At 37.8% G+C, this 72,089-nt stretch overlaps 1 protein-coding gene across 2 annotated transcripts; it reads left to right on the plus strand.

Moving 5' to 3' along the window:
* Positions 1–10,814: 10,814 nt before the first annotated feature.
* Positions 10,815–52,103, plus strand: CRISPLD1 (cysteine rich secretory protein LCCL domain containing 1). Of its 2 annotated transcripts, XM_075705282.1 has the most exons (14): positions 10,815–11,072; positions 32,980–33,098; positions 33,226–33,358; positions 34,835–34,950; positions 35,562–35,662; positions 36,782–36,961; positions 37,054–37,114; positions 37,240–37,306; positions 37,957–38,087; positions 41,350–41,393; positions 41,479–41,551; positions 43,712–43,787; positions 50,454–50,584; positions 52,052–52,103. In XM_075705282.1, the coding sequence occupies exons 1-14, from the start codon at positions 10,815–10,817 to the stop codon at positions 52,101–52,103; spliced, it is 1,542 nt and encodes a 513-aa protein (XP_075561397.1). The 2 variants fall into 2 exon arrangements, with proteins under 2 accessions (XP_075561397.1, XP_075561396.1); XM_075705281.1 differs by lacking the exon at positions 52,052–52,103 and having other exon boundaries at positions 50,454–50,681.
* The last annotated feature ends 19,986 nt before the right edge of the window (positions 52,104–72,089 follow it).

The following is a 72,089-nucleotide window of genomic DNA, read 5'->3' on the forward strand; positions in this document are numbered from 1 at the left end:
GTCCCAGGGTGAAAATTGGTTGCTTAGAGCCAGATTGCTCCAGGCCAGTCAAGGTATCTGAAGTCCTCTGATTATGCTGCAGGGAGCTGTGAGTAAAGAAGAGCAGCCTGTGTAGAAGCAGTTCCATAGGTCCTTTTTCATATGTGTTTGATTTAAAAAACAAAGAAATATGTACATAAAAGGGACAAACCAAGCATTTCTGTCAGTAGGAAAGTCAAACATTTATGCTTTGCACCATTTCTAGCTCAGGGGTCAGGGCAGTGCTATTTCCTATATTTCTCATCCCCATAACCAGCCATGCATCTCTCCCACCTCACTTACAAGAGCTCTGAACCTGCAGGATTTGGAACACTGCATTGCTATTAGTTCAAGGTACCTCACAGCACTGGTCATACCAGTGCTATGTAACTCACAGCAGTTCTCAGACATTGCTTTTCTCAGAGACGGGATCTTCTAGTTTTGCAGGCTGATAGTGCTGCTGAAATCTGATGATTTCACTTGAAGTTACAGTCTGTCACCGTCTGCCTTACTGCAATTGTGGAGGATAAAGCAGGCAAACATTAATAGGACATCAAGTCTGATACTGATGGATCTCAGCCTTCCTTCCAGTAAGCAAAATGAACATTTCACACCCTGTATCTGGAATCTAAAGTTGGTGGCTTCTAGGGACTCACAGCATCTTTTTCATTGTCAGTGGCCTCCTAGTTTGTTCAATGGCCATAATATCTCAGCACAGATGCCTGTATAATTTTCCCCACCCACTAATGATTTCTTCGTTTTTGTAGAGTGATGTACTCTTACCCGTCATTGCTCTTCCTATGTATCCAAACACTTTCAACAGGGACTAGAGATGAGGCCCTGCAGACATCATCACTGGTAAAACATATGAGGCTGACACTTGCAGACTGCACGTGCCCCAAGTGTGCACACTTTAAGCTGCACAGGTTATGCCAGAAACCTACAAAGTCTACAAAAGTCTCACCACCAAATTAATGATTGATCCATCCCTGTGGGCCTGGAGGTATAGCAGGTGACCAGCATGGTCTGGGTAACCTGCAGCGTGTAGGCATGTAGGTTTGGAGGGAACAGGATTGCCAATCTGACAGAGATGTCTTCAGGAGGCAGAAGTAGGCTGTGCTCCCCCACTGCGGCTAAGCTTGGCTGTAGGTTAGGGGCATGGAAGCCTTGGTACCTATGCTGCTAAGACAGCACAGGGGTTGGAGCATTAGGGGTAGGGATGGTGGGGCCCCATGCTGGCTTCACATGCTGGTACTGTCATGACCTCGATGCTCTAGGCAAAGATGGGACAGTGTGAAGATAGAGGCCCACTGGAAAGAGTTGTCTTTCCCCTGTGTCTTTTACAGAGCCCCAGCCTCCGTAAAGAGGCCAAGTCCCTCCCTGTCAGAGAATAGAAATGCCTGCTGGCTGGTGGGTTAATGCCTCAGTGGTGAGTGGAGGTGCTGATGACCCAAGGGTGAGGGAACCACCTCTGAGGCCTCCCCAGCTAAGAGCTCCACAACTGGAGGAACAGCAGAGGAGTTGCTCCCTGCAGCTCTCTGTGCCTCTGTAGCCAGCTTACCTCCTGGGCCGTCACTGGGTCATAGCCACAGGCCCACAGGTTACCTTCTCAGGTCTTTTGAGACTTTTCCCACCTTAGTCAGGAATGTGCGAGGCCCATGATTTAAACTTGCTGGTTTTGTCCCTCTCCCTGAGATAACTGGCTAGGGGATCTGGACTGCAGGCCACATGGCAATGTATAAAGAGAAAAGATCAGAAGGCAGAGGAAGGACAGAAATGGTGTACCCCCTGGAAATTATCCTCTTCCATGCCAGGCACATGAATTCCTCTAGTTTGCTGTTCAAGGACCCTATGTGGCTTTGTCATATCCAGTCTGCTTTACTGGCTGTAATAGGAAAGGTGTAGGTGGAGCCCACCTGGGTGGGTTTTTTGATAGTTACAAAGGAAGTGTGTCATTCAGCTGAAGTCAGTCAACAGCAATGATGTAGTCAGTGCCATCCACTGTCTGGGGCACCAGAGCTCCTCCTTGATGCACCAAAGGGCTGTCCCTCCTGAGGTACTCCCACAGCCAGCAGCAATACCACCCAGTTGCTCTTGCAGAACAGTTCACTGGCTAGAGGGATCTCTCCTTGACAAAGAAGGGCAACAAAGAACATTTCTATTCCTCTCTGTCACACAGCGTGCTGCCACTGGTGTTTGTGTGACGTTTTGCCGGCAAAAGGAGAGCATGTGGTAGAAGGCAAGGTATTTCCAGCCTGGTGGGAGAAGGTTGAGGGGGAAACTGGCCTAGTGAGGCTAAAAAAGGGAAGGCGAAGGGCAGCACAGGGGAGGGAGGAGAGGAAAGGCAGAAGGGGGATGAAGACTGATTATAACTATAGGGACTCAAAGGCAATGGTGATACCACACACTGAGATTTCCTTCTCCAGTGCTGTCAGGGTGTTGTTCCCCAATACAAAGGAGACCATCATCTTATACATCTTAGAGAATTATCACCACAGCTGAGAGCCCCATTGTATCTGCAATGTCTGTGTGGGTCTCAGGTCAGGGCAAGACAACATGATTAATGAAGGTAAAAATTTGCCATACAAACCCCCCACAAACAAAAAAAAATATTTACCTAGATACTCAGGAGGAGCAAAGGAGAAAGGTGAAGCAAGGGGGGAACAGGACAAAAGCCAACAAGAAAGTCTTTTCTCTGTCCCTTCCCTTTCAAGGGAGGATAAACTGAGGAGCCTAGGTGTAGCAGGAGATGTCATTCCTGGGAATAGCTACAGTGGTTGCAGCAGTTCAGACAGTAAATGTCTGATCCTTCTCCTCAGCCCCCAGCGAGGCAGTAGGGATTTCCATTTCTGTGCTGCTGTGGCCAGCAGGCACTGACTTTAACACAGGCAGTGGGGCAGGGCTTGTCCTTCTGTCCTGGCTGGCCTCTGCTGGGCTGCAGCTCAGTCTGCAAGGGGAAAAGACAGCAGAAAATGGCCAGCTCACCTACACTCCCTGCGTAGCCTCCTCTATGGTTGGCATTGGAGGCAGGGCACTGGGCTAGATGGACCATTGGTCTGACCCAGCAGGGCACTCCTTATGTCCTTCATTTATTCTTACTGTTCCAAGATTTCCTATGCTTAGATTTAGACCCTTCTAACTGCCTAAACTTCATAGCATCTCTGTGATACTGTTTCTGTGCCAGCCAACTCAGACAAGCAAGCATGGTGCTTGGGCAGATGGAATTTACTCCCCAAGGGAATAAACCCCCCAAACCCAAACAAACCAAAAAATCTTGATCATTTTCATTGGAAGGGTCTTAGTCCAGGGACATACTTCTCTATAAATTCTCATTTTCCAACATTTTTCTCCCTTTTTATTTTCACTCCTTGATGTAATTCATATGTTGATAAAGATGCTACTTTTAACAGTGATATTGAAAAAATATTGATATTCCTACGTAACTTTAGAAAGGCTGATATGGCTAAGTCAAGCCATTTCTTTTCCAGAGAGTAAACAAGGAATTAATGACTCTCACAGGGTCAAACTGGACAGGACTGCACCATTACAATCAAACTGTTGAACTGTTAAACCACTGCAATGTTAAATGCTCTAAGTAGCAGGATGGGATTCAAACTTCGGTTTGCTCTCTCATACATGCAGCTCAAGTGATTTGTACATATAAATTTATAAATAAAATATCAACCACATTTCATATAAAAAACATAAGAAAAATACATGCAATTCAGTACTAGGTTTTGTTCAAAACTTATCACAACAAAATCCACCTATCTTGGAGTAAAAGTTGGTTTTGGACAAAATGCTCCAATCCTGTGTCTGCAGCAACACTAAACACAAGAGCAACATTTAATTCAGTTAAATTATTTAATGGGGCAAAGAGCTGGAGACAATAAAAGCCACCAACAAAGTTCTCAGTCCTATTCCAAATCAATCATCAGCAAAGGGACTTAGAACAAAGTGTTTCTGTGCTTAAGGCTTGACTTTGTTGGAACTGCCTGGGTATATCAGTTGAGGCAGAAAAAACCAGCATGCTCATAAGTACCCTATCCCTGCAAAACAAAAAAAAAAAAAAAAAAAAAGAGAGAGAAGCATATGGTTGTGAACTTGAGAGAGAGCAGAAACAGGAGACTAAATCAATAAGAATATATATGGTACCATATAACTTCCCCAATTAGTTCTTTATTTCAAATACATTAAATATAAATACTGGTTTTCAGTGTGATTTCATTGTACCACAAGACCCCTCGTCACTGGCTTACAAAAGCGTTACTACACATCTTCCTGGCTCAAACCATACTTGATTATTTTGTGAAATAGAAGTGACAGAGAGAATGCCATCCTGACTCACTGTAATGTACAGGTTGGGGGAATTAATCAAGGACAATCAGGCTCAAATACTTTTAGAGAGGGATGGAAACGGAAACCTACTCTTTCAGATGCTGACCGATTCTTTTGTGGTACTGTGTAAAAGAAAAGGGAGTATTTATTTGCCTTTTGTTCTATTTTATGAACAGCCATATTGAAACAATGTGTGCTAATATCTAAATGTTAGAGACTGTTTCTGTGAGAGTCCAGTTGTTCTTCATTTCAGGATTTTTTTTTTGTTTGGTAAACAAACTACTTTTTGATCTTCATATGCTTAAGAGGCAAGGGGAGCAAATTAAACAGTTTTATAATAAACAACAGTTCAGAAATCAGAACAATTTCCTGTATTTTTCTTTTAAAATGTATCTTCAAAGTAACTTAAATCATGACATTTTTCTTTTAATGATAACCTGCCTTTCATTCACCCCAGCTCCCCAGTGGCCTGCAGCTCTGACATTTCTCCATTGGTTAAAATCTTTCTTGGATTTCATATTAGCTGAAGAATGTTAACTGCTGATAACTTTTGTTCATTGTTGATCTTGGACAAAATTAAACTAAAAAAATAAACGGTTCTTAATCTCAATTAGAAGCAAAGTAGAAGCTCCCCTTTGTAGAAATAATTGCTTCCAACCACTGTAAACACACAAGAATGACTTTTTCAAAGTAATACAATGATAATAAAATTATAGTTCTGTCCTCATGCAATCACTGTATTCAGATTTTAAAATGAAACTTTTTAAACTATTCATAACTTAAGTATTAAAAGTCACATTCAAATAATTGTTCTAGAAATCATTACACAACTTTATTTCACGTATTTCATGTATCTTTATAAGCCAATTTATATTTGATTATTTACTTTTACAGGCCTTTGTGAATATTTTTTTAGTCACTTGTGTGAAATAGCTGGTGAAGTGTGTGCAGAAAGACATTTCTGCCAATTTTGTTCTTCATCAGAGTGATGGATAATAGATATAACAGGTATGGCTCCTTTTCCCAAAGGCCAGGAACTGTGGAGTGTTATGAGTATCTTTGTAAAGTCCTGTTCTTTTAAATATTTTTCAAGCTTCTCGGAGAGACAATGGGAAACCATGATTTTTGTGAACTCTGCTGGTGAAATACCAAAAGCAATGGATATAAAATTTTCGCTATGATGCTACAATGTCTAAAGACGATCAACTCGTGAATGAACAGCAAGTTGCACAAACTGTGCTAGAGAATTCATAGGGATGCCTGTTGATAAAAGGAAATGCGTAGAAATGCTACCTGCTACATGCAAAGTGTCCAGGCACTTAAATGACTTCTGATACATGATATGGGATCGTTATGCATCTTTTTACCCTGGTAAGTCTGGCCATAGGAAAGCTATGTCCCATTGCTTTGTTTTGGTTGAGTTCTGTCTCCAAATTACCAATATAGCTGTGCTCTTTGACAATAAAACGGTTCATGAGACCCTCACAAGGGACGTGGTCAAGACGTTTTCAGCTGAAGGAATCCATCTATCAAAAAGATCTCGCAACATTGGAATAATTTTTTTTTGGATAAAGGTTTCCCACCACACCCAGAATAGCACAAATACCAACACACATCATCTCTTTATTTCATTTGTTGTCCTTGTCAGAAGCCTTCTGTAACAGTTTTTTAAACCTGACCAGGCAGAAAATCAAAAAACTGAAGAGGTAGTTTGGACAAAAGCTTAAAGCAAGGCTCTGAGCACAGTTCCTCCATTTTAGACACCAACTTATAGATTAATATATTTGGGGTTTCTAGCACTATGTATATTTAATTGTAAAATAGAACAGATTAAACAAGAGCCACCAAAAGCAAAACCAAATCAGACTGCTCAGCAACATGGTGGGTGTATTAGGTTCCAGCAAAGGAGCATTCAAGAGCCTGCTCCACATCAGGAAGAGATTAAATTTGAAAATTGGTCTCCCACCTTACAGACATGTCTCCTGAAAAGTCTCCTGTTTGCCCATTTTTGTGGGAGTCTGGAGCAATTTACCATGTTGTTAGGACAGGTAGGCAGGGGGGTGCCTGATCTGAGAGAGTCACTGGAGCTTATGTGCCTGTCAGCAGGTTTGTGATATATGCAGTAATGTACACCTCCGGGGTTGAACTTTAGGTGTACAGTTGGTTTTTCTGGCAAAAACTGTTCCCATGGTTATTAGTTGCCTACAGGGCCAGGCAACAGCTAAACACTGTTTTTGTGGGTCTAATTTTGGGGGAAAAAAAAAAAAAGTGGCACAAAAGTCCTGCAATGGATCAGACTTTTTAGCAGTTCTTTTTGGTCAGTGCAGTGCAGTGCAGTGATACTGTACTGTCAAGCAGCACAACAGAAGGTATATTAATTAAAGGTGTTTAAAATCAACAGAAAGATGGCCTGGATTTTTCTTCTTCCTTCTGTTTTCAATTAAAAGCCCAGCTCTTATAATTTAGCAGATTTGCTAAATGTAGGTTTATACGCAGTAGTAGCGTCTTTCTCTCTCTCTTTCTTACTTGGTGGTGTCACTCTTTCTTAACCCAATTATCCACACTTGGGGGCCCTGTGTATTATTTCTATTAGGAAAACAAATTGATGATGAAGTAAAATACCTTTCTTTCAGGTCCTTGTTTATTTACAATGACTGCTGGAATTCTGTCTCCTTGATCCCAGGAAGACTCAAACAGCAGAAGATACTCTTTCCCTCAAACTTTAAATCATTTTTTAGCCAAAGCTTAGGCTAAAAATCTTCCTTTCTAGGACTTTCTCAGCACCATATTCTCAGTGCTTGTCCAGTATGTACCTGGTGACCCCTTACTGATTTCTTGCAAGTGGATTTTTTTTGTTGCAAATGTTGTTGTTGTTGCTGCTACAGCTATTCAGAAAACAGTTACTGAATCTGTCTGTCTGCATATGCCCTGTCTGCATGTGCCTTTGGGCAGGGAGGATAGTTAGTTTTAGTTTCAGGAGATATAATGGCACTTAACTGTTTATTACAGCAATTTTACATTAGGGATGGCAGTTATATCCTCACTGTCAGAGGTTTAAACCAATCCAGAATAACAAAAAAGGAAAAAAGGGTCCCTCCCAAGCTGATTAAGACAATAGATCCAGGCAATTATGTTTAATTATATACACAAAATTAGTGGATAGGTCAAAATATGATCTGTCAAAGTCACAACACTTTTACGTGGTCACAAATCATACAGCCATAAACCAATACAAAGGGCACAGTCACAGAGTGTAAAGGGTTTATTCACTTGCTGATAAATTAATTGATAAACAAACAAAAAAATCAGTGAGGCCTATCTCTTTTTGTATTAGTATTTATTTTGTTGAATCTAAAAACTGCATTACAATATAATAAGGTCTTCAATCTGACAAAGACCAAATATGACCAAGTGCTTTCTAAAAAGTATGAATACTCAGAATGAAAGATGGAAGGTGATGTTTGATCTATATTCTGTTTGAAGCCCAGCAGATGCCCAATGCTGACAGAAAGGGGCAGCTACTCTGCTTTCCAGTGATTGATGGGAACCCCATAAATATCTTCACTCCTTTAGAATTTTTCAGTTTCTTGTGTGCAACCTGTAATGGCTGTAACAGTAAACTTTTTCTGCTGCTTTATAATGAAATAGTACTTGTGTCTGCACGCAGAATAAACAGCTTGGTATGACACACATTCTTTATTAGGTGATGATGGTGAAGCTCTGCCTCAATGATATAGAGTCTATGTCTTGGCCTCCAGAGGTCTAAAGAGAATGGTAGTCCACCTAGCAAGACAAATGGGATGTGAGTATTACAAAAATCCAGATTGGACGTGTAGACTGTATCAAGTTCTTCTAATTTTTGGTTTCCTTCCCCTCTCTTCAAACTCTTTTGAATGGGTAGACTATAAGAAAGGCTTGTTTTTTGTACCAAAAATGTCAGATGTTAAGGCATCCTGGTGCATAAACCCTGAAAAAACTTGTATCTAGTCTGTGTATCCAGCTGTACAGTGGCATTTTACCTCACACAGTTTTGCTAGGAAAAAACTTTAGTGCCCGATACTTGAGTGCAGAAGTCCACTTCCCAGCATTGCAAAGAAAAAGCCATAAAGATCAATCAATATAGAGCATAGCAATTTTTGCATATCACAGTGCATAAGTAACAAAGTCCCTATAAACTAACCTGCAAGACAGGTTAGTTTCAAAGTCTTTAGGGAAATTATACTAAAACTGAGAGAGAGTACAAGAGGCAGCAGTGTGTTACTTGCACTGCATTGTTTCTCTTGGGCCCATGAAATTTGGAAGCATTTATAGAGCTGGTCTGAAGCCAGCTGGATGCTGATGAATTTTAACCTCAGCCTTTCAGTTTCTGAAAATGAAAATACAGAAAACCTTTGCAAGCTGGTACAGCAGTCCTGTGAAGACTGGAAGCTGGTCAATCCTGCCGTTAGCTCAATGTACCAAATTATACTAAATAAATGAAACATTGTCCCGATCAGTTTGCATAAAAAATTCAGGCTAGAAGGTTTTGATACAAATGCAATGAAGAAGTACGTGTTTGGTGCCTAGTCTTGCTGGAAACAGAAATGAGTAGTTACAAGCTTTTGAATTCTACTTCATAACGAGAAGTCTCATGCGGCTGGTCAGAATCCACAATAAAATTCCCATCCTCCCACCTCCAGCCATATTCACACGTTCTGGACTTTTGGGGAGCTCATGTGTGAACACCCATCTTTTCCGCTTTGCTGTGTTTCGGCGGGAGCAGGCTGGCTTAGCATCCTCTTGCCAGCTACCAAGGGATGGAGGCGGCAGGGGCCGGGGCCCCCCTCGCCCTTTTCTGGGCGACCGCTTTCGCAGGACCGTGGCCAGCTTCTGGCAGGAGGCGGGGGTCCCAGCCAACCCTTGCCGCCCGCAGGACTCCAGGCACCTCCCGGGGAGCTGGTGCGGGCTCCGCCGCGCCCGCCCGGGCGAGGAGGGGCGGTGCGGGTGCGGGTGCGGGAGCCGGGGCCTGGGCCGGGGCCGGGCGCGGTGCCCGGAGCCCGGCGCGTCCCGCCCCGCGGGGTGCCGGGGAGGGGTGTCCGCCGCACGTCACCGCCGCCCGCGATAAATGCCCGGCGGGGCGGGAGCCAGGAGGAGAAGCGCGGAGCTCCTCCGGGCCGCGGCGGCGACGACGGCGACGCGGAGGCCGGCGGGGGAGGCAGCGGCAGCGGCGCGCTGAGCGGCAGCCCCTCGCCGCGGCTCCGCTGCTGGACACGTCCGCACCCGCCGCGCCGCTGCCCTCCCACCGCGGCTGCCCGCCGCAGCGAGCGGGGCGAGGCCGTGCCTGCGCCCCCCGGCCCCGGCCCCGGCCCCGGCCCCGGCCCGGCCTGGCGAGGAGGCGGGCGGTGGAGCGAAGCTGGCTGCGGAGCGAGGAGGCAGCCGCCGCCGGAGGGGTAAGGGCGTGGGCGGGGGGCGCCCGGCGGCTCCCCGCAGCATCCACCCGGCGGCGGGGGGAGGACGGGGGCCGGTGGCATCCAGGCCCCGGCGGCCGCGGGGCGCTGCGGGCGGGGAGCGGCTCCTCGGGACCGGCTGCCCCACGGGGAGCGGGGCCGGGGCGCCGGCTGCGGCCCGCTGGGGAGAGCCCGCTTCTGTCCCCTTCGCCTCTTTTTGTTCCCCTCCCAGCGGCTGGGTGCAGCGCGGTCGGTGCGGCGGGATTCGCGCTTTTTCACCCCGGGCGAGGGAGTGACCACGGCTTTCCTACCTAAAGCACTCAGTCATGTAATAGGCGGCGTTGGAATGTTGTATTCTTGGAAGTGGTACTGCTTTTTCTGAGAGTGCTTTCCTTTGTTTGGTGAATAGAATATAACCCCATCACCCCCCATTCTCTTGGCCGAGTTGAATACCTACCGTTTTACTAGGTTTTTGGAAATCATAAAACAAAAGCTTTAATCAAAGTCATATTTCGAAATGCACCAAGAAGGGATATTTCATATCAGCTTTATCGTGTTTTGCAGTTCACGTTTTGGCAATGAATGCAAGCCTTTTAACTTTTTTTGTTCTTAAATTCCAATACTGGAAGACCTTATCTACAGTCTAATCTTCATTGATGTCTGGCTCCTTTTAAGTAGATATGAAAAGCATGCTTTCTTGCATGCAGGCAGTGAACTGTGCATGCCAGTGTACTATATGAAACCACTTGAACAAACTAAAGTTCATAAGGTTGAAGATAAGCTATCTTCCCTAAACAACAGTGTGTAGTTATTAGAGTAAAAAAAAAAGTAGCATCCTGGTTTCTGCCCCTAAAACAACAGTGGCAAACTCTGTAAAAACTACAGTTTGACTTTTGTTGCTTAGTGAGTTCATACAGGCCAGTACTTCAACCTCCAAATTACATTACTCTCTTTTGTGCATTTACAGCCAACAGACCTGGAAGAAAGACTTTGTCTTGGAGCTAACTCCTGTGCATTTTGAGATCATTCATCATGAAGTATGTAGTACAGGAATGGCTCAGAGTAACTACCTTGCTATTCATAGCTCAAGCAGTTTCAGCAATGGTTCTTCCCAATGCCACGCTCTTAGAGGAACTTTTGGAAAAGTACATGGATGAAGATGGTGAGTGGTGGATCGCCAAGCAGAGAGGGAAAAGGGCTATCACAGACAGTGATATGCAAAGTATCTTGGATCTTCATAATAAATTACGGGGTCAGGTGTATCCACCAGCTTCCAATATGGAATATATGGTAAGGAAAAACTGATAGTGACATGCAGAAAGAAATGTTCTTAGAATAGTTACTGTCACTTTATAAAACAACATACTTTCAGTCTTAGCTTGCTTTGTTTTCTCATTTAAAGCGCTTGTTACTTGTTTGTCTGTTTTTTTGTACAGGGGTGAACTGTGAGATAAAAACGCCTGTTTGCGGATCAAGTGTCATGTTCTACTCATATTAATGGGTTTAGTCTCTCACAGCTCTCCTGAATTTAAGTGGCAGTTCCTCAGTGTAAGGGGCCAATTTCCAAAATTACTCAAAGTAGTTGATTATGGCCTAAGAAGTTACCATCTAAGAAGAGTACTGAACTATGAAGTTTCAAAATAACATGGATTCTCTCCCATGCTTCTAGGTTGGATGGAATTTCTGAGCAAAATGAAGCTCCTATAACAAGAAAATCATCTATTTAAGTTGGCATGTGCTACTAGACTGGAGTCCTGTATGTGCCTGTGTTTAACAGATTAATAGTGTAATACATAATCTATCTTTGTGTTTTTCCCTTAAGAAGTCTCTATGTTTGGTTGTTATTAGTAGACTTAAATCTCTCATGTTTTTGAACTTTGATTTTATGCCATAGTTCAAGGCTAACTATATCTCTCCTTCCTAATTAGATCAAATCAAGTCATTAGAGCTTGTAAGAAGTCCAGAGGTCTGACAAGAATGGGCAACTTTTCCTCTGTATTCTTATTTCTGCAGAAAAGCTCAAATCTTTTTCCTGTGTCCACACTGTGTATTATTTACTTGTCTGTCCAGGCACCAGAGAAATAGCATTACTGTAGGTTGGGTTGTTTATACCAAATATTACACAGGTTTCCTGATGCTTTCCATCGTAAGGTTATGACACGAGGATCGTATTAAACATGTTTCAAGATCTAAATATCTTTCCCAGCTTGGAGTGATGTCTCTCAGCTTGGAGATCTGATTGAACTGAGCATAGATGTGTTCTGGAGAAACCATGCTTGCTTAAACCATCAATAAAGATAGTTTAACTTAAGTTTAGCTATATGAGTGTTACTATATTAGACTAAGAGCCATCAGAGAATTAGTTACCGCATTCCATCCCCAAACAAAGGATGATACTATCTGAAACCCCTTTTACCCTTTCAGTTACAATAATACCCTTAAACTTTGTTTTCTGTTGTGAATTTTTCAGACCTTGTCATAATACAGGTTACCTTTTTGATCCCAGTAACTCAGGTTGATTTATTTCTGGAAAACTTAAGAAAAAGCTGTCCAGCCTTTTTGTAAAACAAGGCTAGGGAAGACTGTATTGTTTTCCCATGTGAAAATACCACAGAAGTTTTTCCTGAGATTCTATAAAAGGATAGGTTTGATTTTTAGTTATGCATCCTTTTCCATTCCTAATGCCATTCTACGTTTCCCTGTGTTATATATCTTGGAAAGAAGAATTTGGATGTACTCATTGGAGTTCAATTTTTGACAGCTGTGTTTTTCAAAGGTTCCTTCTGCACTGCACTCATTTTGGCCTAGAACAAGCAAGTTTTTTTGGTTTTGTTGTTGTTTTTTCTGTGCTCCCCAATGACCTGTGACCCAGAGTACAAGTAGCATGGAAAAGACAATTTTAATGTTGAGGAGATATTCTTACATCCCATTATTCAAAATGGGACAGCAGCTTTCAAGAGAGTGGGATTCAATTTTGGCATAATATCCAAGGGAATCAGGGGTTGGGATGGGCAAGAGTTTGGCATTTGTGAATGCAAAGGGTCTCTGTAAAGGGTCTGGTCAAAGGGATGGTTACATGTTCAGGGACAGGTTCCCATTAGAGGGGCATGGAGAGAGGCTGAGAGTCTGGTCAAGAGGGTGTTGAGAAATCAGTGGTGTGAGGGAGAGAGCATTTGATGAATATATGTGGTTAGGGGAAGAACTGTGACTCTCTGGGCAAAGAAAAATTGGGAGCGGGAGTTTATGGAGGGAAGTTAAGAGCACAGAAATTTTCTAAGAGGCTATTTAAAAAGACTAAGCCTGGGAGTGAGTGGGAAAGGGAGATTGTGCCTGGAGGAAGAAGGCGGGAGTCAGCACTGGGAACCGAGAGGATGGTTTAGGAGACGGGGGAGCCCTCCGCTGAACAGGAGGAAATGACAGGATTTCTGATTGTTTGCATGTATATTTTTCTGATACAGTTTGTGATTGTCCATCTTCTTCATGACACCTCATATAGAAAAGGAATCAGGTTTGTTTTCTTATTTAATAAGAGTGAAATGTGAGTACCAAATTGTAAATGTGGTGTGGAGCCACAGATTGAATAGCAGAGAAGGACCAATAAATGATACATCATTAAGGAAGCATGATTTGTATTGTGCAAAGAGATTCCTTTGGAAAAACGAATATCAGGTCATTATCATAGTGCACATATGCGAGAAATAAATTACAGAGGCAAACTCCATTCTGTCATTTCACAACTTCTGACAGAAACAGCTGTATAACTGTTACTGTTAGCTTACTGCTAGCTTTTTGTCCGTACTTAAAACAAATGCCTGTTTTGACACTTAATAGTCACTTTATTTTTCTAGATGCATATTAATAATAGGACAGACAAGTTCCACTTCTGCAGATAAAGAAATAAGCACTCTTAGATTTGGTTTTCCAAGTGTCTGTGACCTGTGGATCAGTTTTGTTAATGACAGAAAGTTCAAACACCCAAGTATTGATAGAATTAAAACAGTAGTTGGCTGTTTTTTGTAAAATAAAGGCTGGGGATAAATGGGGATGTTTAATTAAAAAAAATGTTTCAGCAGATAGACCCATACCACTAAAATAAAAATCCTTGCAATGCGATACATTGGGTTTTACCAAAGGTGAGTTCCAGTGCTCCAGAACAGGGAAACAATCCCTCTAAATGTTTGCCTGATGTTTAGTGAGCTAGATAAGTACAGCTGAAATACTTTTTTCTACTTTTGGGGTGCTTTATTAGTATAGACATGCTGGCAAAACAATCTCCTGCTATGGGCACAGTCGTGTCACTGTAAGCTGCCCCTTGCACTAGTAAAACCTTTCCTTGTAAATAGAGCTAGCTCTGCTTGTGGAAGTGAAGTTTTATGTCTTACTCATTTGGAATGGAGGTGATCAAGGTCCAGGTGCCTCACTGGGATACCTGTCCCTGTAGAAGTCCGCTGTATAGTTGAGAAGTTTAAGATCTCCAAGAGCACCCGGAGCTGGGAGAAGGTATGTGGGGGCTGCATACTCTCATTGCACTGTTAGTGTGTAACAACTAAGCCAACCTAACAGGTGGCTCTGGACCTAACAGGTGGCTCTGGCTGAAATGCCTCTGTCCTGCTCCTGACGCTGGCATGAATCTGAGTTGGTGATGAGTGACTGACCCAAGTACTTAAAGAATCAGATTTTGGGTTTTTACATTTAATTTTAAACTTTCTTCCAGTCTGAGTCATGAAACTGGCTCCCTACATGGCTGAATCAGATGAGTACCAGTGCTGATAAAAGAGGGTGGGAATGCATAGCTAAGGAATGGGAGGGATGAAGAAGACAGAGAGAGAACTGCAGGGCTAATGCCACATTTTGGTTTAAGTTGTGCAGAGGAGAAAAGCTTTTGAGGATGGTCTCCAGCATATAAGATACTGGTTCTATCTTAAAAAAAAAAAAAAAAAGAAGAAAACAAAAAGGTTGAATTACTGATTTTCTGTATAGCTGTACACTCTCCCCTTATGCCTTAAAAAAGAAAAAGCGTGCTGAGCTATCACAGTTCAGAGACCTAAAGGTATTAGCTGCACAGTAGATACGTCTAATGAACAGAATGTTCTCATAGTTGTCTGACTGAACTTACCAGATGAAAAGTTCATCTTCCCAAGTACTGTGGCTCTGGTGGTGAGCAGTAATGGATTCCTAGGGTAGGAGGATAAAAATAGAGCATGTGAACAGAGAAACTTCTGCAATGAACCCCCCAGCTTCCAGCATATAGCAGTTTAGGGACTTCCTAAATCTGCTGTTGTACTTTTTGTGTCCAATAGTCTTAGATTGAATTTTCTTTTGTGAATCTGAACGCTTTAGAGTCCATTTGTATTCTTTAAATCCATGGCATCAAGTTGCAGAGCTCTATAAACTTAATCATACACTGTGTGAAAAAATACTTTTTTTTTGTTTTAAACCTGTTCTTTTATTTGATGCCTTGTTTTTATTTATTGTGAGAAATAATAATATCCTCAGTGGTCACATTTTTTTCAGCTGAAGAGTCCTACTCCTCTTACTTGAAAACTGTTCTATCTGTAAAGCTATTCCATTTTGTGTTCCTTCTCCATCTGCTATGGTTCTACTCTTTTCCTTTTAATTCAAAGAGAATAAACCAAACTGTTCATAGTTATGGCATACTGTGAATTGATATAGTTGCATTTTTTCTTTTTTTTTTGCTTCCTAATAATTACTAACATTCTTTTACTTTTTGACTGAACATTCTTTTACTTTTTAACTGTGGCTAAGCTAAAGCTGACATTTTCATAGAGCTATTCACAATGGCTCCGAGATCTTTCCAACATACTAAGAGGTCATTTACTACACTACAGTGTATGTATAGTTGGCTGTAATCTCCAGCAATGTCCTGATTATTTTGCATGTGTTCACACTGAATGCTATCTACCATTTTGTCTCCCCATCACTTAGTATTAGTGAGTCTTCTATCTCTTTTATCTCTATCTTTAGTCTTCTATCTCTGTCTTGTTTTTAACTACGTTAAGTAGTTAATACCATCTTGTATTCCCTTTTCTTGGGCTATTGTGAAGAAAGTGTACAGCAGGGGACCATGGACACATCTTGCAGGGAATTTGAAAAATTATTTTGTATTCTTAAATCTGTTTTCTGTCTTTTATCAATTTTTTTTCTTTATCTCATGATGGCTTAGTTTTATTCATATATTAATTTTTAAATGACTTAGGAACTTTGTAGAAAGTTTAGCTGCACTTAACCCTTTTCCACACATTGTTGACACCTTCAAAGTCTAATATATTTTGAAGTAACTAATATTATCCATATATTTAATATGTTTTTTAACTTGTCCTATGAAATCATTCCAATGGAAGTAAGTTTCTCAGGATCTACTGGAAGCTTTTTAAAATATTAACACCCACACACTGTTTTTTGTTACTGTGGTAATGAGGCCATTTTAAGAGAGGTTGTGTACCACACAGTAATTCAGAAGTTTCATGATCAAGTTCTTCCAGATTCTTGCAAGATACTGTCTAGTCCTGGCAATTTGGTACTGTTAATATTTTCAGTTTCATCTAATGTTTCTCAAGTCTGATATGGATCCTCCAACTTGCCTTCTGTCTCTTTCTCTGTGTAGAAGGATTCTGGCACAAGAACCTGTGTAAGCTCCTCTGTAGGGAACAGCAGTCCAACAAATTCAGTTAACTCCTCTGCAGTGGCCTTATATGACCTTATGACTGCATGTTAGATCATTCTTTCCTAGACTTCTTCCTTCAATGGTGAGAGAGTTTTTGAGTTGTCAATATTAGGACTTCAATAGGAAAAAAAGAAATCTTTCTTGAGGTTATGATGAACAGTTTGTTATGAAAATGTGTGGCAGATGTATGCTGTATATATGTTTATCCTGCCATATGCTGTACACAATTGTTTCCTAGTAAAGAAAGGAGTAAATAACATTTTCTTTTTGGTATGCACAAGAATTTAACAGCACTGAAAAGGGAGCAGAGAGGATGCCCTTCCAAAGCACTCAAGCAATGCTTATCAGAGTGTTGTATAAAATATCATCCTTTCAATGTTTTCCACCCTGGGCCATTGATACCAGCGTGGACTTTGCATGCACACACTTGGGGTACATCTGTATGGAAGAGATGTCTGAGCTAGTGCTGAAAACTGAAGCCAACCACTGCTGGCAGTAGTCAGTTTGACCAGAGCAGTGTGCTGTTGTGGCTCTGCTGCTCTGCAGGTGCTCTGATGTCCCTGCCTATTACTCTACTGTGCTGGAGCTGTCTGTGCCTGCCCAGCCTCCCTTGGCAAAGACCTAGCCTTTAAGACAAAAGTGGGAACCATTGTGCTTCGTCATATACTTGTCAATGTATGTAAATCTTGGAATATATAGAGCAATACATTCTTTCTGTGGTTAAAATTGTTATTTGGTGGATTGACTTTAGACAACCTTATGTGCTCTACTGCCATCAATCCCACCCTTAAATAAGTATCATAGAAGAGACTGTGACCAAATCAGGAAATCAGTACATTGGATTGATGTGGAAGACCTTATTGTATGTCATTCAGTTAGAAAGGGTTTTCTTGCATTATTAATAAATTCTTCCCAGTTTGTAAAGTGTTAATAAAACTTGAAAAACTTGTTTTAGGCACCATAACCCTACAACTTGCTAACCTCTTGATCTTTTTTTTGTAAGCATTATTTGTGTATCATGGACTGAACTTGCAAAAAATTTTTTTCTCCACTACTTTCATGGACAACATTGCACCCTAGTAAATCTGAACATATGAATGAAAAATGAGATTTTTTTCATGGTTATCATGGTCAACACTTTAAAAATAGTAATTCTCATTTGGATAGTGGAAGTTGTTAGTTCCTTTATATTCCACACAGTTGTACTCTGCAAAATAAAAAGGACCCACCAACAAAAAAATTTACAAAAGTGATTTTGATTAATGAATGTATAATGCATTCTATTTTAAACCATTCTTTTAGTATTCATTCCTTGATTTCATACATATTTTCCCAAGCAAATGAATAAGTCAAATAGCTCATGCAAGATCCTCATTCCATGCATGTGCCTTTGCTGTGCTGAGAAGTGTTTAGGTTCCCAGCTTGATAGATAGCAATGTATTTCAACCTGGTATTTCCTGACACCTAGCCACACACTGCATTTTGTAATTACTGTAATTGGAGAACATCAGTGTCCTCTAGGGCAAGGAAGTCTTTACTTCTTTAATTATTTTTAGTCGTCTTTTGGCCAGATCCTGCCAATAGATGCTAGGGATGTCATTGCAAAGCCCATGCCTTGCTTCTGTAGTTTTGTTTTGCAAACCTTGTGAAGAAAATACAGTCTTCTAGAGGTACTTTTTTTAAAAGTTCAGATTAGAATAATTTATTTGGTATAGCTGCATGGTTCTTAGGGACAATTATGGATGTATATCTGGCAGCAGTATTGGATCCATATTTTTGTTCACGGGGAAAAAAATATATTTATTGTTATTTTGTGTTGGTATGATATCTCTGAAGGTCTTAGTTTGAAAACCTTGATAGTGATGTGTTGAAAGTGCTGATACCATATAATTACTTTCAAAACCATGACTGACTTGTGACCTCAGTGGGGCCTTATATTTTGGGAGGATTGAAGGTTTGCCTCTCCACTTCAGTAACCTCATGAAGACTTCAGAAGAAGAAAATTAAGAATGACTGTAAATATTTCTCATTTAGATTTTTATTAATTTTTCCTCAGGCACATTTCTGCTGTACTTAAATACAGATCATTGGACTTTGGATCATATGAACCTTCTAGCAGATAGAGCTCTTGCATGGTAAAATGTTGTTCTGTGTCTGTATGCACTATGTCATCATAGTGACTGAATAGGGATTGAAATAAATTTTTGACTACTTTATGATGCTTTTAGATCCTATGATTGCATAAGTCTGGAGGTAGCAGTCTCTCTCTCTATGTGTATCTGTCAGCTCCCAGCTGAGATTTTTTGTCTGTAGTATACTTAGAAGAATTGAAACAGCATTAGGAAGGCCTTGTAGTGGACTTACACATTTTGGTGAATTTTTCTGTGCCGAATAGAAGCTCCCTCTTAAATTTCCTAGAGCTTTCTGACAAAACTTTTTCATGTCTCTGTTTAGTGTATCTTGTCCATTTTGCTAAAACTCTTCAGGGACGCTTGGTTAAAAACAATTCCTATTCCTTTCGAGCAGATGAATTTGGTTTGTGGAATCCCTTAAGTGGCTGGAGAGCACTTTGGGTGCCAAGAACAGAGCAGCTCTTTTCAGAGTGAATCTGCCTGCTTTCCCTATGGTTTTCCACTTTTCTGCTCCACTTCAAAGGTTGGTGGAAGTGCTTCAGCTCCTTTGCCTGTGCTCAAAGGCTACTGACACTGCATCAAAGAACACAGTGACGTTGACTTATCCTCTTATTCTCTCTGGCAGTTTTAGCAAAGGATTGTGCAATGTGAAGTGGCCAAGAAAGCAAGTGGATAAGTCCACGGTATGACTTTTATTGATGTAATGCCAACAACAACTAAGCAACTCCAAGTAAAGAAACTGAAAGTGGAAAGTAGCAGAAAGGCTCACTGTCTCAAAGTTTAAGGGAACCTTCCCAAAATAAAATAATAAACAACACAGGACAGACATTGTTCATCTTTTATTTTTGCTGCCAGAGAACTTCTTCATCCCCCATATCAAAAAGATTATTAAAAATTTATGAGTAGTAGCAGAATCAGAGCTTAAATACAAAATATGAGCTAAACACTGAAAGAATCAGTGAGATTTATAAAAGTAACTCCATGGAGCCTGTCATCTCTGATAGCTTCCTGGAAATCTTCTTTAATTTAAGATTTTTTTTCAATTGAGGAAAAAAATATTTATTTCTTAACACAATTTCATTGAAATGCTAGATATGAATTTATCCTGTTATCAATAAATATAGTCCTCAACCTTAGATTTGGCACGAGAGTGACTATCATAGTTAGAAAAGCATGATTCATTAAGACGACTATCTTCTGTCCATGTAGAGAAGGACAATTTTTACTTTATTATGAAGGAAGATAACAGTTTCTTAAAATGAGTCTATTTCACTCATTAAATCCAGAATTTTGGCTGCCTGATACATATCACAATGTATTTGTACTGAATTCTCTGTTGGATCTCCAAATGGTCAGAAACAACCTTTAATACATTTTCCAACTCTCGTTCTTTTAAAATTTTATTTAAACATATTTCTAACAGTAGTGCCAAGCCACATATGATCAATGGGTGCTCTCTGGCAGTAAGTTCAGTTCACTTATGTCAAATCACAGTGGTCATCTTTTAAAAGCAAACATTCACTGTGACACATATTTGAGATACTGCAGCTAATTGCTGTTCAGAGTCCAGGAAATTCTGTAGCATCTCTAAAACTGCTGTATGAAAGCAATCAGTTACAGCTAGTTTATCATGGTAATCATGACTAGGATTTGAAGTAAGGACCTGTACTCTGGTCAATTTGTAATTAGCTACAAATATTTATGAATACTATTTGTAATGAATGTATGTATGTAATTCATACTTTGACAATGGACAAAATGCAGAAATCAAGATCAGCTTTCACACTGTTGTTTCTCTTCCATTCGTGTCAGAATATAGAAGTGAATAGATGATTTTTAGTCATGTTCTAATAGAAAGTCTTTATGCGCTGCTTTTAAAAAGTAGCAAAGTAAATGTACTGTTTCAGAACACCTTGGAAAGCTGAATATTCCAGCAAGGTTTTTTTAATATGCCTAGAGTACACACAGAATTAAATGTGATTAGTCATGTCTGCTGGTTCCTATTCCTGGTTTTACTTTAAACACAAAAAGCTCAAACACATGCAACTGTAATAGGGAGATACTTCTAAATATTGGTGCAATTTATTCAGTGTTCAGGAACAATATTTTTGGCCTCATACCACTTTCCTGTTTCCAGGCAAAAGCCACAGTTTTCCTTCTTTTTACTCTTTTCCAAAAGAGTAGCTGAAACCTCAAGGTCTATTCAGGGATCTCTGCCCAGTTTAAAGCTCTATAAACGCCAGTCTACGACATGGTAGTGTGTAAGGTCCTTGCCATTTCATTTCTAGACAGGCAGCGGTCCTCCAATGGAAAATAGATGCCTAGATTTCTTGGTAGTGGAAAGTTTAACAATTTTAGCTATCCTCTTTCTTTGTGCTTAAAGGATCTATCAGTACTAGTTAGTATGGTTTGTTCTGTATTTTCAAGGAGAGTTGTGTCGTGCTTCAGTACTAAGTTTTTGTGGTCACTCTGTTGTATACTGTAACGGACCTCGGGCTAGTACGGAGGCCACATTTTTTTCAAACTCAAATGACTGAAGGTAAGCATCTGAGTCACATGCAATTTACTGACTTTTCAGATGTGCTAATTATCATTAGTTTCCACGGACTTCCTTCAGCAGCCTTGTTACGGATGAAAATGCCTCACCTAAGCGTAACTGAAAGCCAAGCCGATGGAAACTGCCAATGTCTGTTCATCAAGAAGAGATCATGTCAAACCAATCTATTTTACTTTTTTTTTTTTTTGACCCAGTAATTAGCCAGCATAGTATATCAGAGGGAAGTAGTAGGTATCATATTTTTGACTCTGGAAAGTTTTTGACACTCTCCACCCAGACATTTTTGCAAGTGAAAATTGACAGAAGTTCGCTGTAAATGGCAGAAGATTGAAGGTGTTGACGCTGTTGGAGCCTGTCCTTTTTCAGTTAAGCACTTAGGTTATGACTTGTGTGAGCAAAGAATACCCTTGAAAACTGCAGAATACATTAACATGGGCACAGGTTGGGGTTGTTTTAGAGAACACAATCAAAATTAGAAGAACTTGACAAGTGAAAGTAGTGTCCTGGAATCAACGTGGTGAAAATTAACTGCTAGGTATGGATTGACGAAGAAATCAAACAGGTAAAATATGAGGAATAAAATGTAGAGATAACACTGCAATAAAAAGATGCAGGAGTTGCACTGAGTTAAAAAAATAATATGAGGCAGCAATCTTTGAACGGACAATTTTCTGTGTGAAACTGGTGAGACCTTGTCTGAAATGCAATGTCCAGTTTTGGTAATTTTTTAAGAATGGTGTAGCCATTCTAAAGAGAATGAAAGAGATTGATGGGATTGATTATAAACACAGAATATGTGATTTATGAGTAAGACTGAAGGAATGAAGCAGCTGAATTTATTTAATCTGGAAAATAAATAAAGGTTGTTACAGGAAAGAGAGTGATTTCTTTTTTCTTGGCAATACAACATCAGCTAGCATTGCAGGGCAGGAGGTTTAGGTTGCATACCAAGGAAATCCTCTTTACTCTTACAGTCATAAAACTCCAGAAAAAAATTACAGTAAATATTATTCTGAAACTGCTGTTATTAGTTTTAATTTGAAAAAAGTGGATAATACACATACATTTGATTCTGGCTCAGTGGAAGAGGCTAGATAGACTACCATCAAGATCAGTCTTTTGAAGTAATCAGCTGTACCTTTCCATCATTCTGTGCTGGTGCCATGCAGCTGATTCCCCTAGTTCTTAACTGTATTTCTGGCTTATTTGCTCATGGCATTTCTCATTCTATGTTTCATCTTTCCTTTTTCCTTCTCAGTGTCATTAGTCTTAAAGAATACAGTGGATTCTATTAAAAAGTAAATAAATACCATACTGTACTGTGGTATTTACTTTACCACTCTCTCCCTATATTTAGAATGTATACAGCAATGAGGTATTTATACTATGCCATGGTAAATGTTTACTTTCAGTGGTGCCCACTGTACTTACTTTTCCATCTTTACTGAGCTTGAATTTTAGCTCTTTTTTTCTTTCCATATAGTCCCATTCCATATGATTTTTTTTCTGCCTTCCTACGTATATGAAAATCTCTCCAATTAAAATGTTATCACTCTATTTTTTGTGTTTTACTGGAAAACATTTTTTGAGCTACTGGGCTTGCCCAGTTCTGTTGCAATACCAGTTGGTATAATTGGTGGACTCACTTATGCTGGTCTGCCTTGGGTGAGAATGTACTCTTTTGATTTAACACTCATACAACACAAATGGTGGGATTCATCTCACCAAGCTTTTGATGTCTGTGGTGTAGATGTCTGCATTTGAGCCAGTCTCCTTTATAATTAGTAGAGAAAAATGAGAATTTCCAACACACAGTTTATCTCAATTAAAGGTGGGTAGCTAAAATTATCTCACTCTATAGATGCTTATTTGTCTATGTAACTGCAAAGGTAATTTAGATAATTAGCTCAGATGTAGGTATCTGCTTTGAGGCTGTTTAGATTCAGGGGAGGTTAATCCCACTGCATGTGATTAGTTTGGCTGTTGATGAATTGTAATTTAAGCTGCGGTATCCTTGCTGAAACATCAGCTCCTCTATAAGCAGAACATTCGTTTCACTCTACACGCTACTTGAACCCCATGTTGACAGAGGTTGAATACCACAATGTGTAGTCCAGTCTGTAAAGTTAAACTGGTGTTAGTTGTGGTTTATTTTAATGTGATATGTTGTAAACCAGAAGCGTTCAGAAGATCCATATTGCACAAAATATCCCTGCTGCAAAACTTGTAACCTTCTGGAGTAGAAGAAGAGTTGGCAGCTGGAGTCAGTAAGTGCTACTACCATTCAGTTTAATCTGCCACCTGGGTTGTAGCCTCAGCTAGTCTAGCATATGTGGAACATTTGTGAAACACTGATAGTGCCATTTCTGTGTGAAGGTCATTGATGGTGCGCTAGGTTTTAACAAGATACTGATGAAGGCAATGCCTGTGTTGGCAAGTGTCATGGTGCAATAGGAGCAGATCTGTCGAGCAAAAGAATTGGTGCTGAGGACCTGACATTCATGCTGTCTGCATTTCAGGGGTTTTTATTTTGAACTAGGTCTGATCTGTGTGGACTGAATACCCATGAATAACTACAAAGTGTTAGATGCACTCCTGGAGCACAACTCCTGGAATTTTATCTGGAAAGGATCCAGTTTGTACACCAAGAGTGCTCTGTGGTGCACAGTAAGTGGGAGTGATCAGGACTTTCATTTCAAAAGCACATTCCTGGTCAAGTTAAAAAAAAAACCCTAATGCACTTTGAGTTCAGTCATGGTGGTATTGCAACCCAGTCTAAAAGATAAGCATCATTTCCTGACTGCTGGCTTCATGAAAGGGCATGTTTTAGATAGTAGATCTATGTGAACTCTAAGAAATGCAGCAGAGAGAGCATAAATAATCATGATGCTCAGATGATATGCAAGTCGCTTTCCAAAGCTGAAATGTGAATGAACTAGATAAAGTATACAACCCTACTGAGACTGTAAGGCTGAAGTATGTAGAGCTAAATGTTTTCTTCTCTTACTGTAAAATAGATGCTTGCAGGGGCTGGAAGTGTAGTCAATGAGCCTGCTGTACATAGTGGCTCAAATATAAGTTTGAAATAGGAGTTTTACTGTGTGGCTATACTGTTTTGGATAGCAGAAGCATCTGAGCTATAGACCATGCCATCTTGTCAGTGGTAGACTATTCAGAGTAGATGATGAAATCAAGTTTAGAGCAGCACTGAGCCTTGAACTAAGGGGTTTTATGTGTGGATGAATTATACCATGGGAGGAACATGCTTCACAGCAATGATACATAAGAAGTTAATGTAGACCATTTCTGTCACACAGGAGGATACAAGGGTAAAAGGGAAGTGGTTACGCTGGTAACTTGCTACAGAGAAAGATATGTCCTCTTGGATGGCTAAGAAGCTGGTTTCCAGCATCTGGATCTTCTTTTCTGAATGTACATGTTTCATTAGAAGAAAAGATTGTCATAAAGAGGGGTATTACTTGAGAACTTAGTCATGTCTGCGTGACCTAGGGATTTAGGAAGAGTGTGTTTGGTAAGGTTAAAAGCTAAAAGAATATCTTTATTAAGTATTGGATAACACTTGCTTGAGGAAGTCTGCCTTGCAGGATGTTGATCTTGAATACCAACAAACTCAATTATTGCCTGTGCCTGTTTTGTTGTTTTTTGGTTCTCTCCTCCTGCATTTGTGAATTTTTATATCAAAAACTGAAGCACAATGAGCATCAGGGGGGTTGGGCTAGATGATCTCTCAAGGTCCCTTCCAACCCAAAGCATTCTATGATTCTATGAGCTCTAAAATTACGATCAGTATCACTACCTTACCACTCAGTAATCTCTGCCAGATATTTCAGTTTTTCATTTTATTCAACAAAGCACAGACATGCTGTTGTTAATGCCACCAAAAAAAAACCCAAAACCAAAAGCATTAGAATAATAAAAACATGATTTGTTTCTATAGAGGAAGGTCTCAGTTAATGAATCTGTCCACCACTTGGAACTAGACCAGTAAGCAATAATGGAGGAGGGAGGAACATCATCCTTTCCCTTCATAAGAACCTAGATGCTTAAGGTTGCTTGTTGCTGCAGTCTTCAGGAATATGTGTGTACTCAACACTCCAGCTGTCAGCTATTAGCATAATAGTACCCAATGTGTTTGCTCACATAGCAGGCTAAATGAAACAAACACGTAAAATAAACTCTGTAACACCATTTAATGTACCACATGTCTAAATTAGTTGTGTGAATCAGAAGAAATGTATACCTGTATGCCCACAGAGCAAATGTAGACTTGTAGTGATACCATCATCTGTAGCTGAATTAAAATAGTATTTATTTAGTTGTATAGTCCACCCTTAAAGCAGATGTGGACAAAAATCTAAGGAAAATTTCAAAGAGATGAAACATCAGATACATACTGGAATATAAGAGATTAATGTCTTTCTAGTTAAAGCCAGGTCCATAAACTTGTAAAACCCGTACATGACTTGTAAAAGCCATGTACACGACTTGTAAATGTTGGTGAAGTCAAAGCCTGCAGGACTGCAGCTGTAAAGAATTTAATTTGTTAGATGCAAATAGTTATCTGTGAAAGCTGAAATTAGGAACAATTCAATGCCTAAGTGTAATATAGAAAAGAGGTAAGATAATGGGATCAAGTTTTCACAGACTGAAATTGCTCATTTCAAAGCGTGATCACTCATTATTTCCTGGAGTTTTGATGCAAAATTATTTATGTTTGCAGAAGGTTAAAAAGCACTGAACCAAAGGTCATCTTGAAAACTTTACTCTGGGAAAATGTAGTTTATGAGTCAGAAAGCTGGATTTGTCATGATAACCCTGTATTCAATAGTATCAGGGAAGAAACTATGGTACTGAAGAGATTGTGGAGCACAAAATGGTACCATTTTCTTAGACTTGAGTAAGTACTGATTTGCACTGGTCTTGCCCTCTTACGTCCAAAGCAGAAAAGTACAACATGCATTTCTTAAGCTAGGTATAGATGTGAACTTGATCTACATGAAAAGAAGGGAAAGAGAGGTACATGACTTTGGTAGCTACAAACGCTTTGATGTAGTGACTACTGATGGATGAGGGGGCAAAAAACTCTCTAGTTTCTCCCAAACTCTGCAGTAGCACTGTGTCTTCCCATTGCTAGGTAACATCTTTTGGTCTTTATAATTCGCATCACTTGAGTTGTCTTCTCTTGGAAGTAAAAAATGCAAGAAGTATTTGGAAAGTAGAAGGACATTTTTCGATTTAAGACACGCTAGCAATTCCTTTTACATTTGTTGCTACTCTAACAGAGTTCTGTGAAATGAAAGGAATAGCTTCCAGTAGGTTTGATGAGGTGTTGGTGATATGTTCAGTGTCTACTCATCTCTCTGTCTCAATGTAGAAAGCCAACCCTGATGATGATCCCTTATCTAAAAGGTAGACCACATGTAGTTTTCCGAGTGATACTTTTCCTTGATAAACAGGTTGAATGACCTTGCACGTAGTAACAAACATTTGCCAGTCAAAGTGCTTGTTAGACCTGGGAATCAGCTTCCTAGTTGCACTTCCATCTTCTTGTGCTCTCGTCAGTACCCTGTATTTATCAAAGAAATCTGATAGTGCAAATTCATTGAAACCTGGTTGTGTCAGAGAATGAGTGAGGGAATTAGCAGATGAGGAGTCAGGTGCCGCACACACCTACATTTCAAAAGACCATGGTCACCCTTTTTATGAAATTAAACAACTTCCTGGGTTTTTTTAAGTAATTTTGTTTGAAGGGTTTATTTATCCCTCATCAAGCAAAAGGATCCTTGCCTATAGCTATGCAAAGATTTCTTTTAAACTTTTTCTGTACCAGTTGTTTCAAAGAGTTAAGTTCTTTTAGAAGTGTCCTTAGTTTAAATCTGTAAAATACCAGCTGCTGCTGATGAATGTTGTGGAAGAACTTTTTCAAATTTAAAGCATCAGAAATATGTCAGCTCAGTATATATTTCAATAGCCAGATTTTAGTATCACTAATGAAATTGTGGTTAAAGCATGAGAAATGCCTACTTCTGGTATGATGTAAAATACCTGTCTTGTTGTGACTCCTCATATTCTTCCATTTTCATTCTGGCTTTTTTGAAAATGCCAAGCACCTTGGCATTTTAAAGATTCACTAATTAGTTCTATATTTGTTTGAAGTTCTTTGTTGTGTAACTTGCTCTGAATGGACCTTTCTGTGTGTTTTGGAAACCTTTCCTTATACATTTGCTTTCCTGCCTTTATCTTTTTTCTTCACTGCTTTAAGGAGGAAGGGAACACTAGGAGACCAAAAGCCTTTTGAATTTTATGAAATGAAACATCAAAACATATGTGTATATCTTTCTTTGTATATGAAGATGCTTTCATAGTTTGAAGCCAAAAGCTTGCCATCATGTAAGTGAAACAAGGGAATGCTATTAAAAGCACAAGAATAACACTCCTATTCCAGTAAGGAGGTAGGTTTTATATACTTGCACAGTTTATTTTACGTGTTTGCTTCATTTAGCCTGCTATGTGAGCAAACACAGAACAAATATGATAAAATGCATTATATTTAGAGCTGATCTGGCTGGACTGGTATGAAAATACTTTAAAATTAACAGTCTTGAGTCCTTAGAATTAACATGCTCAGTTTTTCTTCATGTAACTTCAATCAGAATAATTAATTTAGGAAGGAAATTTGGATGTCCTGTTTTAACTACTGGAAGAGAAGGACAAAACTAAAGGTGGCACCACAGATGTAAAGCAGCTTCTTCCTGTTCTTGATCCAGTCTCTGAAGCCATGATTAGGCATGCTGGCAGAGCAGTAGAAAACCTTTTGACTTGTTTAAGTTCCAACTACATGTAACTGTAGAAATGACCTTTAAAAATACCTTTAAGCTGATTTACTCTGTGTTAGCTGTGTTATGGGATTCCAGTCTGTCAGATTTCTTTTACAAGTTTTTAATGTGTTTTGAGAAATACCATACCTATTCATAATGTTATTAACACCTGTGTAAAATTTTTGCATCACTGGAGATATAAATTTCAGATAAAGTCTTCTCAAGAATTGCATCAGAAATTAGGATATGTTTCCCCTTTTTTATTTAAAATCATTAAGAGTGATCCTGGAAATTGAGAAAAACTTTTTCATTTCTACATTGTGATTTGGAGTTGTGTTGTATTGCTTCATCTTGGTAGGGGTTGGACACCCAAGTAACTGTGCTTCTAATCCTTTCTACCTTTTTTTACTCACTTTAGGAGGTTATTGGTGTTTATCCCCTTTTATTATTTTTTTTTTTTTAAAGTCTCTGGCAGTCAAGAAAGTGACTTGGACCTCTAGGAAATTCTTTATAACTGGGGCACTGGGCCATTTCTTCCAGAATATTTCATAGATTTGATGTAACTTAGAAGATTTTATTTTAATTCTAATTTCTGTTACAGACACTTTAGGAAGCAGTGGCTTTGATGAGAAAACAAGGCAGTTGGATGATGAATACTGCAATTAAAGTGATTGTTTCCTGTATGTGATTTGCACTTCACAGATTTTTTACACCTGAATATGTAATGGTTTTGAGATTTACTCCATCACAACCCAAAACAATACTTAAACAATTAAAATGAAGAATAAATTCAGCTATATCTTGGTAATCTACTTGGTGTACCTCCATACTATGGACTGCAATTTGGCACTGAGACACCTGAAGTAGCTTGGAAATAACTGGCTCCATTAACAACATTAGTCATTGTATATTTGAGGATATTTGAACTCAAACACAGTCTTGATGAAGAAGCAATGTTAAGTTGTACTGTAGGTCTGTATTTCTTCATGACTTCCTTCTCATCCAAAAAAACCCTGGATCAAACTAAACATTGGCTGGCAGGATACCAGGCAGCATTTTCTGACAATAAACTGTGCTAGCTATATGTGCACAATATCCATGCCAGGTAGTTTTTGTATATGGCTTTAGAAATAAGGGATTTAGGTGTTAAAGGTTGAGAAACAAATGAATGAGTCCTTTCTTCTGTGGCACACAAAGAGAATTTTGTGAACAGCTGACTGTTCTGGACTGACTTTATTGTGTGATACATGCATTGGGGAGAAAAGCAAGACATATGGCATCATTTGCTGCAAACCCAAAATGTATATGCACGTTTTTTGGCATCTGATTCATTCCATATATCTTATAACGTTTTGAAGTTGGGGTTATCTGTTGATTGATCAGCCCACCGTGCATTTGGGTTAGGCAGTATAATTGGGTGAATTCAATCCTTACATAGCAGCAACTATTTACTGTTAGATTTCTGATTATTTTTATCATAAAACTTTTTATTCACTACTTTTAATCAACATTTCAGTGATTAAACTTAAATCAAAATTAATGAGTGTATGTAATGTATGCTGTGAAATTTTATAGGATATTTTTTGTAAAAAGATACCTGTCTTTTTATGCTTGTATTTAAATTCTGATTTATAAGACAGTTCGCATGAGACAGTATCACAGGCATTTTACAAAGGTACTGAAATATGATTTACTCAGGTTTTAAAAATCATTAGATTAGATTGCTAAAGCTATTTTTAGGGAACAGTTGATAACTGAATAAATGATGCAAAGATATTTTTATATAAAAATTTACAATGCTAATTAAAACAATATATCTTGTTAGGCTAAATAATGACTTTCTTAATACATTTAAAGATTTCTTATTTCTTTGACACACTAATAAAAAATAATTGTTTAGCTTGTTAATGCTAGTTAGAATACTTCTTCATTTTTGATTAGAGAAAAGAAAACTGAAAAATTTCAATTGAAGCAAAATTTGGTTTTGATCCTCTAATTACTTGTTTTCAACAAAAACTGCCAAAAATTGTGATTAGCTCAGTTCCAACTATTACTTCATTCCCTTCCATCCTTCTTATATATGTCATGAACTGATGACTGTGGAGTTTCTGTCATTAGACCTGTCATTATGATTGACATGGAAGGGCAGTGACTAAGGAAGGCTGGTATTACCAGTGTCTTAGAAGACTCCAGAGCAGAATTGTAAATAAATCTTCTTCAAGGAAAGTGCACTATGAAGAGGCTCACTTCACCATAAACAGTAGTAAAAAAAAACCCTGGAAAGCACCAGTGGGGCAGGTTTAACTCTAACATAAAAAGAAATAGGGTGATTACGTCATGATGCGCCTTAAGCTATGACCTCTTGCCCTTAATTCATTGTGCAGATTCCTCTTTGAGATAATCTCACACACACAAACCCATTCTTGGGGAGAGTGGAGTTGCCTCTTTAGCTCATATACCAACCTTTTCTGGAGTCAGGAATGACTGTGCAATGAGCAAAAATATCGAAGCACCCTGAGCTCCTCATTGCTGATATTCTTTCTTGTGCTATGCTTCCTGCAAAGAGCTTCACTGCATCCCATTTGCTCAGCCATGAAGATTATTTCTTTGCTGCAGTTAAGGTTGTGGCCTAGAAGTGTGCCTGTCTCTGGCTAGGCAAGCACAGGGGAGTGAAGGCAATATATTATACTTGGATGAAGGCAGAGAAACAGTTAAAAAAGAAGGAATTTTTTTGAAGACAGTATCCAATCTCAACAATACCTTGGAGTGTGGGTGTTAATCTGTCAGGAGGATTAACAATGACTTTAAGTTTTTCATCAAAAGGCTATTCTTGCAGAGTTCTGGATGGCGCTCTCATGCATAGCTATCATCGGTCTTTAAAAAAAAAAAATTTTTTTAAAGATAACTACTTCACAAGCTTGAGGAATTGAGCAGCCACTATTGACTATCTAGCTCTGATCTTCCAAAAAATCATTATTTCAGTTAAAATAGCTGCATAAAATATTTTGAAACTTGTGTGGAGAAAAAGCCCCACAACAACAGTACAATTCCTTTAACTGAGACTGCTGGTTTGAGAGTTGAAAATGTGGAGGGATGCTTCACAAGAGAATATATTGTGGCACTTGTTTTAAAATGTTACAGTCATGATTCTGTTGTAGAATGATGAAGCATTTGTACTACATTTTATAAGAAAAGAATATGTATGTGGAAGAAGTATGTTAATCGTTATGTTTTTTACAATGGGTACAATAGGAAGAACTACTTATGACTGTCACAAGGAACGGGAAGAAGAAAAGGTTTATGCAAACTATCATATAAAACTTTCTTATTTAAGATTAGAATATTTTCTTATGAAGATTAAAGAATGTTATAGCTTATGACATTGGAATACAGGCCCAGTAGGGTGAATAGAAAATTCCTACTGTTTCCTCAAGTCAGTGGGTTTTGTATCTATATGTGGGTTAAAAGCTTTATTTTGTCATTGTTATACTGTTAGAGTAATTCTGTCAAAATAAATGGTGCATTTGGGGAGTCAAAATGTACCCTGTAAATTTCTTGTTTGCTAGGAATATTAATAACAACAGACAAAATGAAATTCAATGCATTAGAGACTTCTGAAGAAAAGAACCAAGAACAGATATTCTAGGGTTAAACTGGGTGATATTAAAGTCTTTACATAATCATGGTCTTGCATAACCAAGGACATACTTGTTTTTAATGAGTAATCTGATTAATAAGGTGAAAACTGCATGTCAAAATCAATAGAAAAATAAATTCTAGCACATGGAATTTGTCTTATATTTCTGTATTCTTTGGCTATGTTAAGGAGTTCTTTAACTTTAATCTGTGCCAAAAATTTGTAGACATGATCTCCAGTGTCTGCATGGGAATTTGGGTTTGGAGATACTTAATTACTGTTATTTAGATAACACAGTCTCACTCTAAGAAACCTAGTCTGAACTTATGATGAAATAATTGTGCTTCTGTCAAGAATTGTGTTTCCTTCCTGGAAATATTTCAGTTTCCTAATCTGAGTGTTGGTATCAGAGAGTCAGAATATCTGGACACTTCTTCTGCAACTATCAGGAGATTTAAAAAGTCAAGCAACAGTATGGATACTTTGCAGAAGAGGGACCACTTTGAGCAAACCCCAGCTTAATGCAGTAAAAACTATGCATGCACAGTATGGTATAGTTTCTTTCAAGAAGACTAGGTTTTAGTATGCTTTTGAAAGAAAGAAACTTGCATTTGCCTTTCAGCTACAAGCCTATTCTTCCATGTCCCTTAAAGAATAATAAATAAGGGTAAAAGAATATAAAAAAAATACAAAATAAACAATAATTCATAATCTTTTTCTTTAACTTGTCCTAAGCATACCTCTTACTAACACGAATGCCTTCTTTTTTGCCAATGTAGCCATAAAAACCAATGAATGACAACCTTACTCTAGTTTTCATATTTTGTGTTTGCACTGTGTATTATTTCAACAAAAGCTGATTATAGAAAAGGGAGAGAAAAGCACTTTCATTTCAAATAAACTATTGGTTTAGAGGAAATAAAGCCTTATGTTGAAAGTGTGTTGGATAATACCCTTTTGGCTAAGAAAAGTGCCTATTACTAAAAAGAAATCTCACAAGACAGAAAATGCACTTAATTTAGCTTGGAAAGTTGAACTAAGCCTTTCAGTTTCATATTTGTCTTTTATTCACTGCAGCGTGGCTGCACGTGCTTTTAAAGAGAATGCTGTGCAGGGGTTAAAACTTTGTTTTTCTCTTGGTGAAAAAATTTTTTTTTTTGTATGTAACACAAATGGGGCATACAATTGTCAAGTCTTGGTTTTTTCTTCAGTCTTCTGCCCCAGTAATAGAAGCTTTAAAAATTGACAATCTTCTTCCCCCCCCTCCCTCCCCCCCCCCCCCCCCCCCAAGAGATACTAACCAAGTATTTAGAAGAAGATGTCCCTTTCTTTTCTTTCAAATTTCAGACATGGGACACAGAACTGGAGAGATCTGCAGAGTCGTGGGCCGAAACCTGTCTATGGGAGCATGGGCCTGCAAGCCTTCTTCCATCAATTGGGCAGAATTTGGGGGCACACTGGGGAAGGTAGTTTAAGATACTGTTTTATACTATATATGCTTTTTTTAACAAATCTAACAAAATTTGCTTAAAGGTAGAATGATAGAAGCTACAACTTTTGAATGATCTAATAGACTGCTACTGGCTTTCATAGGTACCGACCTCCAACATTCCATGTCCAAGCATGGTATGATGAAGTGAGAGATTTCACGTATCCCCATCCTCATGAATGCAACCCGTATTGTCCTTACAAATGCTCTGGTCCTGTTTGTACACATTACACACAGGTATGTAGGTGGGCTTGGGTTTTGTCAGCTATGGAAAAGAGTGGTCATGACCTCCAGTTAGCTTGCTGTATGACACATAGAATGTGTTAATCTTGCAGTATATACCACAGCACTAAAGCACAAAAGGGACTTCTTATTAGTTATTAGACTCTATAGTTACAAACATTGGGTATTGGTGACAGAGTAGGGTTGTCATACAAATCTTTAGATTTCATCCTCATAAATATCACTTCCTTAACAGGATTAAGAAAAAACTCACAAAACCCAGTACTGAGTGTTATTGCCCAGTGCACCTTGTATAATCTAGTCTCTGCGCTGGTATGCTGGGAATCCTTTCTGTAATATGCTGAAGAAACAGCACATTTTAAAAAAATAGGTTTTCTTAGGTGAATTCCTCAGATCAAACAACAGTTTTTAATGTTGCTTTAACTTCAGCAAGATTTTGAAATTGAATAAGAACTGATTTATTTGGTACTTCTGAAGTATGTGTATCTAGCCTGAATTTTTCCAGTCATGTTTTCAGTGAATGGGAAATATGTGATCCTCAGATTATACTAAAATCCACATGTAATATTCAATATAATATTAGAAAACTTCAAAATGATTAGTTTTTAAGCATTTATTTTGTTTGTTTACTACCACAATTTGCAATTGTATGTAATTTTAAGACATAATTACCTCCACATTCTTATTTACCATTTCTGTAAAAATACCTATAATTACACTTATCCATTATATGCAAGATCTACAATACATATATTTAGTTCCTTGTGGTACTAATTCTTCACAGTACCTCTCTCTTTCAACTCCAAAATCCTTTTGGAACTACACAGTTGGCTTATCTTGAAATAATACAAGTTTAGCACCAGCCTTTGTCGTTCAGATTATTTTGAGATCTGCAATGAATATGGTTTCAACAGATGAATAAAGGAGCACAGCCCCCTTATATTGCAATGATGTGAAAGCCTGTTAATTTAAAAACCATGACTTAAGTCTCTTTGCTGTATGAGTTTTTTTGTGAATAGTTCTATCATTTATGTTACCTCCTTTCAATGCTGACAAATATTTATTCTCTCAGTCTAACCAATCTAAACCCCTCTGGGTCCTTAGGTTGTGCTGAGAACTCCAGGGCACAGGAACCTAATTTCTTCTAACTCACGATTATCTATTAATTGTAATTCCAAGAATCACTTCTTCAGATCATATTTTGTAAATATTTTGCTACACTTTCAAATGCATGCTTAGACCATTTATATAAAATGAGAGCCATATCTTTCGTATCAAGGTAAACCTTTTCTTTCTAATAAGGATATAACTGAAAGGCCTTTAATGAGGTCGCTTCAATCTATTTATAATGGAGCGGAATATAACATCACTTTTGTGATTTGAGTTTTATACATTGAAGTTTGGAGACAGTTTTGATTTTATGCTAATCACCTTTGTTTTTCACATGCCTTTCTCTTGCCTTTTCCATAGGTTGTCTGGGCTACAAGTAGCAGAATCGGTTGTGCAATTAATTTGTGTCATAACATGAACATCTGGGGACAGATTTGGCCAAAAGCAGTGTATCTTGTATGCAATTATTCTCCTAAGTAAGTAGGCTGACACCGAATAATATCTTGAGTGGGCAAGATACTTTATAATAATCCAGGAAATAATCTGAAAGGAAATCAGTCTGGGTTTTCTATTTTTTCCACTATTACAAAGTAGAGCATTGTTCCCAAGGCAGCCTTTGGCTGTACAAATACTCTTGTGATTTTCTAGATCTTCAGTTTTCTGGCCTGTGTTTTAGCATACATCATCAGAGATCTTTGTTGTAGTGTGATATTTGTCTGAAAAATAAATGTATCTCCCCATTGTGACTTTAAGGAATGTATACCATGAAGCCAATGGTTAAGATCAAATTCTATAGAATATTCCATTTAGGAGCGCAGAGCCTGTTCTCATGTAATTGAGGAATTTAGTCTTCTGGTGCTATGCCAATCTAAAAAGATCTTACAGCAGCTTATGGCAGTACTTCAGTTTTTTCTTCATGAACTTTTCAATTACTTCCTGTGCATTTGGTATGTCAAAACAATGTTATGGTCTAAGCGTTTGCTGGTTTTCATCATTTATTTGTCCATATATTAAAAGCTGTTTAATGTTAACATGTTCATTTATTAAGGTGTGTTTTGCTAATTTTTTTTTTTTTTTTTGTGGAAAGGGGTAACTGGTGGGGTCATGCTCCTTATAAACCTGGTCGCCCTTGTTCTGCATGTCCCCCTAGTTTTGGAGGAGGTTGCAGAGAAAATCTTTGTTACAGAGGTATGTACTATTTCAACAGTACAATTATAAATGGGACTTTCTTTTGCTTTCTTTCCTCATTATGCTTTAACATAGTGGAATAGAATATATCATGCATGTGCCCAAAGACCTGGTAGGGGCCTTCTTTACTATGATGAGTGAGGTCATGTCCTTATGAGACGTGAGGCCAAGCCTCACCAGAGGGAGTGGAGTGTACTGAAATCCTGCTGATTTAAGTGCTGATTGAGGGCTTTTAGTACACAAAGATGCAGAATGTCACTGTGTGCTGTTTGTATGCCTTTTTGTAATTATAGTGGAAGTCTATGCAGTGATTTGTTTATAGGGAGATGTTATCACAGTGACATAGCCCTGTGCATTGCTATAAGAAAAATCAAGAACAAAACTAGAAGACATTAGTAATTAAACAAAATGTCAGCTATGATCATTATTAATTTCTTACAATTTTCAAAATGCTATTCGTATTTTATAGCATTGAAACACAGCATATTATGAAGCTGCTATTTCTTTTTGTTTTACTCCGTGTGCAAATAATTTAGCAATTTTTGTTAGAAACTTTTTTATTATTCATCTATTCATACGGACCATAAAAGCTGCACCAGTGTGCCCAAATACCTTGCTTGTGGTTCTTGCTTAAGTAAGAAATGTATATTCAGTGATGGGCATTTCAAAATTATTTTCATTATGTGTGAATAGAAGGGCCTCATTTTCAAGTGTACATTTTTATGAAATTGTCTTCTTTAATGACAAGTTATCTATGAACTTGCTAAAACTTTTCCAATGCACAAGAGAAATATCACCTTTGTTCTATTGGTTTTCTGGTGGCATAAAGAAGATACTAAAACAGGGTTGTTAAGAGCACTTTCACACCTCAGTTGTGCTGCCTGTGCTAGAAAAATTCTGCCTTTTCTGAGCATCAGAAAGATACTTAAGATGTATTGTTAAGCTTGAAGTCTTCATCTTACTAAGTAGTGAAAAATTTTCCTTGCTTTCTTGCTTGTGTTCATCCACCATTTTGTGAGAACAAAGCCATGTTACCAAAACATGGTAAGGGATTTACATTCCACAAACACTGCATTTTTTTTACCTAAGTGATTATTTTTTGCCCGTTTTCTGAAACAGAGGATTCAGAACGGCCTTATTCTCCTCATGAACCAGAAGAGGAAACCAATGAGATTGAACGGCAGCGATCCAAAGCCCAGGATGCAACGGCACAAAGCCGGCCAAGAACTCATTCACCTTCAGGCTCCACAGGCAGCGATGACAGTGAGAAAAATGAAGTAATAAGCACACAGCAAATGTGTAAGGAATTTACCTGATTTGCAAGTGGTCAACAATTTTGAATTATATAGTATCAAATTCATTGCAGTGAAATTGCTTTTTGCTTGTTTTAGCTCAGATTGTTTCATGTGAAGTAAGGCTAAGAGATCAGTGCAAAGGAACAACTTGCAATAGGTATGGTAAATTTTACAGTTGTCATTCTGAGATTATTATAAAAGGCTATATTTGTATGTGAGCTGGAATATTTTCCCTATTTGTAATCCCAGGATTTAAGACCAAGTTGTGTTTTATATTCTTAGGTATGAATGTCCTGCTGGGTGTTTGGATAGCAAAGCCAAAGTTATTGGAAGTGTACATTATGAAATGGTAAACTTTTTAAAATTAGATTTTGTACCAGTAGATTGTTTAATGAAACATCTTTTCTGTTGGAATACTAGTTAAAATCGTATTAAGAATGGATTTTGAAGAAAACAATATTCACCAAAAATAAAAGCCTACACCAAATGTTTAAGATATCATCAGGTGATCTAAGTTTGCATGTGCTATTCTGCCTCTACTGTCCAAATGTACTTCATACTTCTTATACATGCACAGAAGTAGAATTTTTGTGTCCACATATTTGGGTATAAATATGTGAAAGTGCAACTTAAGGAGAAATACAGCAATTTGTGGGTATACTCATATAAATAGTTTCAGTAAGGCAGGCCGACTTGTGTAAGCTTAATGCTAGCTGAAAAATATATAATTTACTCTGTAGAACTGAAAAACAGTATAGGAAATAACAGCTACTGTGAACAAGTACATTGTAAGTGAGTATAGTTTATCTCTGAGGAAGTCAAAGTGGTGTTTTCTTCATTTAAAATAATACCTACATAGACCACATCAAACTTAACAGACTATCTACCAAGTTTTTATTGACACATTGTAATTAAAACACGATTTTTTCAGAAATAAATTACAAGGTGAAATAGTGGCTTTGTCTGACATGGAACTGCTTTTCCTGCTCTGTTTTTCAGCAATCCAGTATTTGTAAAGCTGCCATACATTATGGCATCCTAGACAATGAAGGTGGTTGGGTTGATGTCACTAGGCAAGGAAGGAAAAATTACTTTATCAAGTCTTACAGAAATGGCATTCAGTCAATTGGGTAAGTTTTCTTAAAATTAAAATGTATGGAAAGTTTTTCACCTGTTTCTTTTTATTGCATACAAAATATATCACATTAATAACATTTTGTCATTTTGTTCATACTTTTTGTCATAAAGAGTATGAAAATGCTATAAAAAGGCATGTGGATATACAGGTATTGTATCCATTCTGAAACTTTAGCCAGTGTCTAATGGTGCACAGAAAGGTGATGCAATAATGATGTGAAAGGTGAAACAGTTTACAAAATCACTTGGGGAAAAATTAGTATTTATAGTTAAATAATCTCAATATTTGGAGTATTCAGTTAATTCATTCGTAAGTGTATATATTTATTGTAGAAAACTAGTACATACTGGCACTGAACTAGATTGTTTTACATGTTTTGGACAAAGCTTGTAATATTTCCAGGGTCGGCCCATGGACACAGTAATATGTGACAGATAACAAAGCAATAATCTTTCAAGTTTGTGTTTGGAGATGACCCTCTTGTACTGTGCATATGAACAACATGAATCAAGTAGAAAATACACCTCTTCCTATATGTTTGATGGTTTCATCACAATTCCACAATTTACATATGATATTTTGTGCCAATATTTTGCACAATTTCTACAATGGCCAGTGATGGAATAATATCTCATACTGTGGAAGCATCATTTGGAGGTGGACTACACTGTTCAGGTGCTTGCCCTAAGACTGGTATGTGAAAACAGGTCCAAGTACTTGTTGACAAGCTAAAAGAAAAACCAGAAAAACAGTACATATAAGTGGAGAATACTTGGCCGTTTCCATACGTAATTACCCAACGACAGGACAACATTGATATGTTTGAATCTAAGATATTATTAGTATTTTCAAATTACACTTCACTATATCTTAATGTATTCTGCAGAGATGTACATTGCTGTCCTTATTTCTGCCTATAGTTAGTGTATGTGTAATAGTAGTATGTTTGTAATAGTTAATGTGTGAGTAATATCAAACTGAAAGAAAACAGAATTTTGCTGAGTGATATATTTGGCTCAGGTGTGAACCTGAGGGTAAGGAGATGGGTAAATGTTAGGGCCTGTGCTCTGCCTCTGTGCTGTGCAAACAAATGCCACATGCTATGACACCTTTCATAATTTCTCCTTTGAACAAATTTACCTAATCCAGGATAGAGAGAAACACTGACCAGGTAGTCTAAATTCAGTGGCCTATAATTTGGGCTACCTGGGTAGCACTTAAGGCATTGATATCAATCTGTTTCTTTGGGTCTTTTGATGATCTGACTGTGTTTTAAGTTACTCCCCCTAAAAATGAAGATACAGAAAAATATCCCTTTTTAAAATGCTTTGAGACAAAGAGAGAAGTTAATCTTGTTTATATCAATACTAACATACTAGGAGCCAGCTTTCCTGTAAGTGTAGGAGTAGTTAAACTGTAGAAAATTGTCAAACTAGAAGGAATTGGTTTCCCATCAGTTGAAATCTGTGTTTCTATGCCATCTGAGACAAAACTGTATGAGCGTCCAGTCTACAGAGTGCGTTTAGCACCTATCCTCTGAGAATCGGAACTCAGAGCGGTGTTAACTCTTGGTTTTGTTTGCTGTGGGCATGGATAATCGTATCATTGCTGAACAGTAATGGTCATTTTGGTTTTGGTTTGTGATTCAGATGATGTAAAAAAAAGTTTAGATGCCTTATAGATAAAAGACTGTTAAACGACCAAATCTATACCTTCCTATCTACAAATATATTTGAGGAAACTCCTGCCGCCATGTGTGTGCACAGATTACATAATTTTTCATTAATGTCCTATAGTATTCAGGACATCACCTTTTAGAGTGAATTTACAAAATACTGTGACTGGGCATCAACTTATAAGTCGGTCTATAAATGAAAGTCTTTGGAATAAATAAAGATGATTTACCAAAGTTTCAACCTTCAAAAGGTCCATCAATAAAGCTGGGGATACCTTGCAGCTACCTGACTCTCACCAGTGTCTCTAGATGGAGCCTTGCATCAACTACGCATCTATTGAATTAATAGATGAAATGAAGTGGATCTCATGTCTAGTGCATATTGCAAAACAGAAAGGCAGAAAAAGGAATGTCAGTGCAACATACAGCAAATTTCCTAATCTTCAACTCCTTTGATTTATAATCAGGATTGCTAATACAGATGTTTTTTCAACTGTTGCATTTTTGTAGTATAGAATACCATTTTTAACGTTTTATCTCAGCAAGCTAATCAACAACAGAATACAGTGGACTGTGTCCCACATCAGTGTTTGACAATGCTAGGGCAACAGACGTATGAGCTAACTCCATGGAGGCAAATTGGAATCTAATCAATGAGCAAATGTGAAATTGGAGGGCCATACAACTAAATAAACCAGTGCAAGCAAACAGTTATTGAATACAAATTGCAGTGCTATGGAGCACACAGGAGTAATTTGCTCCAAAGGTGAATTGGGAATAATTTCCTTGTTTGTTTGTTTTTTTTAAATAATAAATAACTTTATGGGTGCTAAAAGCATCATCAGCTTCTTTGTTATAGATGAAAGACATTAGAATCAGAGGCATATCCAATGAGTTGAGAGGAGTAAAAAAGGAATAAAATAGGAGATAATGGGGAGTAAAATAGAAGTGTTTATCAATTATAATGTAACAACAGAATGCATACACCTGACTTTATATAACAACAGGAAACAGATACACCTGAGTACCATATAATTACTGAGAAAAACAGACTGTTACATCTTATACTGGGTTTATAGTGATACTGGTGATAATTTAACATAGACACAAGGTCCAAAAGTAACATTTAGTGAAATTTTTGAAAAAGGCTGCCAGGAGAAACTCTTTTCAGTGTTGGAGCTGTTTGTAGGAATAAACCTTTGGGGGGAAGCAAATTATCTCTTCCGATACATGGACGCTTCTGAGCAATTCTCAACCACAGGTTTTGGTTGCTACATTTTGAGGGACAAATAGATTGCATAATTTGTTCCTAGCATATTTATTATCTTACCAAATTAAATTACTGGAAGAGTTTAACATGCATTCCTGGTTTTCAAAGAGATTCACTGGGAGTACAAAGTAAATGTATCATTTCAATAAATAGATTCACAACGGGGGAGAGAGGGTGCAGTGAGTAAAAATTGATTTGGGACAATGTCTTGAGTTTTTTTTTTCTAGATTCTCTAATAACAGTTCTCCTAGTGAGAAGCAATCATTGAGAGATGTTATTTACTGACTATTTCTATTATGTCTTTTTCAGAAAATACCAGTCTGCTAACTCCTTCACTGTCTCTAAAGTAACAGGTTAGCATTTAGACTCAGTACTATTTTGGGTTATGTTTTTTTCTAAATAGCACACATTTATTCATTTCTCTTTTACTTTCTTCAGTTCAAGCTATCACCTGTGAAACAACAGTGGAACAGCTGTGCCCATTTCAAAAACCAGCCTCACACTGCCCAAGGTAAAATTCTTTGAGTCTTATTAATTTGAAGTGCTGCCATATTTTCTGTCAGTTACTGATTATCTATAGTTGTTATTGATAAAGGTGACAACCGTAGCTGTAAAAGTGAAGCCAGAAATGTTTTACCAGTATTTTAGTTTTTGGTCTAAGGTTGGTAAAGATGATCTACAGGCCTTTCCATTATGAGAATTTCACTTTCTTTTACCCATAAAGATCTGTCTTTGGTCCCTTGGCAAATCTTAGTGAAATCGTTGTTGGTTAGACCAAAGAGTGCAAAGTGAAATGCATTTTTCTTTTTCATTGTTCGCTATTAAATCTATGCACCTTGGGCAAAATACACTTTATTTCACTTTGTTTGCCTGTAAAGCAGATACAATAAAAGGATATGATACAGATATTTATCATAGAAGTTATCAACTTGTTTGGGAATTTTGGAAGATAGAGCAAGCAAATACATTTGCAAAAAAATTGAAATATGTATTATTGGTAAGGTGTGGTCTGCAGATCAGTTAACAGCTTTAAATATATGTGCTATTTTTTTGAAGCCTATGTTTTAACTCTTCAAAAGGAGTCTGTGCCACAGTATTTTGAGGAAGGAAATCGGTAACAGTTCTTAAAACCATAGATGAGTCAAAGGTAAATACACTGTAGCATGATTTACCGCAAGCTAAGCTGGAGATATCCACAGGATTACTTTCATAGCAATCCTACAGCCAATGCAGGAAGCAAGTACAAAGCCAATACTGCTAGGAAAACATCTCTCCATGTAGCACTTGGGTCCGTGGACTTGTTTGGTGTTTGGCTATGACTCCTGGCTTTCTAGCTGGAAGATGTGGAGAAGTAAGTGAAGGAGTGGAATGCAGGAATGGATGGGTACAGTCTCATAGTTCTATCCTTCCTTCTTTCCTTCATTATTAAAAACTAAAACTATCTTCATTAAGAGAAAAATAGGGTCTGTCTTTAAGAAAATTTAAAAATAAGCATAAGGTTCAAAATGACTGATTCATTCTGATGCATCAACTTAAGGAACTTCACAACAGCAGTGATGCATTCAAGATTCTGTGCAGGCTCTTAATTCTGAAAATGTAATCTCAGGAGTTACAAGTAGTAATCAGCTATGGCATTGACTGCGCAACCTCATTTTTCCCTCTCATGCCCTAATCATAAATCAGCAGGTCTTCAAAAGGCCTCTTTGACATCTTGCTTCCTTCACACAAAAATCTCTTTCCTAGCTGCATCAGCCTGTTTTAATTACCCACCTGGTAAGACTGTAGCATGCCCAAGTGGTGTGACATGCTGAATATCTATTAGAGCATGGATAGCATCCCGGAGAAGAACACTTGCCCAGGGCTGCCCTGTGTAGGGTGGCTCCAAAGCCATTAGGGCATGACCCCTTTTTGAAATGAAACAGCTCAGAGTAGACCTGGAGCTGACTGGCACTTCTTCTTTGTAGCATATCACAATTACCAAACAAGATGCTTGACACCTTCTATACTACTGTTAGCTTCCCACATGGTTTTCCTGTGCATTTTGGAGCTATAGCAGGCATGAATCACAGAGAGATTTTCTCAAAGGTTAACAAAATGCAGCTGAATAAAGGCAGTCTTTGTTTCAGTCGCTTTCTGATCTCAGAATCAGCTGGGAATCTCATTACCTTCCAAAGTTTTTCATTTTAGCCACAGGTGCCAAGCGCTCTCCCTCATTATAAGTTGCCAAATTGGCTTGCATCACCAGGTCATCAGCATCATAGCAGGTCCTCATTCAGATATGCCTCTCCTGTGAAGGTATTCAACTGTACAGTTTGTATAGGGTGCTGTCGAAACAGATAATAATATGAGTGAACAGTCTCTCTTCTCACTGGCTTTTCTACTGGCCTCACATATGTTGAACAAGAACACCATGTGCTTATCCAACGCGAAGAAGACCAGACCTGTTCAAGTATGTTTTCAAGCACTTTGTTATGAACCACAACTTACATCAGCAATACTTTCACCCGTATTGTCAAAGCCTCAAAAACTGACAGCCTTTAGTATCAGTATAGACCCATATGTATGCGTCATCAAATTGAGTTATACTCAATAATGCTGATGTTTAATAAGATATGGTAATACTCTGGTATCATTCTTCCTAACTGTGTGTGGTTTCTGTTTGATATTTCAGGGTCTATTGTCCTCGCAACTGTATGCAGGCAAATCCACACTATGCTCGTGTAATTGGAACACAGATTTATTCTGATGTAAGTATAGTGATTTACATTGCATTATATAATGAAATATAAAATCCTATGAAAAGCTATAATGTAAAGATAATAAGACATAATATAGATATCCAGTTTTCCTCCATATGCTGATTTTTACACAGTCTTTTCGAAAGTTCTTTTTCAGAGGCTCCCATTTAAGTTAGTAGTACTCAGCTGCTGAAGATACGGAAAGTTATTTGAAAACTCAGTGTAGACTTTGGTCTCTGGACCCATATTTTCAATTTTTTATCAGAACTCCCACTGATTTGTTCAGTATTGGCAGTGTGTAGTCATTTAAACCCTTGTTTTTTAGACTCTGATGCAACCATAACTTCTGTCAGGTAAAACTAGCCAAAAAAAATTTATTCTGGAAATAAATGTCCACAGTCTCATTATTTTGGATATTTCTTATCTGTGTAGATAGCTAAATATTTGCAGCAGGATTTTGATATATTTGTGTAAAGCATCTCACATTGTCATATTATTTTAACAGACTAATACTGTATTTTTTTTTGTCACTCTGTTTCCTAGTTAACTTTTTTTTTTCTGTCTTTTCTACATCATGTTTAGTTCTGAAGTGGGTAGAAATAATGAAAAGAAATTTCTTTTTTATGTCTCTCCTTCGTCATCTCTGTATGGAGAAGCCAGGATGTAGTGGCAGAGAGCAGTTAACATTTTTGCCATTAAACTGTATGTTTTAACTGTCTTTTAGCTGTCAGATGATGATTTTCACTACTTTTCAGCACTTTGAAATGTGTGAAAATAATATGCAAATATTTATTCATCATTATTTTGAAAGTAATTAATGTCCATTAGATTACCTGAGTAACTTGTCCTTAAAACACTCCTGTCCATGAGTAGTGTTATATGTCAGAGAAGTACTTCCAATTCAGGAAGTAAATTGATTTGTGCATGTGGAACTGGGTCCTCAATGTGTATAAAAGGGGCTGTGAAAATAGATTCAGTGAAAGTCTATTTTGTGGAAGATGGTTTTCTTTCAGTCCTGTGGTTGCAATCAAAGTTTGCAACCAAAGTTTCCCAGCGAGTTAGAAAAGACTTTGTTGTAGAAGAAAGAAGACCCATTTCTAACTTACACAGGAGAACATCTCAGAATATGTATTTGCTTTGGCTGGAGAAGTCCCAGATGACTTTAATTAGTGTTATAGAGTTATGCTTCAAAATTATTTTAGATGTACTATCTCATTATTCATCTCCATTGTATAGAAATGTGTGTAACCATACTGCTTTTAGGAAAAAAAGGACATAAATACAGGCAAGCAACCAGGGATGGGAGTCTTCTTATCAACTCCAGATGCTGTCAGGGTAGATATCTACATGGAAGGTGCTAGTCTAGGTTATGTTTATAGTAGTTAGTAGTACATACAGTATAGTGGTAAAGGAGATAAATAGGCATCTGCAGAACAGGATTAATTTGACCTTTTTGGAGTGTCTACCTCAGTATGAGATGAATTGCCTAGTGGAGATGTCTATTCCTCTCCATTTCCTACAGAAGAGTCCTAGGGCACCTAGCTCAGATATAGACAGATGTGTCTTACCTGTATTTGTACTGACGTTCCCATTGATGGTATCAGCATTAGGCGATTTTCTACAGTGTTTCTTTCTTGCTAACATTTAAATTATTTTAAAGCTAAGATGCTTTTTATTGAAATTTCACTAAATAATATGATTGGGTATTTTGTGCATTATAATTTATTACTGGACTAGTTTCAGGTGAAGCATTTATGGAGAATAATCTACTTCATAAGTGTGTCCTCTTTTGTAGTTTTTCATGTATTCACAGACAGATTTGTTCATAGATACAGAGAATTCATTTGCCCACTTGCCATAGCAAATGTATTTGAAATTGCAGTCCATGGTCTACTTGGCTGATGCCACAAAAGAGATGTTCTTTCGTGACGTTCCTGCAAATTGTTTTGTTTCAAAAATGCATATATATGTATGTGGATGTATGCATATACGTACATGACTTTTTATTTGCACTAGTGCTTAGGCCACTTGCATTCAGTAAATGAAGAAGATTTTGCAGAGATATTAAGACAAAAAGCAAATAACACTAATAGATGTCACTAATACAAAAAGATATGTTTACAAGACCATTTTTGTAGTATTTGTGAGAATCTAGTCAAGCTTTTCCTTTTCTGGTTTTGGTCTGATCAGACATTCATTCTTAAACTAATTTGGTATTCTACAGTGACTCCTTTTTCTCCCTGTTCCTGAGAAGGGTTGTTCTCTGGTTTATCAGTAATGCCCCACAGAATTTTTACCCTTTTTTTCCTCCCATTCTTTTTTAACTTTGACATTGCAATGACTGTGCCTAACTCGATTGAAACAAAAACTTGATTGAAACAAAAGCCCACATTATTTCATCCTCCATTCTTCCAGTCTGCTAGCTATTGTCTCTTTGTCTATGGCCATGGTTCGTATAGCCAGCATCTATAAACTTATGTGTGTGTGGAGTTTTCATGTAATACCCATCCCCCTGTGCTCTATAACTTCTATTTTTTTAGTTGGTCTCCCTTTGTTTCACTTGTCTTGAGGTAGGTTGCAAGCTCTTTAAAACAAAAGCATCTCTTATTCTGAGTTTATGATACACTTAGTTTCTTTTCTGAATAGAGCTATTATGGTATGAATAAGAATTGTAGTTTGTGTCATTCTCAGCAGACAGAAGTACAAATTACTCATTCTGCATATGGCCCAAACACATTGCTACCTTTGTGCTTTGTGCTTCTGCTGGCCCCACTGCTAAGAGTTTCCACATGGCGATGCTTTGTCTTGTTGGGAGGACCAGGAAAAAAAAAGAAAGTTTCCTCCTATCTTGTGCTGAATAGTTGGTTCCACCTTTCAACTTTGGCTAATACATTTTGTCTAAAACTTTTTTAGTCTTATTTCTGGAATTTCAGAATTATGTCATGTTGACAAGCATTTTAACAATATCCGTATTTTTAAAGCATTTTTCCATATACCCACATTTGTGAAATAAAATAAAAGCCTTCCCAAGAACTGAATCATGTCAGGCCCAATGTGATTGTCTGAACTCTCTTGGAGATGATCCTGCAGGACCTGCCTGTACAGAGATTGTCCTTTGTTGTTGCTCCTAGTTCCTGGATTATCAAGGTACCAAAATAACAAACATTTTCATAGAGAGAAAGAGAGGCTACAATAGTTCAGTTGGAAATTCCTTCACTTGCACTTTTTTTTGGTAAAGTTATATTTTAATAGACACAGCTTAGATGTGTATATGGTAGAAGTTCTTAACCACATTCCAGTTGCCTTATAAGAATTTCTAAAGAAATTAAGGTTTATATTTATCCTATTGTTTTCACAGTAGGCGACATTTTCCCAAAGACAAGCTCTTACCAGTAGTGACTCTACATTATGGGTGTTGATTGATCAACTCTACAAAAAAATTAAGGCTCCTTTTGGGGGCTAGAGATCAACAAAGGTCTTTTATCTGAAGAATTTGATGGAGTTGTGTAATTTCATACCATCTGAGGACTTTGGCCATATTAATTTTTGTTTCAGTAACCATATATGGAAATATATCCCTAATACTTGTGCAAAAGTATTCATAATTCTCTGCTGTGGTGAAATATAAACAACATGATGCAAAAAAGTTATTAAATAGTTCTATAGTCCTGTGTTGGTAAGGGAGAGATGCTTGTGGTTAAAATGCCTTTGCAGAGTACTGCTATGCGGTGCTAGATATTTGGTATTTTGCTGAGTAGCTGAAGAAGGAAAATAATTAAGCAGCTTGATATTCCGATTCTATGACCTGTTAAATACTACCAAATTTCAGAGGGTTCACAGCACAGCAATAAAGCAGGGTCATATAATGCTGTATGAAATATTCATGTTAAATTAAAAATACTGCCTTATATATCTTTAGGAGTGAGTTCATCAAAATTAAAGAAACAAACCCAAATCTCTGATCAAGACTTCCAGAAAGTGGCATAAGGCTGCTAATGTAAAATACCAATAATATGCTGAAATTTATGATAGACCTAAGTGAGAAATCCTGCTTCGCTTAAATTAACAGGAGGTTCACCTTCGCAGTGCAAGAAACTGTGATTAGGATGACATAATATTATTACATATAGAAAATATTATGGCATCAGTACTGGAATCTGATTCCATTTAGATGAAGATTGCCAAGCCAATGAGAAGTTCTTGAAAGCTCAAGGAGATAATACTTTCTCAAAAAAATTATATTCTGTATATATTGATAAAACTATATACATTCATTCACCTGCATTCTTATGAGCTATAATAATTCATAATTATAAATTTATACTCATTTAATTGTTCATATATTCAAAAACTATGCACATTTGTTCTCCAATCTCATCTGGAAAGCAGCATCAGAATAGCAGTTTATTTTTCATCTGAAAATAGCCTCTGAGTTTGCCTCATCAACCCCATTCTTCTGACCTCTCCTTTTTCACATATCCCATAGAAGCGTCTTGCCTTTAGCTTTAAAATGTTGTGCATTATCCTAGCTGTACTTCATTGATCCAGTAACCAATTGTGGTACCAACCCTAAAAATGACCCCATCCTTTACTGGAAATAGCTTCCAACAAGTAGTTAGCCTCTTCTGTCAAATTCTCCATCCCCTCACTTTTCCTTTTTTTCTTACTTGACTAGAAACTTCCAAATAACATTGGAACAGCCAGGATTTTAGCTACTCGCAAATGTAGTTATGAAGGCATCTGCCTATCTAATGATGTACACAAACTGTAGCCTTTCGGTTACTATTACAGAGGTGACAAACTTTGATCTTTCATTTCCTCAGTTGTACCTCTAGCTTTTTTTATATCTCCAGTGTGAACTGAAAACAAAGTTGCTACTATATTATAGTACTAATAATTAATAGTGTTCTAGTTCTTCACTGTAGTTAATTTCTTGTAAATCTCACCTTTTGTTTCTTTAGACTGTGATCCTGTATTGCAGAGGCCATTTTTCCCCCTGTATATTTGAAATTGCACATGATCAATCTGATCTTAAGTTACTCCTATAGTACGAGTACATAAAGGATGCTATAATCCTAAAAGTGAGGCGACTACTGGTGTTCAGGATATAACAAAAGTCTTGTAGCCCTGGGAGGACAAGAAGAAAGTACAGAGGAGCATAAATGGCATCCCTTCTGGCATTTTCAAAAACTGCAGCCAGCAATGTGAAGAGAAAAATTCTAAAGCATCTTTGCAAAAGATTCTTTGCATAAGCGGTTTCAAATCTTTGCTCCTAGAAATATTGTAACATTAAAAGACAAACTATATAACAATGAAACTGGCAAGTTCTGTGCTTGGATGGAACGAGAGTGGGAAAATCATTGCTCATTTAAATTCCTGATTTTATATAGCACTGAGATTACAAAATAGCTGCGATAACAGATACAAATTATTCCAATTATAACTGGAAGAAATGCAATTCTTGTTTAAATAATGGTCTGTGTGACCAGCTATTGATATTTATATTGGCTAAGTTTTTAAGGTTGGTTGAGGAGAGACCTATTTTCCACAAAACAACTTGGTTTCAAGCGGAGATTCACTGTAGCTGGAGCTACACTTTCTGTTCTGTGTATTGAATATTGGGACCTACATTCTGCAGTATCTAAGAAGTTTCATTTTTCTGGTGATTAATTTTTAAAATGCTGAAAGAGTAGCAGAGGACTGCAAGTTTAAATCAATTATTTGAATGAACATTATCGAGATTGTCACTGAGCAATCCTTCTGTGGATATTATTTATGCTACACAGGTTTTTTAGAGGAATTAGTGGCCAGAGAATGTAGGTTTCCCTCAGAGGAAACTGCTGTTAACTTTACAGGGAATTTTGCCTGCATAAAGTTTGTGGAATTAGACCCTGATTTATAAATTCTTTTTTTGAAGCAATTTTGAAGTCTTTACCACCTGAATCTATTTCTTCACTCAGAATTAAGGAGCTAAAGCCGTTAGTCTGCCATTAATCAACTGCCACAGCTAAGGGATGAATTTAGACCTCTATCTTCTGTTTGATGCTCAGATTATACCTTTAATCTAATTAGCTTGTAATATTTGCCCATGCCTGGATAGGAAATTAGGGTGTTCCCTTCAAATATGGATCGTTTCACTGCTGTTTGACGTTTTGCACCTAGGGATGGAATTATTGCAGTCTATCCCTCACCTTTGGGGTAGGACATCCTCCTAGAAACGTATGACTGCAGCGTGCCTTTGCTGTTCTGTGGTTCCCCTGTTTCGCTCTGGCTGGAGATTAAACTGAATCTCCTGATCTATAATAATTAATGGGACTAAGGTTTGAGTTTTACTACCTCTCTGCTGTTGAAGTGAAGACTGATAGAGCCTTTCATTTTGAAAGGCTCAAGAATTCAAACATATTCCTGGTCCTTGAACGGAAATAGCCTGAAATAAATAATTTTGGGGTCATGCTGCAGGAGATCTTTGAAGAGGCGGTGTCTATATAGCCATAAATTGGCCTAATTCCTATGAAACTGATTTAAATACTGTAAGATTAATAAAATTAGTCATGCAATAAATATAATTATTTTGTGTTTCCTAGAACCTGGTTTATATGTCTTTATTAGTTTTCTTCTGAACAATTTTGAAATAAAAGGTTGAATGAAAACTAATCTTTCCTCATTCTTTCTTAGATGTCCAGTATCTGCCGGGCAGCAGTACATGCTGGTGTAGTCCGCAACGAGGGCGGTTATGTTGATGTTATGCCCGTAGACAAAAGAAAGGTGTACGTTGCTTCCTTTCAAAATGGGATATATTCAGAAAGGTACAGAGCCCAGTTTCAAAGATTACCCTTTACCCTTCACCTCAATAAGATTTACAAAGTCTTGCATTGTGTCTGTTTGTACCTGGGGCAGTGCTAGAAACCAAACAAATAGGCCAGCATGGGTGATTTACGGAGCTTGTGTAACAGCTATAGTGACTTTGGAGAAGCTGTGGTACCAGAGCTGCCTGCCTCCTCTAAGCTCATAAATCATTACTCTAAAAAGCTGCTTATGACATAAAATAACCCTCTTGTTTACTTGGCTGGTTCTGTTGCAACTAACACAATATTTGATAAGAAAATTGCCTTTGCTTTCTTTGGGATTTTTTAAAAATTAACATTAGTGATTTAGTCTGTCCAAGTTAGAGGATCTGCAATAGACGGGTACCATAGATAGTACTAAGATAGAGTATTTTCTTCTTATTTTCAGTTGGGGGTGGGGGGTTGTCTTGCCTCTTTCCTTCAAACCTTTCAACAAACCTGGAAACTTGTAAAATACAGATTTCCTTTGCTTAGTGGATGACTTAATTTACATATTCTTTGGCCTTTCCACATGACCATCTAGTTCCCTCAGAAAGAGTGCTTCCTTACTGACACTTTTGTTCTCCATCTAAATCTCCTCATTGAGTAGAGATGTAGGCTGGAAAAGTGTTGCAAATTTAATCATTATTTGTACTTTACTATCTTGGTAAAGTTTGGAAGGTCAGCGGTTCGGAAAACAATCCCAGGCAAGTTTTCTGTGAAGCAGAAGATGATGGATTGTAATGCCATTGCAGGCAAACTGTTTCATTGTGCCCTTCTTTACTCTCACCTCCATTTCCCTTTCCTTCCCAGATATACCTCAGACAGGGTTTGCAAAAGAGAAAACAATGGGACCATTAAATGTGACATGCTAGTTCAATTTATAAGACAAAAATATTTAGTCTAACAAAGTTTCATTGCAGTTGGGTATTTTTGTTTCATTTCTTTTGAAGCCAGATATTTATCCTTTCAAGAAGGCATTTCCTTTGTTTTTGTAAAATATTAATTCTCTTTAGAAATCTATTCTTCAGCATATAAGCAACTTACAAACAAGTAATTTCCTAGGTCTGCAAGCTCTATCTGAATATAGTTATTAGAATAGTGAGCATAAGATGCATGCTTTCTCTTTTTCCTAAAAACTCTTTTTTAGTATTTTGCTTCAATAGAGCATTATTCTTTAAACCCGAATGCCTCATCACAAAGGATTACTTGAATTTTTTTATGTTATGATTTGTACCTAATAAGCTGCTTGGAAGAAAGATTAATCTGAAATTTATGTAATTTTATTAGTAACAGCTTTAAAAAACATTCTTAGATAGTTAAAGTTATGAGTAGTCACAGGAAGAGTTGCAGGATCCTAGAATTATATTTAACAATTCAAAAAAGTTGTCATTGGAGTGTTGCAGTCTTAAAAATAACATCAGGAATGTTCTTGTTCTTATGTTTCAGTTTACAGAATCCTCCAGGAAGCAAGGCATTCAGAGTATTTGCTGTTGTTTGAGTCTAGCAAGTAAAATGTAAAACAAGCAAGTGAAACCAGATCACCTGGAAGAGAATAATAAAGGCCATTTCTTATAATTCCTAAAATTTGTATAAAGCTGTAACATTATTGTACAGAAGATGTATACTGCTTTCCACCAAAAAGTTTAAATTACATATATATCTTAATGAAAAAAATTTGTAAAAGTAAACATGGGAGAAAAATTCATTTGAAAATCTATAAAGATATATAACAATATTTTGAATCCTGTGTTAAATATTGCTATATTTTCTTAGCAGTTACTCCTATACAGTTAATTCAAAGCTCATAAATGTTCTTTGTTTTCTTCATCTGAATATGTTATTGTATGGTGCTTTATATATGCCACTAACAGTAACCTTAGAACTATACCATAGGGAGGCCTGAGTTTTTATTTCCAAGGTACATAAAAGAAGCCATCCCAATAATTCAATATAAAAAATCATACCTTAAAGTAAAATAAATATATATAACTTTCTGATGATTTACCATAGCATTAGCCATGCAAACATAAATGAAGAGCTAAGACTGTTTTCAATTTCACACTAATCATAGGTACAAATACCTGTTTTGAAGTGAAACGGAAAATATAAAATATAGGGAAGTCCTGGGTCATATTAGCATGTTTCCTCTAAAGAAATATTTTTAAGAAACTGGGCCATCCATGTTTATTATGTCTTAAATAAGTTAATAAATAAAATGTTTACTGGATGCTGCTAAGCTCTTTAGTTCTAATAACCAATTCATTATGGCCCAGTCCTTCACAGATATTCAGCTATCTTGGGATGGGTGGGTGAGAGATAGATATACATAACCTTGAAGGATCTGAGAAAATTTTCATACTGAGAGGTGGAGTAACCTGAAATTAAGGAATAAGCCATCAGTTCTGCAGTGCAGCTCTGCACACATACATGCTTTATTTTTGCCATGTGACTCCTTCAATTTACCTAAATTGGGTTGCAGCAAAAATGTAGAATTGTACACATACATAAAGATTTGCAAGCTTGAGGCCTTAAGCTGTGCATGGTATCCGTATACTATACATTAATATGAGGGTAAAAGTTCAAGAAAAATTTAAAGAAAATGGTAAGAAAGGCTAACCTTGCTCCTCATGACCTGGCAAATACTCCTGCAGGCCAGGAAGTATAGTGGTACGGAGCCCAGTGACAATTATGTCATATGTTGCTTCACCATTTTTAAAAATTCATTTATGGTGAACAGCCTTGTGCATTAATTTTACCATATTATGGTATATGAAGAACATGTAGTGGTGATACTATGTTTCTTTCTATGAAAAGTGTATTGGTGCTTTAAGACTGAAAAGCTGTTAAACTTTATTTTTGGTATTTTTTGTTTCTGTTGTTGAATTTATTTCCTTCCAACTTGTAAACTTATTCGTATTCTTCATATTTCAGAATATTATATTCTGCCTTCTGTTTTGCTACATGTACTACCTCATGTAGTTAGGCAAGCTTTGTTAGTTTTTTTTAATCTGTTTTGAATAAAAGTGATTTACACAGTAAGAGTACCTTTGACAGCCTTCATTTTTTGATTGTTTGTCCTGCGTCAAGAAGAAAAAAATAACAGCCACCCAAAATTTACTTTTTTTTTTTTTTTTTCTGACCTAAACATTGCAAGTGTAGGACCAAGCAGTAGACATAGTCTGAGGTTCTAAAAGCTGTAAAGGCAATTTAGGCACATAACTTCCATTAATTGCATTGGGAGTTTTATGGATAAATCTTCTGGTCATTTTTCAAGTTTTGACCAGGGTCTTTGGGAACAGATTGCTTTCCCATTTTAATGGGGAACTCTGTGTCAGGAATTGGTTATAAAAAAACCACCACCTTTCAATCAGTCCAACTCTTTGCCATTGTGGTAACTGTTTCTAGTGCAAATGTTCCTAACTACATTTGTTGGGAACAAGCAGGTTTTTATATTACACATTCCTTTTTTGCCTCATAAGGCTAATGGTCAACTTGGGAGTTCCAGAAAGGGAAATCTATTTAATTGATGAGGGAAGACAAAGAGTCTTTGATGTATAATCCCTTTTTTTTGCAGGTGGTGGCAGGGGGGCATTGAAAGAAGCTTTATATAGATTTTGCAATACTGGCATTAACTGTTTTTCAGAATTGAAACCAAAGTGCAAGTAGACTTTGACCATGATGGGACTCCAAGTCACTTAAAGGCTTGAGATAGACTTGCACCAAGTTTCCTTAAAAGCACCAAAGCAGTAACACAGAAAGGCCTTGCAATACCTACAGTTGGGGTTATCAGAACATAAAATGGAGTAAAGCCACTTCTGAAATTAAGGACACGTAGAACTGCTGAGGAAGACATTTGAAACAAAATGGTGTGAATGCAACCGTAGTGTCTCTTTCCACACAGGCGGGATGCTTTCTTGCAGCCTGGCCTTGCCATCTGGCAGTCCTCCATGTCCCCTGCCTGGCCCGTGGTCCCCAGAAGTTGCCTCAGGAGCCCATGGGAAGCCTGTTAGGTGCTGCAGAGCCTAAGTGGTGAGCCAGCTCCCTGCTCTGCTGACCAGGTAGTAGGGTGCACCCCTTTCTTTGGGCAGAGCAGAGCCTGGGGTGAGGGAAAAAACGAGACAAGTCACACCTTCAGTCATAACCACAATTTCCTCACTTTGGGTAGATGGGTGATTGAAGTCCCATGTGGAAACACAGTTGCCACACCAAATGTCTGCGTTTTTCCTCCATTTGTTCCTGATGTCTTTTTTGTTCTACTGCATATCTTTGCTGCTTCTCCTCTCTTTCTTTCATCTGTAAAGTCCCACGTAGATTTGCTGGGCATTCCTGTGCAAGGGGGCAGGGGTGGACCCTTCGTGCCATAACAACAAACTTAGTGCTTGGTGGGAGGAGAAGTGGGGGCTACCTTCAGCATGTGTGAATGATTGCTGTGAGCAGCTCTACTAACCAACACAGTGACAAGAAGAAAGGGAGGTAACTCTTTCTCCTCATATCTTCTGTTGCACAAATTTTAGAGTCCTGTTGCTTTTCCACATGTAATGATTCTATTCTATTCTAAATATTCCAGCTAACTTTGGCTTTTTGAGAAATTCTCTTCTCTATTTACTCTAAGTAATGAGTCAGTGAGTAGACATTCCCAAGCATTTGTAGAGTGAGAGCTACACTTTGGTATTTTTATCTGCACTGGCAGCAACTGTATGCCAGATGGTCACAACTGATTCACAGAAAGTCCAAGTGAGTAAGTAGGAGTATCAGAAAATTTGTTGTAGCCTAAATAAAAAATATAGAAGGCAAATTTTAAATTCTGTAGAATTTTTTGGTTAACCAAACAGTTACAATATTCTCAACTTGAAATAAAGTGAAAGGTATAATCAATAAGCAAGTAAAGCTTAATTCATGCTATTCATAATATTTAGCTTGCCTCCCAGGAAAGACCTATAAGTAGCCAACAAGAATTACTACAACTGATACATAACAATCCTCTGCCAAAAAAAAAAAAAAAAAAGCTGTTTTAGTACGTTGATATCTGCCATTTATAATTTTGAAAGGGCTAAAATATCAAGAAACGTAACCCCACTAAATTCAGTAGGCCCTTGAAAGTGTATGCGAAGCAGGGAAAAATACATATTAACCTTTTCCCATGATCCTGTGGTATTTCCCATTATGACTTGCTCCATGAGGAATCTTTTCAAACAAAAAGCATAGGAATCATTTGGAGAGGAGTCAAGTATTTTTTCAAGCATAGTTCACTTGCCTGGTGAACTTTTTGGTAAGGATCAATTGAGGCATTTCTCACTATGCTGCATTACTTCCAGCTGGAGTAGCTAATTTCATAACTTAACAAGAGTTAGTATGAAAGAAAGTTGTCAGACCCAAACAGATAATTGTTTAACAGTCTCTCACCATTTTGATAGCTATATGAGCATACGTCTGTTTTAGGGAACTTGGGACCCATACTCATGTCAGCAGGCAGCTCATAGTACTAGCTGGACATAAACTAGGGAAACTAATAAACATTTCCTAAAATTTATGGATACTGAGGAATTTTAGAGAGTTTACAGACTTCCTTGTGTCTGATTTGTGCATAGGGGACAGTCTTATCTAGAAATTATACACAAAGTATTTTTGGAACCAAGCCTGAAACACAAGTTTGGATAACATGTATGTAAGTTTGCAGGTTTTTAACTGACGAAGTATTCAGTTTCATGTTTTATGTAAATGTCAGACTGTCAGCGGCCTATGGATTGTCAGCAGATTTAAAAGAAGAAAAGTAACCAGCTTTTTTGTGTGAATTGATACATATGCTCAGGAAAATGCACACCACTTTACTTCATATGGCAGAGATGTAACCAAGCTACTCACATGAACAGTGTCTTCTGTGGGGCAATTGCTTTTGAAGTACCTTTTGAATTTGGCTTAAAACTCAGATAACCAAGCTTCCTGTGAATACACAAGGGAAGGTTTATTTCCTGTAATTTCTGTAGTCATACAAAGGGTCAGATTTAGAAATGTAAATATTTGGAAGTTACAAAGATTATTCATACAGTGCAATATCCTATTCAGAAATTTATATAAATACTGTATGAAATACTATACTGTCACACTTCTATGTCTTAAGGCTTTTTATAGCATCTGTGGAACTCTAGGGAATTATACAAGGAATGAAAAGTCTGAAGAGTTTTGTTTCATTCAGTGTATAATATGCATCTTACAGATTTACAAATGATAGCATACATCAATATTCAGAAAATTGCATAAGATTTTATAAATATGTACATTTTGCATATGGGAAAAGAAGCCATGCTGTCAGCCTTAGCTTTAGCTTGTCTTTGCTGTCAGGAATAAATGGTGGAAATAGTATTTTAAGTATGGTCACTATTGATATTATTGGTATTATTGTTATTAAATGAGAAGTCCTTGTCATGTACTAGGGGGCTGTGAAAATACAATAAAATGTGATTCCTGCTCCATGTTAACATACGATAATAATATGACACCTGAAGTTTGCCATCAGCTGTTCAAAGACCTGTGTTAAATGTCTTGTTTTTCTTAGCCTGTTTGCTAGGAGACAGATGCCTATATCATTAAACCATTGTAGCACTTTGCAAAAAGTACTAATAATGCCTCGAATTTTCAGAAGCTGGCACAAGCCCCCCAGTCAGACCAGCTCAATATAATAAGGCACAGGAAAATATGAGAGACTGAAGGAGGAAAGTTAAGAACATGCAACCAAAACAGCCAGTCATGATGCTCCCTGTCTTACTATCCACATTGATTTCTGCAATTACCCTAGTTATTCAATTCAGTATCTGCCCCCAGTGTTATATCCAATATTGGTTTTGTCTTTACTAACAATGGGGTGTCTGAAGGCTAGCAGCAAAGTTGTTGGTTAAGAACTGAGATACACTGGCCAAACAATATGAGTAAGTTTGCAATACTGTATCTTTTAATAGGCACACAAAAGACTTCAGTTGCCAATGGCAATAACTCTGGGCCTTTTAAATTAACTAATTTTATTTAAAACATAAACATTGTAATAAAATAAAAATGTCAGCACATGGTAACTCTTTAGTAAGAAATTCAGTTGTTCAAAGAATTCCCATTTATTTCAGATGAACAGAAATTGCTGTAGCTAACACCAGCAATATTAGCAATAGCCTCCTTGAAATTTTATTTACTATAAAGACTGCTTATGCAGTTTACCAAACTTTATTCAGTGTGTTTGCAGTTATTTCTGAATTAATGTTGTTTATGAAGGCAATATCCTTATTAGGAGTATCAACTTAGAATAAATAGAAGAACTTGCATTAGGTTTTCTTGCATATCTTTTTGGAATTACTTCCAAAGGCTAAGAGACTGTTAAGAATTTGTAGTAATATTAATTATTTTTAGGATGCTCAACAAACAAAAAGTGCTAGGAAGTAGTAAGACTTCCAAACTTAACCCACAGTTTGAAAAACAAGTACTTCGATTGCTTAATTATTCACTTAGGCTTGTTTATATGCAATGTAAATAGCAAGCTGGTTTTGATTTATCATAAATTGCTGCTACTGTACATCCCCAAAATAAATTGGAAACAGTTGCTAAATAAATCTCCCTGTAGTCAGTTCAATCTTCATTCCTTATTTATTTGTTGAAATCCATCTGTTTCTTGGTGGTAGTGGGTGGTTTTTTTCCTCCTGGAAGATCATGTCTTCTGAATAAGCATTTCTTTTATTGTGTCAGAATGACTCCAAGACCTTTGGGGCTGCAGGCTGCACTAAGCACAGAAAGAGAGCAATCATTTTATGCAAAAGGACTTAGTCTCAGATTTTGGATTTAGCCCAGTTCAGTACACAAAGAAGTACTTCGTATGAATTGATTTAGTGCTTGCTGTACTGGAGGTGATAGTCCTACTCTGGCACAGCTATAACTGAGCCAAGGAATAGTTTTGTGAAATGCTCTGAGCCCCTCTCTTATCCAGTAAGAATTATAGGGTAAATTAGATCAGTTTGCATTTTTAAATAAAAAGAATAACTAGACAGATGTGTTTGGTGCCTCTTGATAAAGACTTGCCCTTCAGCCACTGAGGGAAGGTTTAAGCATGTTACATTAAACACGTTCAATGATGTGTAGATTGTGCACATGCAGTGATTTTTTTGCTTGGCACTAATGTTGAAACAATTTATATTTGGAAGCTTCTGCTCCAGCAGCTTCAAAGCCCACATAATTTTAAAGCAGTTTTCTAAAATTTAAGAGGCAGTTATTTGGGAATTTGCTATTATTTTGTAATATGTTAAGATTTGTCCTAGAAATGAGGAAGTCACACCTTGAATGAGATATACTGTTGCATCTACTACACAATAAAGATAGCGTTCTTAGATTTAGGACTTCTTTTCTGCTAATGTTTCAGTTCAATTTGTAGTTTTCATTACAATCCTTGGAGAAGGATCCCTGTCCAATCAAAACAGCTAAAATATACTTAAGGAAAAACACCATCTCTACCTTGGTCTCTCAGAAGACATTTGACTCTTATTTATCTCACATTAGTACAGCACACAAACAACAGCTCAGAACCACTCCTACAAAAATTGCAGTCTATGACTCCTCAGAAGGCTGTTTCCAACCCAGCTTCTTATTTAGCACTAGTCAAAAGTGTAGGCAAAGGACTTGATGTCTTTTGTAATACACTGAATAACTTAACATCCATAGTCTGCAAGCTGAAATAAGAAATATTCCTCACTGTGTTTCAGAAATACGTCTTTATGCCTTGAAACTGCTTATAATACAGAACTACACCTCTCAGTACCCTTGAATGAAATAAAAACTATTGGTCAACCTTTTAGAACTGCTCTAAGAGTTTGGAGGTCAAATCATGATCATGGTCATGATGGTCAAATTCTTCAAAAAATAGCACAGAATATCCACTAAGCAGAAGACAGGATGGAGGGTGGTTTGTTTTATAATTTTGGCCTAGAAGGTATCCCAAATTCCTTAGATTAGTTAGCAAGTACGTCTTATGACATCTTCTAAACTGAACAATCATCGTTTCTCTTAACTTCTAGAGGTAGATATTTAATTATTTAAATTTGTAGATATAAAGGTGCCAACCCATAATTTTATTTTGAATTAATTACCAAGAACTTAAAATTTAACTTAAATTCCTGTAGTCTGTTCAACTCAAAACTCTTCCCTTTGCTTGTTCCTTCCAATCTGCAGTTGACTGTGTATCTCTAGCAGTTCATTGATCAGCAGATCTCCAGACATACAAATTCCTAGACAGCAATGTGTTAGGAGTGAAAATCCAGAGAATATGCATTGGTAAAAAGTTATAAAAGATGCAATAATATGTGAGTTATCCTCACAGTGCAAGGAAGATAATCTGCTTGTGAGGAATGCAGTTTGTGTCCCCAATGTAAAGGAAAGAGCTTCTTTCAACCTACTGACTAAATGGTGTGTGTTAGCTGAAAGACTTGTTATTCAGTACCACTTCTGGGTTTGACCTTGGAGTTACTAAAAGTATCTGCACAGTTGAAGTTGCTACCCAACGCTCATTCTCATAACTCATGTCTAGTGACAGAAGTGACTGTGAAATAGAGGTAGTGTCTCTCCTCCCACCTAACCCAGCTGCTTTGAGTCTCAGCAAGAGCATAAATGCCTCTTTTCCTTCATAGTCAAAGGTGGGAGTTACAAAGAAAGACAAAATCTTGAGAGGATGTCTGTGGTGATACTGCACTGCACAGCAGGGCTAGAGGGATGGCAGACTCCTTGCAGGGCTCTGTCACTGGAAATGTTCATGTGAAATCACAGAGAGGGGAGGGAGGGAGGAAGGGAGTGCTGCTGTACCATGAGCATGTACAAGGAAGCGTGATAACAAAGGCATCTTCAGCACAGTAACAATACTGATGACAGTTTTTGTGCACTGGAATTTTGGAAATTTTTTTGGAAATTTGGCAAACTGTATTATGAAGCAGTCAAGCTGTTTATTGTTAGATATAATGCTGCAAATTTAATAAATGAAAGGTTGGGTTATCTTTTCAGTTAAACTGGTGTAAATCATTTAACAGAATAATCCCACTAATATCTATCTATGATGCTCCTCAAAAACTGGGGTAAGGAGAGCTTTGCTTTTCCTAATTATAAGAATACTTATGAAAGAAGCAAGTTGTTCACCAAATTATGACATCATCATAAAATTTTAGCTATGTCAGTGTTTCAAATGTTTTTAGTGGAAGAAGGATCAACATTGCCTGTTCTGAATAGTGTCTTACCTTGGTACTAGGTGCTTTACTAAGAAGAGACCTTTATAAAAAGGTAGCTAAGACGTTTCACTGAGACATTCAAGTCTAGGGTGCTCACAGAATCACAGAATGACTGAAGTTGGATGGGGCCTCTGGAGGTCATCTGATCCAACATGCCTGCTCAAGCATGGCCACCTACAGCAGGCTGCTCAGGACCATGTCCAGACTGCTTTTGAATATCTCCAAGAAGGAAGACTCCACAACCTCTCTGGGCAACCTGTGCCAGTGCTCGGTCACCCTCACAGTAAAAAAGTATTTCCTGATGTTCAGAAGGAACCTCCTGTGTTTCAGTGTGTGCCCATTGCCTCTTGTCCTGTCACTGGGCACCACTGAAAAAAGCCTAGCCCCGTCCTCTTTGCACCCTCCCTTCAGGTATTTATAGATATTAATAAGATCCCTCTGAGCCTTGTATTCTCCAGGCTGAACAGTCCCAGCTCTCTTGGCCTTCTCTCACAGGAGAGGTGCTCCAGTGCTTTAATCATCTTTGTGGCCCTTTGCTGAACTCTCTCCAGTATGTCCATGTCTGTCTTGTACTGGGGAGCCCAGAACTGGACCCAGCACTCCACATGTGGCCTCACCAGTGCCGAGTAGAGGGGAAAGATCACCTCCGTCAACCTGCTGGCAATACTTTGTTTAATGCAGCCCAGGATACCTTTAGCCTTCTTTGCCACAAGTGCACATTGCTGGCTCATGTCCACCAGGACTCCCAGGTCCTTTTCTTCAAAGCTGCTTTCCAGCATATATTGGTGCATGGCATTGTTCCTCTTCAGTTGCAGGACTTTGCACTTCTCCTTGTTGAACTTTGTGGGATTTCTGTCAGCCCATTTCTTCAGCCTGTCGAGGTCCCTCTGGATGGAAACACGACCCTCTGGCATTCTCAGACACTCCTCCCAGTTTTGTGTCATTAGCAAACTTGCTGAGGGTACACTCTCCTCTTTCATCCAGATCATTAATGAAGATGTTAAGCAGGCTTGGACCCAGTATAGATCCCTGGGGTTACACCACTAGTTACCGGCCTCCAACTAGACTTTGTGCAACTGATCATCACTCTCTGGGTGCGGCCATTTAGCCAGTTTTTAATCTACCTCACCATCTGCTCATCAAGGCCATAATTCATTAGCTTCTCTGTGAGTATCTTAAGGGAGACAGTGTTGATCTATGGACAGAAAATATCATCTTCATACCTTTGCCTCTAGTGCTTCCTACTAGTCTGCAAATAATCTGCTCAAACAGTGGCTGCAGGGTCAGGAAGTTTAATGCAGGGGTTAGTAGGGATTAGTTGATATTTCTCATTCTTTAGATGGGGGCAGTCTACACACACTAACAAACACTATTCTTGATGTTATACTACAGTCATATTTTCATATTATTCTCCATAAAAAAAAAAATTCAGTCTCATCATATGACTCTTCAAGCTGGGTGTATGCCTGTAACCTTCATCTAGCTCTAAACAATGTCCCAAAAATGTCCACTGCCAGCAGTCCAAAAAACCCACTTGAGAACATGTCCTTTACAAAATGGGACAGTCTACTGAAAGTGATGATCAGTTTTCCTGTTTCGGATGGGTGTTATTCAGTCTTGTAATTATTTGCAGACCTCTTCAGACCTAAAGTATCATGTCAATCTATTTATGCCTATTTAAATCAGCTGAAGGCTCAACTCAGAAGATTTAATGTAAAAATGGGAAGCCTTGCAATACCATGAGATAAGATAATACTCTGCAAAAAGCGAATCTTTTCTACATGAGCTCCACAAACAAAACAGAAAGATTTGAGTGTGATGAATGAACTGATGTAAGAAAATGTTCTTTGTCTAATTTCACTGGAACATTCAGCTCTGTGTGGAACAGAGGAAGTGAAGCATTCAGGGTTAGAAATGTTTGAGGAAGTGGCATGAATTATAGAACATTCAAAACAATGGGAGATTATTTCAGAGGGAAAAAAGACTAACAAAGAGGTATACAGATTATTCAAAATACTTCTTTTGGAGGCAGATCATTTGCTTCTCTATCACATAAGAATGACTGGCTCTCATTTTACTTCAAACAGCCTGAGTAGGACTGTTTATAATTCCATGAGTAGGCTTAGTCTTCTCAGATCTTGCTCCTTTCCCTCCACTACACACATTTTCTCAACAGTCTTATCCCCATGCGCCTTTTTGGGCTGCTAAGCTCTGATCCACCTGGGTGTATCCCTCTGGATGCCAGCTTTTTTACACAACAAGTCAACTAATCTTGGTACCTCATACTTCTGTGAATAGCATTAGCACACCAAGACACAAGAAGATCTTCTTCCAAGCAATCTACCCAAAGGAGTGGAGCAGACATGGGAATGGTCTCATTGCAAGAGGCCTCTCTGCCCAAGATATGCCCTGAGCTTGGCATTCCCTGCCTTCTCTTATATGGGCTGGTCTCAAGCTTGGTATGCCTGAATCTTTTGGCGATGAAGTTACTGTTTCTTTGGCTTTCAGACAATCTCTGTGTTTGACACAGCTGACAGCTCCCTTGACCTCTTTCTGCCAGGGCATTTATGCCCTGGTATAATGAACAGGGTTTATTCGTTTAAGGGACACAGCTTTAGTAAAACAAAATCTGCTAAATTTACTGTCATGTGGAAGAAGCAACTCCCTGTAATGGCCCATTGTCCCAGCTGCCTTTTAGATGATTGAAACTTTTCTATCCCTGAAGCTTTTGCTTCATTTTCCACTTTGGCAAACAATGTTACTTAAGAAAAATAACACCAACATTTAATCACAGTGTTTTTTAAAAGCTCAAGCCAGATTTTCAGCTGGTGTCAATCAGACCAGCTCTCTTGACTTCAAGGGAAATTTGCTAATTTACAGAAGCTGATGGTATAGTCTACATTCTTCAGAAACAAACAGAAAATAAACATTGCCAAAGCTTCTTAAAAAGGACATCTAATTTGGATTCATAGTCTGTCACCTCCATAAATTTATACAACAGGGCATGCATGATTTCCCATTCCCAGGCTCATTTCCTGGTCAACAACACAAAACGGTTACTCAGGAAGCAAACAAGACTCTCTTTAAATTGATGGTATTTTTGAAAATTTACTACTATTGAAATAAATGTTTCATAAATACCTGGTTATACAATAGAGGATATCTCTTCTAGCATGAAGATTTCAGGAAACAAAGCAGGAGAGAATTGGATTTGCTGCATGGATGGGACAGAACTGCAAAGCAATTTTACTGTCATTAATTTTCTTTGACTGTGAGAGAGGAGCTCTTTTGGCATCCCCTGCAGAGCTCCCAGCACACAGCCTATTTACGCGGGCTGAACGCAGAGCCAGAATTTATCTTAAGCACAATAAAAATCATAGATAATGTAAAAAGCCAGCTGTTTAGAGCAGTCTCACACAAACTAATAGGTCCTTGTTTTTATAGACATAGGGGACTCATGTTGAGTCAGTTCTAGGTGATATTTTGCCTGGCCCCAAAAGCATCCCAAATCCCATGGGAGTGCTCTGATTTTTTTCTCTGCATCTAGTGAATATTTATGGGCACTGAACAAGGACTTCTTTACATTAGTTGTGTGGATTTACTCTCAGCTATTTTTAGGTGGAATATAGATTACATCCTATGATTATGTATGGCATTGCAAAATCTAAACCTCTCATCGTTAGCATTGCTTCAGCAATACTCAGAGGGCAAAATATACACACCTCTTGTTTTCTGTTAATCAGAACAAAAATCCAATGATGCAAAGGTTCCATAGTGAACCTCAATGAAACAGCAATGTTAGTTTTTTTATTAAATAGGTACTCATGGGGTTGTTGGTATATCACAACCTGTGCATTTAGGGACAAATTTTCTAAAAATTCTGATTTTTGGACTACAGGGCTAGAAACTACAGATGAGGACATAATGTCAGAATAAACCAACACCTAATATACCTAGTCCTTTGGAAAATCTGTCCCTTGTAGAAGGCACTAGATGAGATCAGAGGTCTTTTGAAAACGTAGTCATTGTAATACATCCTTTTGGGAAAAAAAATAGGTACACCAAATCATGAACACATTTGAACTGCAGTAATGAAACTCACAGTGTGATAGTCATATTTTTCCATGTTAATTTCCATCAGCCTGTCTTGACGGTAGAATTTTTATTGGTAATAGCAAACCAGTATATGTATATGTATGCAGAAAATATTTAGGGGTGGGGAAAGGAGGACGATAGGAGAAAAAGAGAAAAAAGGAAATACAAGTTTTGTATACTGGCAGCATTATTTCTATATTAGAAGGTGTGTGACAATTGTTGCACTTTGTATTTTTGTGAATTGCCCACATTGCCCATGAATTTCTGTAACCGTGGTTGTTAGTCTCAAGAATTCTCCCAGTGTTTTGTGAGCAAATTTTGGTCTTTCTGTTTTTTCCAACCCTTCACTGTATTTTTACTCTGCAACTCCCTTTCAAAGAGACAACAGAAAAGGAGAACAGTGAGGAGTCCTAAATCCTGCTGTACATACATGAATAACCTTCACTGAACGTTGACCTGATACTTGAGGTGAATTTATATTTCTCAGAGTTGCAAAGGTCAGGAAAATGCAGCATGCCAGTGAAACTCAGGCTAACACGTGTCATCAGGAGTTATCTCACACTGCATTATAACACCTGGAATGTGTGGCTTAGAAGAAAATAGCACTCCACATCTCGCTAAGAACTGGTGTGTGGGACAGGGCTAGGTAGCCAGGAGGCCAATTTCATAGGACTTTCTCAGCCAGGAACAGCATGTCTACGGTTATGCCAGTCACCCTTAACACCAGGCAGAAATGATGGTGCAAGAAAATATGAATGCTACAATCCAAAGATGAACAAATTAGTTGGCAGATTGACAGACAGACATGCAAAAATTGAAAGAAAAACAAAAGAATCTATGGTTCACTATGGTTTTGATTGGTTGCAGGAGGCTGTCCATTAATTTCATGAAGCTGAAAGACTGTCAGCCTTTTGCTGTGGCTCTCACAGATGGATTTTATCCAAAATTTTACCTGTGGGCCTTGCTTTTCCTGAGTGCAGATTGCAGCTGGAACCTGCCTCCCCTTTCTCTTTGGCTTTTGATTTTTTTTAGTCCTTTCCTTCTGCCACAGAGATTCATGCAACCTACTTGAGGTAGCTTAACACTTCTCTTAAGGATTTTCCTCACCTGACTTCAGAAATGTTGTTGATTCTTGGGAATGGATGACCAGAACCATTTTCTAATAAGACAGTAAATAAAATATGCTAACAATTGGCCTGGTATTTGCTTCTTTGAAATCAAACCATTTCACCACTGGGGAAAAAAAAAAATACTGTCATCTGCTGAGATGGTTTTCAAATCTCAGTAGTAACTGTACATGGAATACTATAATTCACATAAACTCTATTAATGATCACATTTCACAGAATCACAAAATGGTTGAGGTGGGAAGGGACCTCAGGAGGTCATATGGCCCACCCCTCGTGCTCAAGCAGGGCCATCTGGAGCCAGTTGCCTGGGACCATGTCCAGATGGCTTTTGAATATCTCCAAGGATGGAGGTTCCACAGCCTCTGAGGGCAACCTGTGCCAGTGCAGCGCTCAGTCATTTAGTGCAAACATACAATGGAAAACAATGTACACAGGACACCACCATTTTCAAGAGGAAAAAACATTACAAAGCATTCTGAGGTGCTGGTTGGCTTCTGGTGAACCACCCCCAATTACAAGATCTTTCTTTTTTTCCTAACTGGACCAAAGTAGGATGCACCAATCCAAGGATGCCATACAGCTGACATAAAGTAAGGTGAAAACAAGACTTTCAAATATGAAGGCAAAACAAATATGACATTTATGATACTTTTACCCAACTTATGACTCAGTTTCTCTGTATTTGGAGTATGGCCAAAAATTTGACTCATATGTTTTTTATCTTGAAAAATAATCCTGTATTTTTTCATAATGTCTTTTGCTATTAACATAATTTCCTTCCCCCTCATTGTCTAATATTTTATTTCTTGTTTCATTTATTGTTCAAACTTTCCCAATGTTGCCACAAAGAGTTGAAAGACCTTCTTTTATACCAAAAATATACATACATATTAACCCACTGAACTTTCCTGACTCTACTGGTGGTAACCTTTCCAGGAAATTGTCTCATGTTCCATAGCTATGGCCTCCACACCCTTAAAAAAAGGTAATTAAACTTATTTGGATTTCTTTTATTGTTTCTTCTGCTGTTGGTGGTTTTGTTTTGTTTGTTTTGTCTTGTTTTTTCCTCAGATGCTTTGCAGCACATCCTTTTAAATAATTCCCAGGATTCTTCCTTCCAAAATTTAGTAAACTATATAGTTTCAATTTATTGTGAATTGATTTGCTGCCACTGAAGTCTCTCAGTGGACATATGGAGCAGGATATCATGTTTTCTCTTTCTGACTGCCTTTCCCTTAATGGATTTGAAAAGTGGTTAAATAGTTACCTTTTTTACTGACTACTGAGAAGAAAAATAGAAATCAGCAGAAAGACTGCAAAATATCCAAAATATCTCCCTTTTTATGCCTTTTTTTTTTCTTTAGCAGGAGGAACTTGGGGAGAATGAATTGATGAAAACAGTTTTCTTGAAAGGGTTGCAGTGTTTTGAGTGAAATAATGGACTCAAAGTCTCCTCCAACATGCTAGAAATTTAAAGCAGAAAATCTTATGCTACATTTACACTGAATTTCTTGTGGCTGGGTCAGAGAAGGTTTGTGATTAATTTTGCCAGTTCTCCATACTGTTTGCCTGTATGGGAACCCTTTTAAAACAGCTCTGGCTTGTATTTCCTGGGGCAAAACTCAGTGGGAATCTGGAGAGTAGAATTCACTTCAGGGTACCTCCACATGCTCTGGCTGGTCAGTCCTCCCCCATGTATCCCATCTATTTTTGTGCTATTATCACAGGACTGATATCAGCCAGACAAAATAGTCTGAGTAAAGGAAGGGAGTTATTCTTGTATTTCTGCCTTCTGTGACATTCTACAGCATGCCCTGGAAAGACAAACTGGATTTACAGGAAGCCTGAGCTTAGACTTTTAGACTGCCAAAAAGAAAATGCAGTTGCAAACAGGCTGCTGGGTACAGTGCAGATGTAGCCTATTGATGTATGTCAGGGTGTGAATATAGAGCATTTAGGGTCTCATTTCATTTTGGGTAGGCTGAGGCTTGTTGAATCATAACAACTTACATAATTGCAACATTATTTCAGATTGGAAGTTTAGTTTCATTCATGATGCTGATCCTATTCTTACAAGCAATGCTTGAAACTGGTAGTTTTCATTTGTCAGTTCTTGCAAATTTTATCCTTTGATTTCAGATATCTGGCAGTTGCCTTAAAATTTTGCTTCCTGGAGTCATGTGAATTTGAAAAATTCAGAGCTCATTTAATGAAAAAAGTTTTGACAAGAAGACATTGCAATAAATATCTACCCTTTTGGATATGTATAAAAGATAAAAATCTACCAGATATTAAAGAACAGTCTGCCCACTGAAGGTCTAATTTTTGTTTTCTTACACTGATGTGTTTTGACAGAGTACTGATTTTCACAGGAGTGAGCAGGGTAAATTAAGTCCTAGAAATGCAACTAGAGATTCCTCCTTAATCACAAATGTTTGTATTCATTACTCAGGATATGATTATTAAGATTTATTGGGTTGCCTTGTCTTTTTCATATTGGTGATGAAAGTAAGTATAGGAAAAACCTCTACGTTTCATATGAGAGAAGCCTTATGGAACCCTAGATGGAGCAGTGCCATAGTGCATTCTACACATTTTGAGCAATAAGACAACCCACAGAAAGCTCACAATCTAGGATTCAAAAATAAAGTAGCCATATAAAAAAATAAATAGTTATGGAGCTTTCTAATAGCTCTTAGGATCCCTTTCTAGAATCCCTTTCAATTTGCTTTTAATGTAGAGCTATGTGAACATTTCCAACATTTTCATGCAAGTATGTATTTGAATAACTGTTCATCTCTTAGAGACAAAAATTGTCCTGCTTGAGAAACAAATAGTAGCTCATGATTGATTTTGAAATAGAATTTACTTCTTTTCCTTTCCATTACTGACTATATTCCCATGATAACATTTGCTTTTTCTAAAACATCATCACCCACAGAGTGTTTTGTCCACATCTTATTGTTTAACACCCTCAATATTTGGAGGGTCCTGAAGGCGTAAATTACATATGATTATTCCTATCCCCATAGGCAGTGTTTCCTTTGTATTTGGGTGTATAAGCAATCCAATTTAATTTTGATTTTGTTGTTGCCAGGCTCAGTGAAAATATAATCAAAACTACAAAGTTTGTATATACAGCACAAATACTCTTATTAATATGAGAGCTAAAAGCAAATAATCATATTTGAATGTAGGCAAAATCATTTTTCAATACAGCAAGATGAATCTCTAATAATGTTTGAAGAAAAAAAAGTATGGTTGCCTTTATAATAAACTCTATAAAAATCCTAAATTTTATACAGAACAAAAAGAAATCTGCAGTTGCTGTATAAACTACTAGTTGCTACTGAAAAAAAAAATATATTGAAATTGAAATAACAGTTGGATTGGAACTTGTCTGAGCTAAGTTTTATGGGCTACAACAATACATTTATATTGATGTGTTTGAACAACCAATGTCTCAATGTAATTCTCCCATCCTTATCCAAGAAAGAGATTCATAGTTTTGGCATAATTCAAATTACCTTCAATAACTTTAAAAGCAATACCTTTAAAGATGTTTGGACAGAAATAAGTATGACCATCAGGTGTGTCATTTGAAGACACACCTCTTACATTAGCATAACTCTCCCAGTTAAAAAGCACGTCCTATACTGGTGGTGGATAGAAAGGCTGTCACTGATATTCACCAGTCCCTTCTATCAAATCAGCTAGAGTTTATCAGCATCTGGACTTTTAGACCATTGGGCACCCTGCGGGCCAAAAGGCCCCTTGGCCCAGGGGACTGGGGGGAGTGGGGGTTCCCTGGGGCGGTAGGTCAGGGCCTGAAAACCCAGCCAGGAGAAGGGCAGCTGGGGGCGACAGGGACAGCCCCACCCCCAGGCATTGGGCACCTCCCTGGGGATGGGGATGGGCTGAGGCTGGGCTGGGAGATGGGCCTGCAGGTGGGCCTGGCTTAACAGGGCTCATGACCAGGCAGGTCAGGGCTGTGGGGAGCTGGAGGCCAGCTGGGAGACAAATTAGACACTTAAGTAATAGTTTTTCTTTTCCCCTCTTTGGTACTTTATCTATAACATACCCTATATAGATCTAAGGTTGGAGAGTGTCCATTAAGCAGGCATCCAGTTGTGTTCCGCTCTATTGCTCTGCACTTTCTAACAAGCCAGCTGCTGAAAAATCATTGAAATTCCTGTCAGATCCATAGCCCTCTACAGACATGGGGCAGTACACTAAGCATTTAACATGATCTTCTGGAAAGAACAGTCAATAATATTGTCACATACATTCATTTTGTTATAGTAGGGTTGGCTATCACCCATGAAACACATAATTAAGAACCATTTTTCATGAGTAAATCTCCTTGCAGTCTAGCAAATAAAAAACATACTTGCTGATTGCTGTGTTCAGTGCTTGTTTCAGAGAACTTTTGGAGACAAATGCCAAACATGCAATACCTGTTAGTAAGACCTATTTGTGATACAAGTTGATTTAGAAGTCATGAATAGGCTTCTTATTTAATGGACAAGGTCTTTGGGAGTTAGTTAATAGTACAGCAGGTACTGCATTTAGTTCAAATGTTTTTGAGTGGTCCAGGGTGGCAGTCACATTACTAAATTGGCCCTTTAAACAGTGATGTGAATACTTGGTGTGGGGGCAGTTGTGGGGAGTTGATTCCCCTGAGAGGTTTTAGTGGTGAGTTAGCACTGTTAATGGAAATGCACCAGCTGAGAAGCTGATCCTTGCTTTTGATCAAGACACTGACACCAATTTAAACTCTTAAGTAAAGATACAGAATCTTACAGTTTTTAAAGGAAATGTCTAAAATGAGGTATTTGAATCCATACTTGGGCAACTGAGTGATTAACTCAACATTCACAGCTGTTGAACACTGGGGGTTCTTTGTGAATTTTAATGTTGTTGAGAACAGGAATAAAGTGTAAGTAAATCTAAATAAACATTTATTTTTCTTTGATTTTTTTAATTTATTTTTCTTTGATTTTTTTAATTTATTTTTGTTTTGTATTTGTCATGGTTTAACCCCAGGAAGCAGCTAAGCTCAACACAACAGCTCGCTCACTCCCCTCCAGTGGGGTGGAGGAGAGAATCAGAAGGGTAAAAGTGAGAAAACCCATGGGTTGAGATAAAGACAGTTTAATAGGTAAAGCAAAAGCTGCGTTTGCAAGCAAAGCAAAATAAAGAATTTGTTCACTACTTCCCATTGGCAGGCAGGTGTTTAGCCATGTACACCTTTGGTCCTGAAACCATAACAGATCACAGGAAATCAATCACAGTGCTCTCCTGCACTATTTGGAAAGGGAGACATACCTAAAGAACACCAATGGGGAATTTCTATTCTGTCATTCATCACTTCATATGAGCGTGCATTTTGTCCCTTGAAGACTTTTCAATAAAGTTGTGTGTCCAATGTTCAACTGATCATGTGCTACTGGTAAAAAGCTCTATCATACTGGATTGCTATAGTACAACCAAATGACCACTTGCAAAGATAAAGTCAATTCCTGCATGAAATTAGCAACCAACGCTGACCTCAAGCAGGATAGAAGTAAAGCTCAAGATCAAAGGAAAGAATGCTTAAATTATTTGTATTTGAGTGGGCAATTCTTTCTAATCTAATAAAAGAGGACCGGGCCTCAGTTTCCCATTTCTGCATCTTTGCAAAGGATTACAGAAATTCAGGAAAATCAACTTCAAATATAAAGGCTTTAGGATTTGGAAAACCTCCAGCTATTGTGAATAATGCTACATGTGAAGCAATGAAGAATACAGCAAGTACAGTGTACTCACCCTCTGCTTCCTATACTGGTTACAGTGTTTTTAATCAGGATTATAGAACCTCATATGTGTATTTTTTTCTATAAATCCAAGATATCTTTCCCCTGGAAAGACGCTTCCAAAGCACACCAAAACAAAAATGCTGCTGTAACAAGAAACTCCACTTCTCTCTCTGGGGAGAATGAAAGAACAAATGATACAAAACACATGTTAAGCATAGTA

The sequence above is a fragment of the Pelecanus crispus genome, chromosome 2, assembly GCF_030463565.1.
Source record: "Pelecanus crispus isolate bPelCri1 chromosome 2, bPelCri1.pri, whole genome shotgun sequence".
Taxonomy (NCBI): Eukaryota; Metazoa; Chordata; class Aves; order Pelecaniformes; family Pelecanidae; genus Pelecanus; species Pelecanus crispus.

What these genes read in the sequence shown, in the direction of transcription:
- CRISPLD1 (XM_075705281.1), top strand. Translation starts at nt 10,815, where the DNA reads ATGAAGTATGTAGTACAGGAATGGCTCAGAGTAACTACCTTGCTATTC. An exon ending in TTTGTACACATTACACACAG is followed by an intron (nt 33,359 to 34,834) that starts GTATGTAGGTGG and finishes CCTTTTCCATAG; the next exon opens with GTTGTCTGGGCTACAAGTAG. An exon ending in GTATGCAATTATTCTCCTAA is followed by an intron (nt 34,951 to 35,561) that starts GTAAGTAGGCTG and finishes TTTTGTGGAAAG; the next exon opens with GGGTAACTGGTGGGGTCATG.